The sequence below is a fragment of the Furipterus horrens genome, unplaced genomic scaffold, assembly GCF_987537825.1.
Source record: "Furipterus horrens unplaced genomic scaffold, mFurHor1.1.pri manual_scaffold_4, whole genome shotgun sequence".
NCBI lineage: Eukaryota > Metazoa > Chordata > Mammalia > Chiroptera > Furipteridae > Furipterus > Furipterus horrens.
The window spans coordinates 92,505,175-92,577,263 of record NW_028327174.1 but is presented as its reverse complement, the minus strand read 5'-3'; the positions used below and the strand labels follow the sequence as shown (position 1 = coordinate 92,577,263).

General features: G+C 43.9%; 1 long non-coding RNA gene across 1 annotated transcript; it reads left to right on the top strand.

Moving 5' to 3' along the window:
* The first annotated feature begins 52,548 nt into the window (after positions 1-52,548).
* On the top strand, positions 52,549-61,133 carry LOC150012440 (uncharacterized). Its single transcript, XR_016510741.1, has 3 exons — positions 52,549-52,590; positions 55,231-55,279; positions 61,029-61,133. It is a non-coding gene; the product is annotated as an uncharacterized LOC150012440 (long non-coding RNA).
* The last annotated feature ends 10,956 nt before the right edge of the window (positions 61,134-72,089 follow it).

Sequence of the window (72,089 nt, the reverse complement as noted above, 5' to 3'; positions counted from 1 at the left end):
AATAGTTTTGATTTTCAACATGTCTCAGTGTGGAAATCTCAACTGAGCTGCTTTAGTAATGGTGCGGCTTTGTCAAGGAGCAAGGTCAACTGAGATTAGCTTAATTGTTTCCAAGTTCTAGTCTCTTTTAACCTAACCCACCTGTGAACATCAACAAACATCAACAGGAAGTTGCCCTGTACCCATCAGTTCTGAGGATTTCTCAGAGCTTGGTTCTAGGAAGCTGACATTTCAGTTTTGCTCTTGAAAATGATCTCATCTACTCACCACACGCACCTCCCACGGGGCCAGCCTTCTCCCTGGCTGAGTACACTCCTGATTGCCCATGTCAGCTCTCTGCATCCCGGGAGCCTGGGCCCATTCATGCTGCACAGTAAAGTATTCCAACCGAAACACACTCCTCAGGGCCAAACTTCTGGAGCTCTTTGGTGTTGTGGGAAGGATTATGCTTTCAGCCTGTCCTCAGAAGAAAGCTGAAGCAGGTCAAAACAGGAAGAGAGCAAAGAGCCCAGGGCCTTTTCTGCATCATAGTTCCAGCCCAGGGAATGCAGGATTGGGAATGGGGGATTTGGGGAGCACCAGGTGTCTGAGGAGCTTCGCTGTGGTCAGATATGCTCTTCCTTCTGCCACAAAGCGCTGACCAACTGGACAGTGCTGAGGAAGAGGGTTCATGATCTACCTGCTAGCCAGTCAAGTGAATGTCTGCAGTGTGAGAGTAGTAAACTTTCTGAAGGAAGGACCCCATAGAGCTCCCTGGGGCCAGGACTCTCGAGTCTTATGTCTACTCAGACTTTGGTGGCTGCTATGTGACTTGAGTAATCCTCTTCCCATTACCCAGAAAAGTAGGTATGTAACACAGTATGAGCCTGCCCAAGTGCAGAATCATTGCTGGTCTCTTCTTATACCCTGCATTAGTCAGGATTCTCCAGAGAGCCAGAACAAATACAGTCTTAGAGCAACAGTTGAGCATTGGAGGAATGGTTAGCGTTAGACCAATGGCTAGTGTTGGAGCAATGGCTAGCATTGGAGCAATGGTTTAGCATCGGAGGAATAGTCAGTGTCAGAGGAATGGTTAGCATTGAACAATGCTTATCACTGGAGTCTGGAAGAAGTCAGCTTTGAGTTTATGGCAATAGTTTGACTTTCTGGTAAAAGGATTGAGTTACTTGAGGAGAAGTAATTCACCTATATTTTCTTCACTTAAGACTACATCAATCCTCCAGCCCTGTATCATACTGAAGAGACCTTGGTTGTCTTTCTTCTCATCTTTAAATAATGCTGTGTGAAGGCAGGAACTATGGCAGCCAGTGGCCAAGAAGTGCTGACAGGCTAACCAATGAGACTGTAAGTAGGATAAAATATCAGACCTGCCCAGTTCTTGACAAGAGCTTTGTATTCACTGAGCCACTGTCTCCTTCTGAACTACTTATTATATAAGCATGACATCGAATGTCCTTACTATTTAAGCCTCTTTAATTTCGGTAATCTCTTTCATGTAGCCAAATGCATTGGTGGAAGATAGAGCAGACCGGCTCAGTCACTCTATTTCCTCTCCCCCGCAGTGTGCCTCCTTGCAGCCAAAAGTGAAGACTGCTGAAGATTGCATTCCCCAACCTCGCTCACAGGTCAGGTTTTGCATGAGGATTCAGGTTCTGCTACCCAGAATAGCAAGTTTTTGTAGGAGAAAGTGAACATTTTGAAACAGAGACGACTCTTCTGCTCTCTCTATGTCCCAGGAAGGTTGGGGGCAGGGGCGGGGAGGGAGTGCATTTAGATTGAGTATGCAGATGTGGTAGCAGAGGTCCAGGCCCCTGGCCCCACCCCACGCATTGTGCAGTCATGGGTCGAAGCAGAGGCTGGGTGGAACCAGCAGTTGTGCTGGAGTCTAACCTACCCACCAGCTTCCTGTCAGGAGCAGAGGCAGCAGCTTCTTCAGTGGGCAGCTGAGAATGCTCTTCCTGGAAGCACAGCCTCCAGCCTACTTCTCCAGCCTTTGAGTGATTTTTTTATGACACTTACTAATAACTGTTAATGAAACTAGCCAGACTGAGTTTCTGTTGTTTGCAACTGAACACTGAGCAATACACCATTAGAAGAGATACTGTATTCTGATACAGAACACAGCCTGATCAGGGACGGAGTCAGAGTGAAAGCGGAAGTGACCAAGGTGTCCTGGCTCCTTCCCTCCCCTCCCCACCACTTCACTCTTCCCACTGCCAAGGAAACAAGGATTCTGTCACATCCATTTTTACTCCCTTTGGATAAGAGAGTTAAGTAATACTTTATTCATGGACGTAAAAATAATGTTTACTTATTTTAGGAAACATGTAAAATACAGTAATTCAAAAGTAGAAAAGAAAAACCATCTATATCCCTTAATATTTTAGCATATATCATTCCCATATTTTCTGTGCCTGATTATACATTTTTAAATAATTGAAATTATACATTATATGCTGTTTTATACTTTTCTTTTATCAGCCTAAATATTTTGTATGTTTTTTTTCTCATGATCATATTATTCTAACAATTATTTTAAATTGCTACATAGCATGTGGATATGTAGGACATTTATGTTGTTCCTAATTTTTCATTGCTACAAACCATAGACCTTGACCTATGTCCTTATACATCTACTGTGTTTAGATCACATGCATGTGATTCCCTTAAGGTGATTCTAGGCAGTGCATTCCTGGGTGAAAGACAGCACACACTAAGGATTCTGCTGTATATGCCAAAGTATCATTCATATAAAGCATGTCAACAACCAAACCATCAATGTGAGTGTCGTTCTCAAAACTATTAACAATATTGTGCACTATGCTTCTGCTTAATATATGCCAATATAATAAGTGCAAAATGGTATCAAATACTTTAATTTGCATTCCTTGAGTCCTGGTGCAGTTAACTTTTTTTTCCCAGGAATTAACTATATTCCTCCTTTTTTGAATTGTCTACATCCTTTGCCCATTTTCTATTGGTATTTTTTTTATCTTACTGGTTTGCAGTAACTCTATATAAATTATGGACATTAGCTATTGATGAACTAAAATTTTGTAAATATTTTTCTCCAATGGTAGCTTAGTTTTCCATCTTTTTAAGGAAATTTATCTGAGGTGCAAATATCTTTTTTTTTAGGGCACAGAGAGCAAGTTTATTTGGTGAATGCTGGTGGCAAACATCATCGAAGAGATACAAGCTGGGGAAAGTGTTGTGACAAGAGAACTTAGGAGGCCTTCGGGGCTATGTGCGTGATCTCACACAGGGGAAGGCACGGGGCTCTGGGCACACTGGGAGTGTCTTCAGCCATTCAGCACCCTGTGGACCAGTTCCACCCCGTGGGCCTGTCACACTGACAGGATATGCCTCACAAACACGTCACAGTTGATACAACCATTGCTATCCTCATGCCCTGCCACCAGCATCTCTACTTCTTCCTCTGTCATCTTCTCACCCAATGTGACGAGAACATGCCAATCTCAGCACCCATGACAGTGCCATTTCCTTCCTTGTCAAACACCCTAAGGCCTTCAACATAGTTCTGAGGTTCAAATTTTTTAAATGTAAAATTTACATTTTTGTTTACCTTTGTATACTAATAAAGGCCTCCCCACACCCGAGTGATATAATTTTTTCCTTCACAGAGAAGTTACATGATGAGAAGAACTCTGCATTAAGTATCAGAGAATTCTATTCTAGTCACTAGTGTGTTATGCAGTTATAGATAAAAATGATTATACCAGTTACTTTAAAAGGAGTGTTAAAATTTCAACATTAATTTGGGGTTTACCATCTTAACCATTTTTAAGTGTACAGTTCAGTGGCATTAAGTACATTTATAATGTTGGGATCACCACCATTATCTCCAGAACTTCCCATCTTCCCAACCTGAAACGCTGTCTCCATTAAACAACAACTCCCATCCCCTCCATCGGCCTCTGCAACCATCATTTTGCTACTCCCTGTCTCTATGAATGTGACTCTTCTAGGTACTTCTTGTCAGTGGAATCACACAGTACTTGTCCTTTTGTGTCTGGCTTGTTTCACTTGGCATGATGTCTTCAAGTCTGAATTGGTTTGGATCTCAGTCAGAATTGTTACACCAGAGTTATGTAAACAGGAAGAGGGACCTGGTTTTGAGTCCTTTCTTCGCCTTTCCTGGTTGTATGATTTGGGGACTATTTATTGGTATGACTGGGCCTCAGTTTCCCCAGAAATAAATAAGTCCTGACAATATTTCTCATAGTGTTGCTGGGAGGATTGTGGGGCAGCCAATAGGCACGGGGCCCAGTGCTAGCCAGGCAGTGAGGGTTTGTGCTCCTCTCCTCGCCACAGAGCAACAGGTGGCCTAGGCAGGGTCCCATGGCTACAGGCATGCAGGGCCACATCCTGAGTCATGCTGCTTCCCCAGCATGTGTGTTCTGTTTCCCACAAACAGAACTATAGTTTCTACAAACCGAGCTTGGAATACATCCCTGTCTGTGGTGCTGGCGCATGCTTTTGCCTTTTAGTGTATATTTTAAAATGAGCTGTCTGCTCTGTCCTTTTTTTCCCTTTTCCTGTCTCTCTCATTGAAAATGCAGTGGTAACAAAACATTTTTGGCAGAGTGAGCATAATATACTGAGAGATTTTTATAAAGGACTACTGTAAGTTAGAATCCAATTAAAATTAAGAAAGCAGTCTTCATTAAGATTCCAAATTCTGCTGTGCAGTATAGCTTCATGATGACTAGGACAGGCAAAACAAGCTCGCTGAATCTTCTCAGCATGATGCAAACTGGCTGTTTTAATCATTTAAAGCTGTCTGTGGTTTTTACTCAGTACATGGGGTTGTAGTAGAAAGGAAAGGGGCATCCGAGGTGCCTAAGCTATGGTCACCATTGTAGGCTGCACATGAGAATCACCTGAAGAGATTTTGAGACTCTTTAGATGTTGCTCCTGGCATGCAGCATCAACTGCTGCTTCTCTGGCCCTCTGGGCAGCCAGAAAAAAAAAATTTTTTTTTTAATCTCCTTTCTGCTGAAGTGGGTCGTAATTGGACTGCCGTTTTGTAAATACGATGGACCCTGGCTGAAAGAGGAAGTACTAAGACCATGACTCGGGCTCCAAGCAGTACAGCAGGAGGCCCGTTAGCAGGCCGTGCGTGATGCAGGACGGCAGCTGGGGTGGCCTGGGCTGTGTCTTAAATCACAGTTATGAAGTCTGGGGGTCAGGTAGGGAGGGAGCGGAGGCAGAAAACCAGAAAGAGCCTGGCTTTTCTTTTTGGCTCTGTGTGTTTAGGGCCAATGAAAACCTCTCATCCTGGGAAGTTCGCCCTCAGGCTCTGGGCCAGTGAGATAGACCACTGCTTAGAGAAGATGACACAGTGACACAGAGGAGACAGCCATGTGAAACAGAGGCAAAGATTGGGGTGATGTTGCCACAGCAAGGAAAGGCCAGGAGCCACCAGAAGCTGGAAAAGGCAAAGAAGGATCCTTCCCCAGAGCCTTCAGACAGGGCATGGCCCTGCCGACACCTTGGTTTTGGACTATTAGCTTCCAGCACTGGGAGAATGTGTCTGTCACTTAACCCACCCAGAAAGTGGTACTTTGTACGGCAGCTCTAGCAAACTGATAGATTGCCACCAGGCTCAAGTTCATCTGGGCCGGTATGGACTGCTCTAAAAACCTGGCAGCAGTATTCCTCACACAAGCTGAGTAAACTTATTAACCAGCAAATTTAATTAAAAGGTATTATGCAAATGTCTTCTGAAGCACAATGGGTTCACCTCATCAAGATCCTAGCTGTGTGAGCAGGTGTAGGGGTGAGAAGGGTCCCCACCTGCATTTCTATCTGCATTTGTCTTTTATCTAATTAACAGATTCATAACCCAAGGCCTACCCCATGGGACCCACTCCTAGAAGGCTCATTTTGTCTTGTGAATTGGGTAAATGCAGCATGTGAGGGCAGAGTTTTGTGGGTCTGTACTAGTAAGATTGGTTCAGTTGTGAGTTGGGGAAAACCCAAAATATCAAGTTAGATTTAATTTACTTTCAAGCCAAGGAAGGTAGTCCAGAGCTAGGCTGGCACTTCAAACACAAGAGTTACAGCTTGTATATCAACCCCTTGTCCTAGATGACTTTTTCCAAAGATCTCTTCCCCCTAAAAGATATTTGACTTGTTTTTTCCTTGAAAGCAGTATAGGGAGGCTAGATTGCATTTTTCAGAATTCTTTTTCAATGCTAGTGTTAAATAATTCGCTTGAGTAAATTGAAGATCTAATTGGCTTTATTGAATGATTCATGAATTGGGAGGCATCCCATCTAGCAAATAGAAAGGAGCTCCACAGGTTGTGGAAAAGGAGTAGAAGAGGAGAACTATTTGCAAAGAATGCATTGTTTCAGGCAAGGCCGCCCTTAGAGGAGGGAAGCAGAAGGGCAGATGGGCCGATTCTTTCTCTAGTTGACCAGGTAACTCCACGCTGATGGGTTCAAGGATACATTCCTGGGAAGCTGACGCTGACATGAAGTCAAGTATTAAATCTTGGTTAGCTGATGTGGGGCTTGGTACAAGTGACTCTATTTTGGGCCTGTTGCTTTTTAACACTAGCAAGAACATAGTTCTTAAGGAGACCATTCAAATTTTGAAAGTATTTTGAAAGTCTTACCTGTTTTTCGGTTTTGAAAACTCCACTCTGCCTGAGACAAAGGGGACTTTGAAAGGCCAAGAGCACTTAGAGCTTCCGCAGGTGCCTCCCCACAGCCTCCCAGCCTGCCCTTTCCGGGGAGTCAGGGGAAGGCCCCTTGCCATATGGAGCTGCTGGGGCTGTTAGAGACAATGTCTGCTGTAAGATCAGATCAGCTTAATAATTCTTTTGAAAACAGAGTTTGGAAGAAAAGAACTAAAATTTATGGTGTGTTAAATTTCATGTGCTGTCACATGTTGTCTCCGTGAGTCTCCACCAAGACTCACAGGGACAGGAGTTTGCTGAGTGGCATGTCCAGTGAGTGCGAGGGCCGGGTTCAGCTGCTGGTTTTCCTGAACCCAGCCTCCTGCTGTCCCAGTGCAATGGAGGCCCAGGTGCCTGCACGCTTCCTTCCTCAGTCCTTGGGGCAGCTGGCAGGGCCTGAGGCATCCAGGGGGCCCAGGCTGGAGGTGGCTGTGGTGGGCAGGCATGTGTGTGCACGCGTGCACCCGCCAGAAGTGAAAAACATTAGGAAGGGACTAGAAAACAAGGTCTGGAGCATCAAAGGAGATAGGAAACTCCCTTGTGGAATTTCCAGATGGGAGGGGTCACATGTTTGTTTTTTAATCCTCATAGCATTTAGCAGGTGGTTCTGTAGGCAACACTGGCCTTTGTCCTGCGTCATCTGAGTAACCCTGCAGTGTTTCCATCATCCACTCTCACTAGAAACACGCAGGGGACACTTGCCCTTTGCAGATGACTGGCAAGATGACCAGTGTTTCACATGGTGGGCCAGATCTGCCACTCTCCCCAGCTCAGGTCCTTGCAATTCGTCCCAGTGAGAGACACCCACAGAGAGAAGAGAACCCACCCACCTTCCATGACACCCTCACTCCTCACAGAAGACAGGACTTTTATTCTCTGGTGAAGCTGAGCCTGGAGGGCCCTGGAGACAGCAGGTCAAGTGAAGCATGGGGAAGGGGGCTGGGCTGAGAGCAGAGCACTGAGCGAGAGACTGTGGACCTATAGCCATGTCTCCAGGACACCCTCGAGAATACTGGCTGTCAGGCTCAGACCCGCTGGGCAAGAATTCAGAGGAGACCTTTCTCTGGAAAAACTGCTGGATGGCTCTAGAGAAAATTCTACAAACACGGTACTGACAACTGGAAGCCCCAACAGAGAGACTCAGCCCATGGGTCCACAGCCAGCCTGCACCACAGACCTTTCACTCAGCCTTGTAGTGATGTTTTCTTGAACACCAACAGAAGACAGCCATGGATTGCCAGACATTTGAGGAAAGCTTCAGAACAAAACATAGAACCCAAAACTGTGGTGAGGGTGGGAGTGGGGGATGGGAAAAGACAATGCAATGGAAAAAAACTTCAAAATACCACCATAAATGATACCTTCAGAAGACAGCATTACCATGAAACAAGAACAGGATGCTATTTTTTTACATTATAGAATAAGAACAAATTCTTAGATATATAAGAGATGACAGCCAAAACAAACTGAACAGAAAGACTGGGCAATAAAGTTAAAGAGATATTGATAAAGTAGAACTTAAGGAAAAACAACACAAAACAAAAATAAACCATGGTGCCCAAAGAGATGGGCAATTAGAAGAAAACATAATTATAGGTTAACTAGGAGGTCCAAAACCAATGAATGGGAGTACCAAGAAGATTAATATCAAATATAAGAAAATGTTTCAGAAATGAGAGGTCGAAGTCCCCAGATGGAAAGTGCTCATCAAGTAGCCAGCACAAGGAATTAAACATGAACACAGAAGGCCCATCGACCTGTGATTTCAGAACCCAAAGGATAAAGAGAAGACCCCAAAAACTTTGGAGGGCGAGGTGGGGCCAGGTCACCATGGACTGGGGTTCAGGTTGCCACTGGACTTCTCAGCAGCAACAAAGGAAACTAGCAGAGAGGGAGCAATTGTGAGGGAGAACTATTTTGAACCTAGACTTATATACCCAGCCAAACTATTAATAACAACCAAGTAGAATTAATACATTTTCAGACCAGCAAAGTCTTAAACACTTACCTCCTATACAGCCCTTCTCAGGAAGATTCTCTATCAAAACAAGGAAGAAAATCAGAAGATAAGGAATCCAAGAAACAGAGAATCTGACATAGAAAAGATAAGGAAAAAACACACATAAAAACAAGGATGAATCTTAAAAATATTAGGCTGAGTAAGAGAAACCAGATACAAAAGAGCACATACTATATGACTGCATTTTTATGAAACAGTGGAAGGAGAAAACTAATCTACAGAAACAGAAAGTGAATCAATGACTTCCTGGGGCTGGGGTGAGGTGAGAATGGAAGAGGTACAATGAACATTCTGAGGTGATGAAAAGATTTTGCATCTTATTTGTTGTGGTGGTAGTGATGATATGGGTGTTTACAGCTATCAAAACTCATTGAGGCCCTGGCAGGGTAGCTCAGTAGAGTGTTATGCCATGTATGGGTTCCTTCCCTGGTCAGGGCACATACAAGAAGCAATTAGTGAATGCATAAATAAGTGGAAGAGCAAATCAGTCTCTCTCTTTCACTCTCTCTCTCTCCCCCCTTTAAAATCAATAAAAAATCTCTTTAACTAAAAAAATTTAAAAATAATTGATATTGTAAACTTAAAAGGGTATACATTTTATTATTTGTCAATTAATCTCAATAAAAAATTTTTTTTCAATAAAGCAATAGCTGTGAAGTAGGTCTAAGGAGCAACTAATTCAAATTAGAACAAATGGATGGAGGACTTCAAGGAAGTCTCCAGGGTAAAATGGAATTGATTATTGCTATGGACTGAACCATGCCCAACCCTCCCCACAAATTCGTGTTGGAACCCTAATCCCCTTATGACCATATTGGACACAGCCTTTAAAGAGGTGATTAAGGTTAAATGAGGTGATAAAGGTAGAGTCCTGATCTGAAAGAACCAGTGGTGTTCCTATAAAAAGGAAAGAGACACCGAAGATCAATCTCTCTGCCAAGTGAGGACATAGCTAGAAAACGGCAGTCTGAGAGCCAGGAAGAGAGTCCGCACCAGAAACCAAAGCCCACTGCAACCTTAGTCTTGGATGTTCCAGTCTCCAGAACTGTGAGAAAATAAATTTCTGTCATTTAAGCCACCCCGTCTATGGTATTTGGTTGTGGCAGCTCTAGCAGACTAATTTTATGTACAGAATACAGGTATCCCCTGCTTTCCAAAAGTTTGCATTAGGCAAACTTCGGTCTTTCGTAAAAGCAAAGTGGAATAACACGGACTTGCTTAAAGCAAATTTTTGGAAAGTGGAAGATATTCTTCACTTTGTGCCATTTTGGCTTCCGAATGGTTTCATAGGAATGCTCTACAGTTGTTCCTCTGTATCCACAGGCGATTAGTTCCAAGACTCCCAAGGACACAAAAATCTGTAGATGCTCACGTCCCTTATATAAAACGACTTAGTATTTGTACATAACCTATGCACATCCTCCAGTATACTTTAAAATCATGCCTAGATTATTTATAATACTTAATATAATGTAAATGTTATATAAGTAATTGCAATACTTTATTGCTTAGGGAATAATGACAAGAAAACAAGTCTGTACATGTTCAGCAACCATCGTAGGCCTAATTACATAGAACATGTCAGCAACAAGGTAGCTTTTTTTCCCAAATATTTTTGATCTGAGGTTGGCTGAATCCATGGGTGCAGAACTTTTGGACGGCGTGGAATCCTGGATCATGTTGAGAGACCACTGGATGATGTGCAAGGAACTGGCATAAGTATACTTTTTAAACAAACTTTTAAAAGGTAGTTATTAACTCTAGAAAAGCAAAATTATTCAAGGAAAAAATAATCATAGTATAGTGACTTAGCAGAGACTAAAAAATGATAACTATGTCAAGACAGAGAGGGAAAAGAAATGGTAAGAAAACTACATCTTATTCATCACAAGAAGAAGGTCGTCGGCAGCTGTCCGTCTCGAGAGACGATGGTGTAGCTTCTTAAGAGTCTATCTGCATCGCCGAGAATGGCTGTGCAGTCCGACTCGGGAGTGACACGGCACCTGTCCCCTCCCGTGTTAAATCGACATCTTGCGATGACGCTGGAGTGTCCTCTCCAGTGAAGCTGAAGCCACAGAGCCTGGGCAGGGTGATATGGAGGGTCCGCCGCTGCCCATGCCCGTCCGTCTCGAGAGACGATGGTGTAGCTTCTTAAGAGTCTATCTGCACCGCCGAGAATGGCTGTGCAGTCCGACTCGGGAGTGACACGGTATCTGTCTCCTCCCGTGTTGAATCGACATCTTGCGATGACGCTGGAGTGTCCTCTCCAGTGAAGCTGAAGCTACAGAGCCTGGGCAGGGTGATATGGAGGGTCTGCTGTTGCCCATGCAGCAGACCCCCCCTCTCTTTGCAGCTGAAGGATCCAAGGGAAAGACAGAGTCAATACAGCTTGGCTTCAGGTGCGCCGCAGGAGTTGCCGGTGTTGACTACAACGTCAAACCGCCTTAGGGACTCCGGCTCCGGATTTTCTGTCAGGGTTTACTCCCCTAGCCTTTCCCCTGAAGAGGTATGCCACAAGGCAGCGGAGGTTTTTTGGAGTCAGAGTTTTCCTTCTCTGAGACAAGAAGAAGGTACCAATGACTAAACTCAATAAAACAGAAAATAACAGCACATAGTTTATGATTTCAAAATGTGCTCTGCAAGTATATTTCTTAAGAAACAGACAAAAGAATTAAAAGCACCTGCCCACCAAATTTGATAAATTTGACTTTTTAAATAACATGCACCATTCTTTGATTAAAATTTTCATATTGCTTTAAACAAAGGAGGAGGACATGTTCAACAAAGTCAAACACTGTAGAGTGGTCAAAATAAGGACTTTAGATATCTAGAACGATTACCCAGGAAGTCACTACTGATCTTAAAAAATATTTCAAGCACTGGCTGCTGTGGCTCAGTGGATTGAGTGTTGGCCTGCGAGCCCAGTGTCGCTGGTTCGATTCCCAGTCAGGGCACATAACTAGGTTGCATGTCAGGTCCCCAGTTGGGGGCGTGAGTGAGAGGCAGCCACACAGTGATGTTCCTCTTCCTCTCTTTCTCCTCTCCCCTCTCTCTAAAAATAAATAAATAATTAAACAAACAAACAAATAAATAAATTATTAAAAAATATTTCGGTGGGTTGGTGGGGAAGAAGTCATACTGCACTGGGTTTCAATGGAATGTAAAAATGCTAGTAGAACACTATTAAAAAAAAAGAAAAACCTCTGCACATTAAATTTATTACCCGCATTTTGTCCATTGGCAGGACCTGTTCTCTTCTACTCATTACACATATATGAAAGAACAAAACAGAACAATACAGTACCCAAGTCTGCACTCTTCCTGTCCCAGGAGATCATGTCACCTCAAGAGAGAGTGACATGTTTCCATCAGCAAGTAAGAGAAAAGGAATGGGTCGCTTTCTTTTATTCATTCACTCAACACACTCCTATTAAGAGCCTTTTGTGAACCAAAAAGGCCAAGCTCTTCTAGATGACAGGGAAACAGAAGTGAGGACCACAAGGCCCTTATCCTCCAGAAGGTCACAGGCCAGCTGAGGGACCTTCCCATCAACACATACATTTCACTATCATGTAGTACTTGCTATAAAAGATAATGAATAAAGTACAAGAGAGAAGCAGGTACTGATCACCACAGCTCTAGCAATCCTCAATGGCCAATGTCTAATAAATCCTCATTCCAGGCCAGAAAGAAAAAACTTAAAGGCCCTTGATTGGATCCCTCCAGCACTCAGTAACTTAGTTCCTGGAGAGTAAACCAGTATGCTCAATATGTGAAGAAGCCAAAGTAATTTCTATGTTGCTTAACATCAAAGCAGTTTTGTGCCCAGAGAAATCTGGGAAGTTTCAGTGGCTTCCACAGCCATTCAAATTCTCATTTGCCTTTAGCCTAAATTTCCTTAGACCCTGGGGTGGGTTTTAACAATTTAATAGAAGGAAGTGAGCATTAGTCAGAAAAATAAACTGAGAGAACCACTTTGCCCAACTTCAAACTGTGAAATCTCTGCATGGGTAAATAAGCCTCTGACCAGTAGTAATCCCAGAGCCCTCTTGGGCCTGACTATCCATACTTACAGTGCTTGTTGGACTCTCAAATATCCCAATCTTGCCAGCCTCCAACACCTGGTATAGCTCTGCCATGAAGTCTTTCTGGATAGAATAGGGTGTGAAGGGAAAAGGGAAATGGATGCCACCAATCTACTGGGTTTTATCAGCTATGGTCCTGGGGGGTGGGGGGTGGGGGGAATCTCATAGTTCTCTGATGAGCCAGAGGAACTGGCTTGAAATCTAGAACAATTCTTAAGGACAGTCTCAGTACTAGTTCTGGAATTTCTCCTTAGGCTGTACGTTTTTTTCTGCAGAGACCACATTCTCTCCATCCTGTGCATACCCCTACAAAACTATATGAAATCATGCAATCCATCTGGTGACATTTATCACAAATGGGTCTAGAAGAAGGTAACCTAGGAAAGCCCCTAAACAGAAACTCCCTGCCATTTCACCTGGGATGCTTTTGCTGCTTGAATACCCTTGTAATGCCTCTATGCAAGGCTTGGAGATTTTCTCTAGGATCAAAGATGATGTGTGTAATCACTTCTGCAACATTCTTTTCTCCCTTTTCCTCAGGGCGGCATTTGCATGACAAATTTGCTTCCCTTGATCCTGTTGGGAAGAACTGTAAGTAAAATCATGACACACAGGCAGAGAATTACAAGTACAATTCCAGCTTTTCTTACATGGCACAGATTAACATATATATCCCTGTTTTGCAAATACCTTTAGTTTGCTTGTTAGTTCATCCTACCCTCCATTTCCAGTACAAACCAGAGCTACCTCCACAAAATGTTTTGGCCTGAAGAATCAAGAGCTTTGTCTAGCCCCAGACCAACAGAGCTCTCTTCACAAGGACTAAGTGTGGCTGGAAGAGTTCCAAATACTGAGACCACAGCATTTCTTTCCCTTGCCAGGCCAAGTTCGAAGGAAACCTTTCTGCTCCTTTTTAAGTCATCTTTTTCTCCTCTTTGGAAATTGATTTCTCTGAGATAGCTTTTGCATACTTCCTTCCTTTAATCACCATTTGGAGGACTGACTCTTCCATCCCGGTTCCACACTCTCTCTTTGGAAGTCACTGCTCCAAACTATTTAGCAGACCCATATTATATGAGTACAAATATTAATAAACCTAAGGACTTCCAGCCAAGATGAAAGCATAGACAGACATGCTGCATCTCCCTCCACAACTAAGAAGGAATACAACTACCTCAAAACTAGAAACAACCAGAAGTTCCAGAAAATAAAACTGCAGGGAAGTCCAGCAAACAAAGATATAAAGAAGAAATACTCATCCAGACAGGTAGGAGGAGCGGAGCCAGGGTGGAGGAGAGGCCGCGGTGTGGTGGTGGTGGTGGCGGCGGCAGTGGCAGGCCAGCGGAAAGCACAGTCACACATTTTAAAAAGTCAGGAGGGACACCTGGGGAACGTTTGCAGCTCCTCACCGGACATCACAGCTCACGGTCCCAGCACTGGGGAAAATCAAGCCTCATTGCTTCTGACTGTGCACACCAGTGCTGGTTGGGGTGGAGGCAGAAACTGCCAGTCTTAGCAGAGTCCGCTTTTTTAAAGGGCCTCCATGGTCCTACAGTGTCTGCAGACCCACCCACTCTGGGAACGTTGGCAAGGGCAACAGTCAGAGGGGCACCAGTCCGCTACGGAAGTGAGAGAGGTGCCTGGAAAAGGGGCAAGTGCTGGGTAGGTGGTATTGTTCCCTCTCAAACCCTTCCCCCACACACAGCGCCACAACGTGGTGAAACAGGTCGTCCTGTACTAATGAATCCCTAAGGCTCTGCCCCTTACAACATAACAGGAGGGACAGCTCTACCTGGGACATGGAGGCAAACAAACACAGGAGCCTGTAAGAAAAAGAAGACAGAGAAATATGGCCCAAAAGGGGGAATGGATCAAGGTTCCAGTGGAAGAACTAAGTGACAAGGAGATAGCCAACCTAACAAATGCAGGATTCAAAACACTGGTGATAAAGATGCTCACAGGCTTGACAGATATACTTGAGTACAGCAAATGCATAAGAGAAGAAGTGAAGGCTATGTTAAATGAAACGAAGGAAAATCTACACAAAACCAATGGTGAAGGGAAGGAAACTGGGGTTCAAATCAATGATTTGGAACATAAGAAAGAAGAAAACAGTGAACCAGTGCAGAATGAGAAAGCAAGAATTGAAAAAAAAATGAGGAAAACTTCCCAAATTTTGCGAAGGAGATGGATATACAGGTCCGGGAAGCATGGAGGGTCCCCGGCAAGCTGGACTTAGAGGGGACCACACCAGGATGCATCATGATTGAGATGCCAAATGTGAAAGATAAAGACAGAGTCCTGGGGGCAGCAAGAGAGAGGTGGAGAGTTGCCTACAGGGGGGTGCCTATACGACTATCAGTTGATTTCTCAGAGGACACTTTGTAGGCAGAAAGGGACTGGCAAGCAGTATTCAATGGGATGAAAAGCAACCTACAACCAAGATTACTCTCTCCAGCAAGGCTATCACTTGGAATGGAATGGCAGATGAAGTGCTTCTCAGACAAGGTGAAGCTAAAGGAGTTCATCATCACCAAGCCATTATTATATGAAATGTCAAAGGGAGTTACTTAAGAAAAAGAAGATCAAAACTATGAACGTTAAAATGACAACAAACCCACCAATATCAACAACTGAATCTAAAAAATAAAAAAAATCCAACTAAGCAAACCAGAATAGGAACAGAATCATAGGTAAGGGAATCATTTGCAGGGTTATCAGCTGGGAGGGGGAAGGGGGAGAAATGGGAAAATGGTGCAGGGACTAATAAGCATAATCGGTTAGTACAAAATAGACAGGGGGAAGTTAAGAATAATATAGGAAAGGGTGAAGTCAAAGAACTTATATGCACAACCCATGGACATGAACTAAGGGGTGTGGGATTGCTGGAGGGAAAGGGGGTACTGGGCAGAGGGGAGCAAAGGGGAAAAAATTGAAACTACTGTAACAATATAATCAATAAAATATACAGTAGTCCATCAAAAAAACAAACAACAACAACAACAAAAAAACGTTCACATCCTTGTTACCTAACTAGCCTCAATAAGACCAGCAGCAGTGTCAATTCTTCATGAGGAGAAAGGCAGTTGTCATAATGTTCTTCCAGTTACAGTTTAGGGGCAGTTCAAATACAGAGTTGGAAGGATTAATTATAAGAAACGTGACTTTAAAAAACATGGACAATTCAATATGAGAGGGAGGCATGTAATCAAATAACCATTAAAACCCAAAGGGGGACTTCTGGTCAAGATGGAGGCTTAGACTGGAACGCTCTGTCTCCCTCCACAACTAAGGACTACAACTACCACAAAACCAGAAATTACCAGAAATTCCATAAAATAAAGCTACATGGAAGTCCAATGTATGAAGTTATAAACAAGTGGTGCCTGTCCAGATGTGTAGGAGGGGCAAAGCCAGGGTGGAGAGGTCAAGCTGTTGTCAGAGGCAGCAGCTACAGCAATGTACCGCAGTAAGCACAGACAACCATATTTAAGGGGAGGAGAAAAGTGCCCGGGGATCACCTCTGGCTGCAGACCAAACCCATCAGCTCACAATTCCAACAATGGGGAAGGCAGACTCCCATTGCCTTGGACTGTGAGGCCCAGAGGGCATGGGGATGGAGGAGGAAGCTCCTGGTCTCTCAGTGGAGAGTAATGGCAGGAACCCATCTTGGACCCCCGCCCTGACACAAAGCACCACAGTGTGGTGAGAAGGGTCACCGGTACTGACGAGTGTACGGGGCTCTGCCCCCTATTGCATAGGAGGTGTGACAGCCCTGCCCAAGAAGGAAAGATAAATGAAAACCATCAGGATGGCAGGAATCATGATTGAAATACCAATCACGCAGCTGACCAAAAAGCAAATATGTGAATTAACCGATGAACAAATAGATAATCTTTCTGAGGCTCAGTTCAGAGCTATAGTCATAAATCAGCTTACAGAATTAACAAAAGATATTGAACAAGACGGGGAAGGAATGAAGGCTAGTCCTGCTGAAATGAACGAAAACACATATGAGACAAGTGGTGAGGAAAGGAAAACCAGGGATCCAATCAACAAATCGGAACATAGGGAAGGAAGAAACAGTCAACCAGTGCAGAAAGAGGAAACAAAAAGTGAGGAATATGAGGAGAGGCTCTGAAACCTCTGAGACAGCTATAAGTGAATGAACACTCGAATTGTAGGGTTGCCAGAAGGTGAAGAAGAACTAGAAATTGAAAAATTATGTGAAAAAATCATGAAGCAGAACTTCCCAAACTTGGGGAAGAAAATAGACTTACAGGTCCAGAAAGCACAGGGAGTTTCAGAAAAACTGGACCCAGGGAGAACCATCCCAAGACACATTATAATCAAAATGTCAAAAATTAAAGATAAAGAGAGAATCTTAAAAGCAGCAAGAGAGAAAAAATAATTATGTACAAAGGGGTCCCAATTAGACTGTCAGCTGATCTCTCAAAAGAAACTCTGCAGGCAAGAAGGGACTGGCAAGAAATATTCAAAGTAATGAAAAGCAAAAACCTACAACCACGATTACTCTACCCAACAAAGCTGTCATTCAGAATAGAAGGGCAGAGAAAGTGCTTCCAGGACAAAGTAAAACTGAAGGAGTTCATTAGATCCAAACCAATGTTATATGAGATGTTAAAGTCACTTGTTTAGAAGAAGGAGGATCAAAACTATGAACATTAAAAAGAAAACTGTATCACAACAACCAACAACAGAAGCTATGGAATCGAAACAAAGGCAAACTAAGTAGGCAACAAGAGTGGAAAAAGAATTATAGGTATGGGGAGCATATTGGGGGGAGGTAGCGAAGAGGGGGAAGGGGAAAAAGGGAGGGAGATGATGCAGGAGTTAAGAAGCATAGTAGGAGGGAATGGAGTAGACAGGAAGAGGTTGAGAAGAACTATATGCACAACCAATGGGCATGGACTAAGAGGGGGGAGACAACTGGAAGGAGGGGAGCCAATGGGTGGAGGGGAGCAGAGGGAAAAGAAATTGGGACAACTGTAACAGCATAATCAATAAAACATATTTTTTAAAAAACCCAAAGGGGAAGAAGAAAGACATGTGACAAATTTTGAGCACCTATGTATTAAACACTCTACTGGCCCTTTTACTTTTATTATTTCATTTAATCTGAAAAACACTTAAGGATACAGCTGTTGCATATAAATGCTTACAGAAATGAAATAATTTTTCAAAGTCTCAGCCGCTTAGAGGAAAACCAGGGATCCAAACCCAGGTCCTTATGACTGTTTTAGTCAAATTTAAGTGGCTGCAGGAGATAGCCAACAGACATAAAAGGGAGATTTACTGAAAAGATACCTATTGAAAGATTAAGAATTGACACTATCTGGAGAAACCAAGAACAGAAGCCATGGACAGGGTGGGAGTTACTGCAGGCTAGAACGGCCGACTAGTTCAAATCTCAAGACAGCTCCCAGAACCTCACCAACAAGTAGACAGACATGGATTTTCTCCTGCTCACTCTCATGCCAGATGGAGCCACTGGCTTCCTCTGCTTACTCACAGCTTCTGCTCATTCAAAACTTCAGCCTGCACCTGGTCTCTTCAGCCCTCTGTACCTTTTAGCTTCAGTTCCCACTACCAAGTGAAAATTCTTTTCATGTTTCTTAGTTCTAAATCCCAAGAAAAATATCTGATCAGCACCTCCTGCCCTGTTAGGACAGATCTCACTGGTCAGCCTACAGAAGAGTAAAGCACCCAGCCTGATCTAATCAGCCCGGGCCTTGCACTTGCTGCCCTCCCCACTTCCACCCTGGCCCCCACCTCAGGGAATGATGCATCCTCAGAATTTAGGTCAGCTCAGCTCCTCAGAGAAGCCTCTCCCTCTATTTCGCCATCGCAGAGGTCTAACACCTTCCCTCCAAATACATGCATGTACACACACGCACAGGCCCTACTTTAAGTTACCCTATATTTAATTCCTTCATAGCTCTCAGCACTCTCAACTAACTGGGTTGGCCAAAAAGTCCGTGTAGTTTTTTCCTGTAAAATAAAAAAAAAAACATTGTTCATTTTCACCAATAACTTTATTGATTTGGATATTTTGAGTATGTCAGCTATCTCCTGCATGGCAGAACATCAGTTGTTCTCAGTTAAAGTCTTGATCTGATTGCTATCAACTTCAACTAGTCTACCACCGTGGAGCATTGTCCAGTGAGAAATCTCCAGCATGAAACTTCGCAAACTCAGTCACAGCACCTTTTCCATACACTACATAAATCTTTTTAGGGTGTTCCTGGTGCGTTTTTACCTTTCTTGAAATAATAAAACATTATATGCCAAAAATGTTGCTTATTTTCTTCCACCTTCGGTAGTAAAAATTCACCAATTTTGATTTTTTTTTAATGCACACTGATATGACAGCTGTCACAATACAATCTAACAAAACTGTTAGACTGAAGTTAAAGACAACTAAGTGCTACTAGAGCCATCTTACCAAAAAAAAACAAATAAACTTTTTGGCCAACTCAATATTTTATTTGGCCCTCCCCACTAGAATATACCAGGTCTATCTGGAAGAAATCAAGCCATTGTTAATATAATGAGAACAGTTTGCGTGAAATCAATGTAACCTGGCAGCCAAGGAAAGTGGAGTGGAATGTACCTGTGTGAACAATGACAACTTCACTGTAATAGTCAGTGGGGACGGTAGACACCATTGAGTGAGCATGTGTACTGTGTGGCCTTCGCATACAAAATAACTGAGCAAGTAGAGCAACAGATCTGCATCAAATTTTGCGTTAAGCTTAAATATTCCACCATGGAAACTATTCGGAGAATTCAGAAGGCAGCAGCGATGAGCAACTGGTGATTGGCAGCTTCATCATGACAATGCATCTGCTCATTCATCATGTCTCATGCAGAGTTTTTTTTTTTTTTTTTTTTTTTTTTGGCAAAACATCAAGTCACCAAGGTGACTCAGCCCCGCTATAGCCCAGATTTGGCATCCTGCAACTTCAGGCTTTTCCCAAAACTAAAATTACTTTTGAAAGGGAAGAGATTTCAGGCCATCGAAGAGAGTCAGGAGAATATTATGGGGCAGCTGATGGTGATTAGGAAAACTGTGTGAGGTCCCAAGCTGCCTCCTTTGAAGGGGACTGAAGCATCATTGTCCTATGTACAACGTTTCTTGTATCTTGTATCTTCTTTCATAAATGTCTCTATTTTTCATATTACATGGCTGGATACCTTCTGGACAGACCTTGTAAGCTACATAAAAGAAGGAATCTTGTCTATCTTGTTCTTCCCTGCCCTTAGCACACAGAAAGCCAGGAGCTTTGACAACTAGAAGGCACTCAATAAAAATGTGATGAATAAATAAATAGCTAGCTTGGCATGGGGGCTATAGGTGGAGGTTTCTGTTCTTCAGAGGTGAGTGGGGAGGGTGTCCCATGACTTAAATATGTAGTTTGATAGTTTCAAACTGTTTTAATATAACCTCACAGTAACCCTGTGTGGCCAGTATTTTTATAAGCTCTATTTTATAGATGAAGAAACTGACACTCAGAATTGTTGAGCAATTTGCCCACAGTCAATCAGCAGTTGCCTGAACCCAACCTTTGAATGCACGTCTGCCAGACCTTCGAGCCCCTGCTTTTGTATTTCCTCACTCTTTCCTCTCATCAGAGTAAGTAGAGTGAAAAGACTTGGTTACCAAACTTTAGAATGACAACAGGAAACAATACAGAAAGAGAGTAATTATCATTTCACTCCCCGTGGGTGGTAATTATGGGTCTTATTATTCCAGAAGTGGCACAAGCTAAGTGAGAAGTTAGAGAAGGGCTTAACCCTAGCCAGGTGGTACACTTGGTTGGAGCCTCATGCTGTACACCAAAAGGTTGCAGTTCGATTCCTGGTCAGGGTACACACCTGGGTGGTAGGTTTGAGTCCTGGTTGGTTCACCTATGAGAGGCAACTGATCAATGTTTCTCTCTTACATTGATGTTTCTCTCTCTCTCTTTCTGTCTCTCTCAAATCAATAAACATATCCTCAGCTGAAGATTTTTTTTAAAGAAGAATTTAGATAGCTCCATGAATAGCGGATATGGTAAGTACACCTTTTAAGGATGTTGGTGTTGCTTTTTCTGACCTCTTCAGGTTGGTTGCATGAAGGACAACCATGACCTCCCACACAACTTCCTAGAATTCCCCACCAGTGCTATGGCACATACCAGCACAGAAAACCTTAAGCTCATTAAATGTGAAAGACCCTCAGACACGTACTAGTTCTGAAAGTGTTCATTTTCTTCAGTCTTCAATTATCACTCATGTTTACTTGGGTATAAATTATTGTTACAGCCTGAACTGTGTCCCAACCCTCCCACAAATTCATGTGTTAAAGCCCTAACTCCCAACATGAGACTGTATTTGGATACAGGACTTTTAGAAGGTAAATTAACATTAAATGAAAAAGTTAATTAAGATTAAATTAAATCATAACCATGAGGTCCTAATCCTCATAGGAGGAAGAGAGTTCTCTCTTCACCAGCCATGTGTGGACAAGAAGGGAGCCTTCTTTAAGAGAGGAAGAGGGTACTCACCAGAGACTGAATAGGCTGGGACCTTGATCTTGGACTTCTCAGACTCTAAAACTTTTAAGGAAAAAATTCTGTTGTCTAAGCCAGTGTATGGCATTTTTGTTATGGAAGCCAGAAAAGACAGAAACAACTATGTTCCAGGCACTATCCTGCTTTTAAGCTTCTAAAATGCTTTAACTTCACACACCTGGGAGACATAACAGCCCCAAAAGAAAACTTTTCCTGTTCCGACTGTTAATCCAGAGCGACAGTATGCAGCACAGCTGCAATGCTCCCCCAGGTGGGGACATGGCCTGTCCCACAACCTTGCTCTCACCCTCCGTCTCCCTCCCAGCTCCATCCTCAGAGCTCTCACATTGTGTAGGAAAAACCTGCCGGACCTCCTCTGTCCCCCCTGCCCAGCGCAGGATGTTTGATCCTCTGCCAATTAGGGGTAGGTGTACTGAGCGCTCTAGAGTTGCTTGACTTGATCATACCAAGCACCAGAGGGCCAAAATGCTGTACCGGAGAATTGAGAAACCTGTATACCAGTCTCCGCTATCGTCAGGCCTTAATATGTGTGAACCTGTTCTTTTACCTCTAAATGTAGGGTAAACACCTCTACTGGGTTGTGCATGGGTTCTGCAGTGACTTAGACATCTTTTTTTTTATTACAGTTGACATAAAATATATTAGTTTCAGGAGTACTACATACTGATTAGACATTCATATAACTTATGAAGTGATCACCCTGAAAATCTAGTACCCATTTGACACCATATATGCTCATATCATTGACTTTTTCTGTGTGCTCTACTTTACCCCCTCCCCCCACGACTGTTATAACTGGCAATTTGTACCTCTTAATCCCTTCACCCTTATCACCCATCCTCCAAATCCCCTGCCATTTGGAAAATCTGGCAACCATTAATTGTTCTTTGTATCAATGAGTTTGTTTATGTTTTGTTTGTTTATTTTGTTTTGAAGATTCCACATATGAGTGATATCATGTGGTATTTGTCTTTCTCTGTCTCATTTCATTTAGAATAATACCCTCTATGTCCATCCATGTTGTCACAAATGGCAAGATTTCATTCCTTTTTATGACTGAGTAATATCCCATTATATATGTACCACATCTTTATCCATTCACTTCTAGATGGACACTTATGTTGCTTCCATTTTGTAGCTATTGTAAATAATGATGCAATGAACATAGAGCTGCATATATCTTTTCAAATTAGTGTCTTGGATTCCTTTGGATAAATACTCAGATTTCTGGGTCATAAGATAGTTCTATTTTAAAATTTTTGAGGAACCTCCATACTGTTTTCGACACTGGCTGCAACAATTTACAATCCCACCAACAGTGCACTAGGGTTCCCTTTTCTCCACATTCTCACCAGCACTTGTGTGTGGATTTACTGTTGATAGCCATTCTGACAGGTGTGAAGTGATATCTCATTGTGGTTTTAATTTGCATCTCTCTGATGATTGGTGATGTTGAGCATCTTTTCATGTCTATTGGCCACCTGTATGTCCTCTTTGGAGAAATGTATATTCAGATCTTTTGCCCAATTTTTAATTGGATTTTTTTTTTTTTTTGGTGTTTACTTGTATGAGTTCTTTATAAATTTGGATGTTAACCACTTATCAGATGTATCATTAGTGAATACGTTCCCTCATTCAGTGGGTTTCTTTTCATTTTGTTGATGGTTTCTTTTGCTGAGCAAAAACTTTCTAGTTTGCTGTAGTCTCATTTATATATTATTTCTTTTTTCCCTTTCCCAAGGAGACATATCCCCCCAAAATATTACTAAGAGCAATGTCAAAGAGTTTACTGCCTATGCCTTCTTCTAGGAGATTTATGGTTTCAGGTTTTACATTTAAGTCTTTGACCTATTTTGAGTTTATTCTTCTATGTGGTATACGAAAGCAATTCAGTTTTATTCTTTTGCATATATCTGTCCAGTTTTCCCAACACTATTTATTGAAGAGACTGCCTTCACCCCATTGTATATTTTTGCTCTGTTGTCTTAGATTAATTGAGCATATAAGCATGAGTTTATTTCTGGGCTATTTTGTCGCACGGATCTATGTCTGTTTTTAATGCCATACCATACTCTTTTGATTACTATAGCCTTGTAGTATAATTTGACACCAAGAAGCGTGATACCTCCAACTTTGTTTTTCTTTCAGGATTGCTTTGGCCCTTCAGGGTCTTTAGTGGTTCCATTTAAATTTTAGGAGTATTTGTTCTGAAAAATGTCATTGTTATTTTGATAGGTAGTTCACTGAATTTGTAGATTGCTTTGAGTAATATGGACATTTTAACAATGTTAATTCTTCCTATTCATGATCATGCTACTTCCTTCCATTTATTTGTATCTTCTTCAATGTATTTCTTTAATGTGTTTTATCTCCTTGGTTAAATTTATTCCTTGATATTTTCTTTTATTTCTGAGTTTTTAAAAAGATTTTATTTATTTACTTTTAGAAAGAGAGCAAGGGGGGTGAGGGAGAAAGAGAGGAAGAGAAACATCAATGTGTGAGAGATACATCAATCAGTTGCCTCTTGCACACCCCCAACTGGGGACCTGGCCTGCAACCAGGCATGTGCCCTGACTGGGAATCCAACTGGTGACATTTTGGTTTGCCAGACAGTGCTCAATCCACTAAGCCACACCAGTCAAGTGTCCCTGGTAATTTTTGATGCAATTGTAAATGGGATTCTGTTCAATTTCCATTTCTGGTAGCCTGTTATAGATGTATAAAAATGCAACCAATTTCTGAATATTTATTTTATATCCCACAACTTTATGAAATTTATTTGTTAGTTATAATAGATTGTTTTGGTGGATTCTTTATAGTGTTCCCTCTATAGGGTATTCAGTCATCTGCAAACAATGACAGTTTTACTTCTTCCTTTCCAATTTTGATGCCTTTTATTTCATTTTCTTGTGTGATTGCTCTGTATAGGACTTCCAATACAATGTTAAATAAAGTGGTGAAAATGGACATTCTTGTCTTGTTCCTGATCTTAAAGAAAAAACTTTTAGCTTTTCACCATTAAGCATGATGTTAGCTTTGGGTTTGTCATATATGACCTTTATTATGTTGAGGTATGTTCCCTCTATGCCCACTTTGCTGAGTTTTTATCATGAATGGCTGTCGGATTTTGTCAGATTATTTCTTTGAATGTATTGATATAATCATATGATTTTTTATATTTCATTTTGTTTATGTGGTGAATCAGGTTAATTGATTTGCAGATATTCAATCATCCTAACATCCAGGAATAAATCCCACTTGATCATGTTGTATGATCTTCTTAATGTATTGCTGAATTCATTAGCTAATATTTTGTTGAGAATTTCTGTATCTATGTTCATCAGAGATGTTGGCCTATAATCAATCTTTCTTTCTTTCTTTCTTTCTTTCTTTCTTTCTTTCTTTCTTTCTTTCTTTCTTTCTTTCTTTCTTTTCTTTTCTTTTCTCTCCTTTTTTTTTAGTGACTTTCTCTGGTTTTAGAATCAGGACAATGCTGTAAAATAAGTTTGGGAGTCTTCCCTCCTCTTGAATTTTTTTTTGTACTGGTTTGAGAAGGGTAGGTGTTAGTTCTTTGGATGTTTTGGAAATTTTACCTGTGAAGCCATCTAGTCCAGGGCTTTTGCTTGTAGGGAGGTTTTTTTTTTTTTTTTTAATTACTGATTCAATTTTCTTAGTAGTTATTGGTCTGTTAAGATTTTCTGTTTGTTCCTCATTCAGCCTTGAAAGATTTTAGGTGTCTAGGAATTTACCCATTGCTTCCAGGTTGTCCAATTTGTTGGGATATAATTGGTCATAGTATTTCCTTATAGTCCTTTGTATTTCTGTGGTGTTGGCTGTCACTTCTCTTTTATTTCTCATTTTACTTATTTGGGCCCTCTTTTTTCCTTGGTGAGTCTAGCTAAAGGTTATCAATTTTGTTTATCTTTTCAAAGAACCAGCTCTTGGGTTTATTGATCTTTTCTGTTGTGTATTTAGACTTTATTTTGTTCCCACTTTCATCTTTATTATTTCCTTTCTTCTACTCACTTTGGGCTTTGTTTGTTCTTTTTCTGGTTTCTTTAGGTGTCAAGCTAGATTGCTTATTTGAGATATTTCTTGTTTATTGAGGTAGGCCTGTATTGCTGTAAATTTCCCTGTCAGAACTGCTTTGGTTGTGACCCATAGATTTGGGGTCACTTGTTTTCATATTCATTTTTCTCAAGGTCTCTTTTGAGTTTTTTCTTGACCTCATTGTTAACCCATTCATTATTTAGCATGGTGTTATTTAGCTTCCACGTGTTTGTGTTTAAGTTTTCTTCTTGTAATTAATTATAGTTTTATACCACTGTGATTAGAAAATATGGTTGATATGATTTCAATCTTCTCAAATTTATTGAGACTTGTTTTGTTACCTAACATATGGTCTATTCTGGAAAAATGTTCCATGTGCACTTGGAAAGAATGTATATTCTTCTTTCTGGGGTAAAATGTCCTAAAATATTAATTAAGTCCATCTGGTCTAATGTGTCATTTAAAACCACTGTTTTCTTTTTGGTTTTCTGTTTCAATGATCTACCCATTGATGTCAATGGAGTGTTAAAGACCTCTACTATCCCTGCATTACTGTCAATATCTCCTTTTATGCTTGTCAGTATTTACTTTTATATTCAGGTGCCCCTACATTGGGTGTATAGATATTTGTGAGAGTTATGTCCTCTTGTTGGTTGACCCATTTATCATTATGAAATGCCTCACTTTCTCTCTTGTTACAGCCCTTGTTTTAAAGTCTGTTTCATCTGATATAAGTATTGCTACCCCATCTTTTTTCTTATTTCCATTTTTATGAAATATTTTTTTCTATCCCTTTAACTTCAGTCTGTGTATATCTTTCAATCTGAAGTGTCTCTTGTGGGCAACATATGTATGGGTCATTTTTAAAAATCAGTTCAGCCCCCTATCTCTTTTGATTAGAGCATTTAGTACATTTACATTTAGAGTAATTATTGATAGGTATGTATTGCCATTTTATTAATTGTTTTCTGATTGTTCTTGTTGTTCTCTGTTTCTTTTTTCTCTTGCTCTCTTCTCTTGCATGTTGATAACTTTCTGTATAGTGTTGTACTTAGATTTCTTTCTCCTTATTTCTTGTATATCTCTTATTAATTTTTGGTTTGTGGTTAATAATATGCTATACCAAGCTACATCTATAGAAGTTTATTTTAAGTTGATGATCACTTAAGTTTGAACACATTCTAAAATCACTACAATTTTTACTCACCCCTCTACATTTATGTTTTTGTCATTATTTTTGGTTCTTTTGTGTATGTGTGTTTGTGTGTCCCTTAATTTATTATTGTAATTACACATAATCTTCCTACGTCTGTCTTTTAACCTTCATAGTAGCTTTATAGTTTGTTGATTCACTACTTTTACTGTTTACCTTTGTCAGTGAGAAGTTTTTTCTTTCCTATATTCTCTTATTCATATTTTTTTATTTTTCCTCCTTACATAAGTTCCTTTAATGTTTTTTGTTCATAGCTGATTTATAGCTGGTCTATAGCTGATGAACTCCTTGAGATTTTCTTGTATGGGAAGTTCTTTATCTCTCCTGCAATATCCACCTGGGAGGGAGAAGAGGGAGAAATGGGGAAGTGGTTCAGGGATCAAGAAGTGTAATTGGTGGGAACAAAATGGACAGGAAAATATTAAGGATAGTACAGGAAATGGAGAAGCCAAAGAACTTACACATATGACTCAAGGATGTGAACTAAGGGCGGGGTTGCTGGAGGGAAGGGGGGTACTGGGCAGAAGGAAGCAAAGGGGGAAAATTGGGACAGCCGTAATTGCATAATCAATAAAATATACTTTTAAAAATCTTTAAAAATAAAAGAATTTCTTAACTGCCAAGTGCTGAGTTAAGCACTTTATATGCATTTAAAAGATTTAATTCATATTATCCCCATTTGACAAATGAGGAAAGTGAGGCTAGTTTATTTTTAAAAAATCAAAACACCCTTTCCAGAGAAACATGGATGGACATGATCATTTGAGCTCAGAATACCTTCTATTATTTTGAGTAAAGCCTGGTTGAATACATTCTTTCTTGGAATGTGTCTTCTATAGAAGTAGAACATAAAGGGATGGAGAGGTCAGCTTCTCAGAGCCCCCAAGGGCCTGATTTTGGAGGCAAATGTTATTGCTTCTGTGATGCTCAGACACAAGTCAGCGCTGAAGCAGATTCTGATGGCCGCTCTTCCTGTCCCCCACAGGTATAAGAGTTGGGAAGGGTCTCAGGGGTCTGACTCTTACCCCTTCCAGGGGCTTTCAGCCTCTCTCCTTCCTGTCTGGTTGCTTCTTGGAGAGTGCTGTGGCCTGGGTTGTCTCAGTCTCCATGGGGATGGGTGACTTTTGTCCTTTTATTCAGCAAATAGCTTTGTACAGATGGATGCAACTTGCTGAATGTCACCAGGTGGGGGCAGGAGATCTGCGTAGAATCGCAATGAAGCCTTCCAGACCTGGGCAAAATGGCACCGGGTGACTTTGCTATTGTGTGTTTTCGCTGGCGAGAGTAAGAAAGAGGCAGAGGATCCTGCAAGGTACTGGGACAGTTGGCTTAAGTGGCAGGGAAATGCCAAAACCCCCAGCGTCTGGCTCCCCTGTTAGTGCCTGCTCCCTCTTCTCTCTTCTGGCACTTTGCAGGAGACAAACCAGGCAGTCAGCAAACTGTGGACTTGGGGGAGTAGGACTCCTTTTTGTGTGCAGAGGCCAAACGTTCTGGGACCTCAGAGCCCAGCGCCTGCGTGGCTGCAGAATAAAGCATGAGGGGCCGAGGCAGTCAGTGGGGCAGTACTGGGGCTCCGCTCTGTACTTGGTCTTGCTCAAACCCATAATGCCTGCTGGAACTTGCTTGGCTCCCTGCCTCCCTTTGCAGGCTTCTCCATTCTTCTCTCCAATGGACATATGAATCTGTAAGTTCCCTGAGACCATGAGCTATTGTATTCCTGCCCCCCCCCCCAACACACACACACAGGATAGCCAGCTCAGCCCCATTTCCTACACAGGGTAGGCACAGAGTGTTTACTGAATGAATGATGAATGGTCATCATGTTCTCCCATGAACTCTGGTGCCCCAGCACTACCCTGGGGCCTGAGGGATGCTCTGGCAGGATGACAAAGCATGGCCTCCACATTCAGGGCAAGTGATTCTGCGCAATGCCAGTGTGCTCCAAATGCAATGAGCAATGGGAGAAATGATAGATGCACAGCGGTTGGAGGGACCTCTGGGATCACACAGCCTGACCCTCCTGCTTTCCAGATGAGAAAACTGAGGCCTAGAGGACAAGTGCCTTCCAAACGCTACACAGTGTGTTAGGAGCAAAGCCAGGTGCAGAGGTGGGCCCTTTCTCTCAGGTCCAGCCACCTCTCCTGCCCCACCACACTGCCCCCTCATCCCAGGCCTGAGCCTGCCTCAGCTGCCACCCAGTCCCCAGCCCCGTTCCTACCAGCACAGGCCGCACGGCTGGCCTGAGTCTCCAGCCCACACACTCAGCCTCCCGGGGAGGATGGCAATTAGTTTTCACTGTGCTGCATTACATGACCTGGGCTGGAGAAAACCGTGTGTTCCCAGCGTTCTAGGTCAATGTGAGCCAGGTAGGTTAACATTGCAGGGCCAGGTGACATGGGGACTGGAGAGGCAGAAGATAACAGAGCAGACAGTCAGGGCCTCTGAGCGAAGCCTTTGTGTCCCTTGACCCTTAATATACCAATAGCTCCCTGTACACAATGCGCTAAAAAAAAAAAAAAAAAAAAAAAAAAAAAAAAAAAAAAAAAAAGGAGGACCAGGGGAAAGCGACTGGTCAAAATGCAGTGATTGGCTGAAGGCCATAGGGATTCTGGCTCCTGGGGCCAAGCAAAGAAGCTGCTAAGACTGGAGAGAGGACTTCTGGGAAATGACAAAGACTTCAGAGGCCCCTCTCTTCCCTGAGACCTTCTGCAGTTGAGGTCCCCCAACTCCTCCAGAATTCCTGGGCAGATGAGGCAGAATGGGGGTGGGGGGATGGTGCCAGGAGAGGGCAGGGAGATGGGGGAGAGGAGAGGAACCCAGGGGGCGGGGTACTCACTCCAGCACATCATGGTTGAACTGCTTCTTGCTGTTGCCCAGGAACTCCCCAATCATTTGCCGGCTCAGGCCTTTACGCTGGAGCAGGAAATGGGCCACTCCAATGGGGGTGTCAGGGATGAAGCCACGTGAGATCAGGAACTGGATGTCTTTGTCCAGGTTTCTGGGGGTGCGGATGAGGATAGGGAGAAGGAGTAGAGTGGTCATCCTCTGATCCATGCATAGCACCCACCATAGAGCCTGGCACAAAACAACTGCTCACTGTGGTATTTACTTCACTGTTGGGTCTTCTCCATTTGCTCCAATGCATTCAACGCAACCATCTCCCATTTATCCAGCCTTGTGCCTGCAGTGTACCCCACTGCTTCCTTCCCACCCTCAGTGCTCCCTCTGCGCCCACAGGCTGTACCTACAGGCAGGACCGTATTATCTGTCTCTGCACCCCTGGTGCCCAGCCCCGAGCCAGAGCCATGGTTGGGGCTTAATAAATGTTTACAGACATGAACTAAACTGAATGCTCTCCTATGTCCCAGGGAAAATGAAAGTGCGAGCTCTCTTCTGGATCTGGGCTTGGAGTCAAATGCTGCCCTCCATCCCCATCCCCACCCCACCCCCACCGCGCTTCACACAGGGCCTGGGGACTTGACAGTGCCCAGGGCAGCTCCACGCACCCTAACCCTGTTATTAACCCATGGCCAGGTCAGAGAGTTGAGAGACAGATGCGGGAGGGGAGGACAGCCCCAGGGAGGAAGGGGCCTCTGGGCCCATTGGCCAAGGAGCAGCTCTGCTCACTTCTCTCTAAACACCATGAATTCTGGGTAAGTATGGCCTCCCCCCTCCCAAGAGAGCAATCGCTTAGCTTCTGCCAGAAGAAGCAATGGAGGGGGGCTCAGGGGCTCTGTCTCTCTAATGAGCCTCTAAGTGTTAATTAGAACATGCTCTCTTTTTTCATGTTGCCACTGAGAGATGGCTGCCAAGTCAGGGGAGGGAAGGAAGAGCAGTGAGCTGGGTGGCCACGGTGCTGAGGGACACTGGGAAACCACATAGGGGTGGCTCCCCAGTGTGAACTGCACCAGGACGCCTACTTTGAACCCCAGGTTAGGCCGTTGCCCTCTTTGGTGCTCCCATAGTGCCCCGGGTGCCACTTCCATGGACCTACCCTTCACTGTAACGGAGGAGATAGGGGCAGGTGCTTGGTTAAAATGCTAGACTGTGGAGTCCCAGTCTTGGGTGCAAAAGGGATGCCCCATACCTGGGATGTATCCCCTGGCAAGTTACTTGATATCACTAAGCCTTAGTCTTCTCACTCTTAAATGGGGGGAGGACTAGTACCTAGCTCACTGGGAGAGGGTGCAGATCTGCAGAGATAACACAAGGGAGATGCCCAGTGCTGTGCCCGACACACAGTGCCCTTCATGCCAGCTAGCGCTGGTTACCGGTCAGTGCCCACTGCTGCAATGTGGGCGCCCTGAGCATGGGGACTGGGCCTTTTGCATCATGGTACCCCCAGGTCTCTCCGAGGCCCTGGACAGAGCAGCTGTGCAAAACCGCTCCCTGAACTGAGTGCCGCCGAGGGAGGGAACCGGGTGCACTTTGCCGTCGCTGCTGCCCTGGGCTCCCTGGGCCCATGGTGGCGCGCTCAGCTCCAGAGCGAGAAGGTCCTCAGACACACCTGATACAAGCCCTTGTTTCACAAGTGAGGAAACTGGAAACAAAGCCACCACTTCTCCTCCTGAGAGGCGCCCCACAGTGAGGCTAGGCCCTGCGGTTTGAGTACAGGGGGTCCCCGGGGGAAGGGGCTGCTGTCCAGGGGAGAACATGGCTTCTCCCCAACACCCTCACTTGGGAAGCAGGGCCTGGACACCACTGGCGACAGCTGCATGGCCCCTGGCGGGACAGACAGCGGGCTGTGTGTATAATATGGACATCTGAGGTGCGCGCCAGTGGGCTGCTCCTCCGTGCTGGCAGGGAACAGCACACATCTTTCTATGGAGCCTGAATGCAGTTGGAAATCACTCCTGTGCCCTCTATATCCTTGCCACTGCCACTTGCGTAAAAGGCCCCCCAGGGGGAGCTGCATATCCCCCATGTTGTAGCCCTAAAGATCCCTGTGAGGTGAAGGGAGCAAGTGGGGAGGGAGCAGAGGTGGGGGGGAGACTGAGGGCAGGGAGGCAGGGAAGCCTCCATTCATCCATTTGCTCTTTCATTCACTTATTCCTCAATAGCGGGATTCCTAGGTACCAGGGACTGCGCTGGGTATAGGAAAACAATGGTGGGCAGGGCAGGGCAGCACCTTGTGCCCAGCTCTAGAGAGTGTTTGCTCCTCACAAAGACTGTGAAGCAAATAGCACCCCCAGAGGCATTCAGAGCACAATCTGCTCAACTCTGTGACGGCCCTGAGAAGGACACAGTCCTTGTCCCCAGAGTGGGACAGCTGGACAGCACAGAGCCAGCAGCGGGGCACTCAGTAAGGACACACAGCCAGGCTCAGGGACAGCTGAGCTGAGGCCTGAGGTATGAGGAGAGATCACCCAGGTGAGGGTGGCTGTGGGACAGGTAGAGGAAATAAAATATGCGAAGGCCCCGAGGCAAAGGATGGCACAGAGATTCGGGAAAGGTAAATAGGAATGGCTGGAACCCCAAGTGGGCCAGGACATAGGGCAATCGAAGAGCCCAGAGAAGTGTTTGTCCTTCACAAGTGAGGAGCCATGGGAGATTTTCATGAGAGGCGGGAGGGAGTGCCCTAATCAGATGTGCCCTTTACAAGGAGGACCCAGCTGCCATGTGGAGATTAGATTGGAAGAGGCACAGCTTGAAGCAGGGGGTCGTGGGTGTTTGCCAGGGGTGCAGGCCAGAGGTGATGGTGGCCTAACCTAGAGTGGGGGCAGGAGGCAGGCGAGGGTGGGATTTGGAAAATAGTTAAGAGGTAACATCAGTGGGGTGTGGGGGTGGAGCAGATGTAAGGCAGAGAGAGGAACCACAGAAAATGACTGGCTGACGGAGCAGGACTGGCAGGTTGGTGGACCGGGGAAATGATGATTGCCCAAGATTCCTTCCAGCCCAAGGACTACGGGATTTGTGTGACTGGAAGAGATCACAGGATCAGAATACTAATTCCTAGATCTCAAAGAAAGCTAACATAGTATCAAGTCCTGGCTGAAGACTTCATGTTCATCTCCATCCCCCTTCAGGTCACTGAGTTATTCTTTTCCCTTTTTCCTCTTTCCAGCATCTTCTTCATGCCAGGTACTGTGTCCAGCACTGGGAATATAAGTTAAGAGTCCTGCCTTAAAAAAGAAGTCAAGTTAACAGGAAACAGTGACATGGGGTTGAACAGCTATGACTGGACTATAGGACTGCTGAGAGCAAAGGGAACAACATGTACAAAGCCCCAAAGAAATATGAGGTAATGAGGCCCAGAGAAGTTAGGCAACTTGCCCAAGGTTACACAGTCCATTTGCAGAAGAGAGAGGAGCAGAGCTCAGCCTCCAGTAAATGTGTGCCGTGTTTTTAATCACTTTGCTCTAACCCCTCAATCCCATTTGCTTCTTCCTCCCACCCCCAGTATATGCTTGGCCCAGAGAAATACTTGGTCCAGGGAAGTGAGCTCTTTCCCAGGGCTGGGACCACCTACCCCTAGCATGAGGACCCCATTACCTCTACTAATTCTCCCCTTTCCTGTCCCACTCCTGCTGGCCTGATGTGCAAACCCATCTATTGGAATTATGTCCACTATAAGAAAAGGTCCATGGTACTAATCAGAAGCCTGACAGCTCTCCATTTCTGACCCAGTCATCAGAATTCAAGTTGTTCTCCTGCCCAAGCCAAAGTCCACGCCTTCTTGGCTGGTATTAACCGGATAGCCTTACATTGAACTATAATGTCTTTGAGGGGCAGGTAAGGACCATGCTTCTTCTCTTTTCATACCCGACTCCCTTGTTGCTTTGCACTTTATAGTTATTCAAAAATATTCACTCAATGAGCTCTTACTATGCCCGAAACACTCTGCCAGATGCAGGGGAAGGGCAAAAAGATGAATAAGAGATGGTCTCTGTCCCCAAGGAGCAGAGTCTTGGGGAATTGAGAGGACTCTCTCATTGGGCCAACTGGTCATGCAGGGCACTCCCAGGACAAAGAACTCACTACCTCCCAATTAGACATTCTATATATGTAACAGCTCTAACTGTTATTCAAGCTAAAATCTTCCTCTCCTATATCTTTCATACAGTAGTACCACTATTTTGCCTGGAATGATAGAAAACACATCTAATGCTTTTATCACATGCCAGCACTTCCATATTTAAAGCTTGTTTTCATGTCTATAGTTTCTCCATGTGACTCCAGCAAATCCTATGTTCCTTCTTAGGGGAACTGCAGGATTCTCATTTTCCCCTTTAAGGAAGCCCCCAGAACCAAGCACAGACTCCAGACAGGCCCTGACCAGTAGCCAGTGTGGGCTCTGGCTGGATGCTCCCTTTTTCTGAGGCCTTGCCTACCCTTCTGTGATGGCTGCTGTGCTCACTTCTCTGCTGCTTCCCCAGCTCTTGATTCATCTCAAGCTTACAGTGAACTGAGTCCCTAAGGCCTGTCTCCCAGGACCACGCCTGCCCATCTTATCCTAGTGCTATGGGTTTTCAAAACAAAGAACAGAACTTTAGATTTTTACCCATTCCATTTGATTTATTTCATTTATACCATAGTTCTGTCATGATGAGATATTTTTAAAATCTTGGATTTTATCATCAAAGTGTTAGCTGTGTCATTGGAAAGTAGTGCCTTGTTAAAATGATTGAACTGGACAGAACCAAGGATAGCGCCCCACTCACTCTGGAATTGGCACTGATGGAAAAATAAATGTTTTGAGAACTCTGTTTGAGAACAAGCCACCTGACTGTATTGTGATCTCATCTACTTTCTATCATGTCTACATAGATACCATGAGAGGTTTTGTCAGCTACTCTACGAGAGCTGGCCCCGGACCCAGGATAACAGCCTGGCATGGAAGCCTAAAGAAAGAAGTGAGGGTGCTTTGGCCTGACTCAGCCTTAGTAACCTTCCTACTAGCTTCACTTCCCAAGACTCATTTTGTCCACTGGGTTAAGGATTGGTTCTTCAGAATCTACTTATTTCTGAGTAAAAGGGACCTCAGAGATAATTCAAGGTCTGATTCCCAATTTTGCTGATGAGAAACCAATGTCCCAAGTGCTCAACTGGCATTCCTGAAATCACAGAGTTAACTAGAGCAAGAACAAGAATTGGATGCCCCAGATATGGCTCCAAGTTCAATGCTCTCTCTTAACAACATGCAGTCATACTATCTTTCTCTAAGTGCTCGAGCACATGCGCGCGTGTGCACACACACACACACACACACATGCACACACATTTGTAGATTTTCCTTCAGGTCTCTTAACTGTCCACCAAAAAAAAACTGTGGTATTATTATTTGAGGAGTTGAATGGGGATCCCCGTGACTGATCATTTTCTCCTCCTTCTTTACAGATTAGAAGATAAAGCCTAAAACCCCTAACTGGGACTTGTTCTCCAAAAGGGAAGCTTTGGGTTTTCCCCATTCTGGGCTAATCTTGGAAATCCTCCACCTATCAGGAGACCACTGACTTCGAACCTCATCTGAGCCTTTATGTGCCCAGGCATGGGACTCGCCCCTTGAGTGAGCATGTACACTGGGCTATCTCTTCTAAGTAGTGCATGTAGGTGGGACTTCCCTAGAGAACAATGGGCCACTTGCCTAGTGCTTTGTGGGGCATTTTAGGCTTCCTGCACATGTTGAGCGAAGCACAGTCCTGGACAAAATGCTTAAGGGACTGGCATTGCGAGGGTGTGATCCTTCTGCATGGAGGCTGGTTGCACTGGGGCCTGGGCGGTGGGGAAGGACAGATTACTCAGCTCAGTTTGAGAGAACTGGTGGCAAAAGAGCTGTAGCTGCAGCACAGGTGGGCCAGCTGGGGCGATCCCTGGTACCCTGGGCAGCTCCCAAAGGTAAGGCCCCTTCACCACCCTTCCCACCCCCTTGGAGGCCCTGGGTACCTGTTTATTCTTTAAGACAGGGGAGAGTTCGTAATCAGAGGCAGCAGGGGCATGGGAGCAGAGCGCTGTCGCCAGGGCAGGCTGCTGCTGGCCAGGGGAGGCCGCGTGGTGGGGGCCAGCCCTCGGGGAGGCACCCCCCGCCCCTGGCCGCTCCTCCTCCTCCTGCAGCTCCTGGGCTTGAGCCTTTGGGACATAGGTCCTGGATCTGCCAGCTGCCACCACCACCGCTGCCACCACGGAGTCCTCCATGCCCCCACTGGCCTGGGCGCAGGAGCCATCACTGTGAACAAAAGGCAACGGTGCTCGGTTGGGGGGGAGATGGGGACAGGGTGCATGTGGGTGGGGGACGGGGGAGAAACTGGGCACTCTGGCTGCCATGGGCTTTTCTAGTGGTAGGGGCTGGTGGAGGGTCTCTTGCAGTCCCCTCTAGGGAGAAACTATCTTGGGAGGGAATAGGCCTCGGCAAGGAGGAGGATCTAAACTTGGGGGGGGGGGGCGTTGTATCCCGCACAGAGGGAAGAAGCAGCTACAACCAGAGCTCATGGACCTCTGCTTAGAAGCAGTAGAGCAGATTGGTTAAGAGTAGGTTGCCTTGGTTAAAATATGGGCTCTGCCTCTTTTTAGCTGTGGGACTCTGAGCAGATCACTTAACCTCACTGTACCTGTTTCCCCATCTGTAAAATGGGCATAGTAATAGTATCTACCTCACAGAGATGTTGGAAGACTTCAGTTAGTTAAAGTTCTTAAAACAGTGCCTGGTTCATGGTAATTGCTGCATGTAAGTGTTAACTATCATAATTATCAGTGGGCTAACTCTGTGGCCATTGGCTTAAGTAGCTGGGAAGAAGTAGTCCACACTGAACTGGCTCCATTTTTTGCCCAAAGAGTCTGGAGGATGAAATGATGTTTATAGGCCTGGCTTGGGTATAAAGCTCCCCCGGAGCAGGTGGGCACCAGCTTTTCTGGGCTGGGTCTGTGAAGAAGAGGGTTCTTGCCCTGCTGGGTCTGGGAAGCATCTGATCTTCCCTGACCCCTCCTCTTCTCCCATGAAGTCACCAGCAGGCTGAACTGTAGCTGCTGCTGACCTGCCCACTATAAGAAGATACCTGCTAGCTGGACCACCACACCCCAGCCTTCCCTGGGGCATCAGTGCACTGAGTTTGCCCCCTTCCCCAGTCAACTTCCAAGTTCTGCCCTTCCCTCAAGGCCCATTGCTACCCCACCTCCTCCTGGAAGCCTTCTTAGGTGACTCCAGGTTTCACTGCTCTATCTGCTGGAGTACTAGGGGCTGCACTTAAAGAGTCACTGTCTATTTCACAGAGGAGGAGAAGCATCATTGCTCACGGTATGGGCTCCAGTCCAAGCTCTTCCACTTGTGGCTTTGATCAAGTTGCTTTTTCTCTGAGTCCTGGTTTTCTTATCTTTATAATGGAGGTACTAGTATCTACTTTATTGGGTTATGGTGGAGAGGGTAAAGGAGTCAGTATATGCAAGGGGTTTAGCACAGTGCCTGGCAGAGTAAGTGTTCAATGAACATTAACTCTTTTTCCTCAACATCTGTCCTCTCCTAGAAGCCAGAGCCTATATTCAGTTTGATTTCCTCCCCACACTTAGTGTTGGGCAAAGCATGAGTGCTCCATACACACTTGCTGATGACAGAATTGAAGAGAAGCCAAGGGCCAGAGGACGGCCCCTGCAGTGGACAGTGAGAGCAGGTCAAGACTGAAAGGGGCCCTGAGGTCATCTAGTTTAGACTCCCAATCACCCTTTCCCACAGATGAGCAGCGGCCCAGGGAGGTAGGGTGGCCCTAATCAGAGAGGTAGCACCTCAGGACTTTCTTATTTCTTCCAAGGCTTTGCCTCCAAGTAAGATGCCTCAGATTGTACCAGAGAGGAGACCTCATAACTTTGGAGCCTCCTAGTGCTAGAATAACCAGGGGCAGGGTGAAGAACCCTCTCTTCACTAAACCTCCACCTGTCCTCCCAGTATTCTCCTGCCCCACCCCCCACCCCCAGTAAAGGAGAACTCTTGGCCTGCCCTGGAACCAGGAACCTCAAACTCCCTAAGGCACCCCTCCTTATTACTCTTTCGCTCTGTCACTCTGTCATTTCTCATGTGGCCACCAATGAAGCTACATAGCTGGATGAGATCTAGATATCTGATCTTTTTTTAACTAGTACCAGGAAGTTCTTTTAAAACTCTAACTTCAACTCCTCTTGCTAAAGTATATGCCCATTCTTCTCACAGGGCAAGTGGAAATAGCCCTTTCCACCCATGAGCGCCACTTGAGGGCAACACCCAGTTTCATCCACCTCCTCCCGATCATCCATCTCCTTCCCAACTGTCCTTGGTACTGAGGCCCAAGGCCTCTCCACCCAACAGGTTTCAAGACTTTAGAAAACTGGTGGTGACTCAGGGCTACAGACACCTTTAAAAAGAGCCCTTTGTTTCCTCTGATTGCTGGAGTGTGCTAGGCAGGAGGCCCTGCGGGATCAGCAAGCAACAACAGAGGCTGACGGGTAAATACACCAGCTTCCTCCTCCCTTGGGCCACGCAGCTCGGAGGCACACACGCGCATTTCCCTGCAGTGCCCAGCGCACTGCGGTGACAGATGTTGGCCAAAGCACGGCCTGGCCACTGATGAACCTGTGCCGGCTCCCCCCTTTTTTGTGTCTCATTCCTAACTCCTCTACTGACACTCCGTAGGGTCACCTTATCCCGAATAAACTATTTGCGTTAAAACAAACAAAACTTCAAAATAGCCTTCTTTGTGGGCCCCCCTCTGGATATAGACAAAGGTTCCCTAATCAGAGAGGTGCTCATTCACAGGGCCTTGGAGTGAGGCTGCGCCCACTGCCGTCTCCAGCACATGCACACATGCACACATGCATGTGCATGTGCACGTATGCACAGACACACACTCACACACACTCACACACACACAATGCCTCTAAATAGCTGTGAGGCTTTGAGTAACTCATGTTCTCCTCCTGGCTCAGTTTCCTCACCAGTCACGGAAGGGGAGCTTGCTTGTCTCTCAGGACTCTTCCAGCTCAGACATTCTGCAACGCTGGGTTCCAGTCCAACAAGGCCCACCAACCCCAGGGTTCCAGGTTCTCCAGCTGGTGGAACCAACTCCACTCTTGCCCACCCACGTGCACAGGGACCTGAGGGACTGTGGCCCTCCCTGATATACGATCACAAGTGTAGACACAGGACCCATCCTTAGACCTCTCCACAGACTTGTGTGACAGAAGGTGACTATGGAAACCCAGGACTGCTGTCATCAATATGGCAAAGCTTAACGTGATATATAGTGGGACAAAGAACGTGGGCTTTGGTTTCAGGAAGACCTGGGGTCTGCTACCTACTATGTGACCTTCAGCAAGTTGCCTGACCTCCTCATCTACGAAATGGGCATCCTGATAACTCCTTGGCAAGGTTGCTGTGAGAGATAAATACACAGCAAAGCACCTAGTACAGTGCCCGGCACTTGGTAGCCCTTGGTGAGTGGTGACGGCAGTAGTGGCTGTACTCTGAGCTGGACCCCACAGCACAGAGTCTCAAAGGAATCCCCAGAAAAACAGCATGGAGAATTCCTAAGTGGAAAGGGTCCTCAACATTTAGTCATCCTGTCAACCTTCACAAAACAGAAAAAATAGGGGTTTTCACCACACCTCCTGGCCTTTCCCAGCCCTCCAGACGAACTCCCAGGGTGTTTAGGGAGAAGATTGAAGATAGACTGGCTTCCCTGACGCTTCCTCCCATCCCTGTCCTCCAACCATGGGAGCGACAACACAGTGAAGGGCTTGCTCTGGGATGTCACCAAGTCGTGGGACCCATGGCTTCTGAGGAATCTGTGTGTATTCACCACCACAGGCAGTCCCTTTAGCTGTAGCCACCACAGTGTGGGCATCCCCGGGGTGGGCATTTGTCCACTGCCTGGCGTGTGGATTTGCACTTTGGCTATTTTTTCTGGGAGCTGTGGAGGCCTGAGTGTTCAGCACCCTTGTTTAAAGACTAAGCATCAACAGTTTCCAGCCTCTGTTTCCTTCTGTGCTCCATCTATAAAAATGGTCCAAGCAAGAGGTTTGAATCTACATCCTAGGCTGTCAGAGGTGGAAGGACCATTTCCTTCAATCCACGGTCTCTGACGGAATTGGAAGCCCATAGTTCTAGCTCCTGGTACATCATTCCCCACAAGACAGTCTGTGTGCCCCTTAAGGTTCCAGAGTTGGCTGGGCTGACCTCACATCCTGAAGATGCCACCCCTAGTGGGTCAGATTTCAGTCAGCCTGGCACTTGGACAGGAATCACGTGGAATTCACTCCGTGATCTGCACAGCTTCTTGTCAGCCCTTCCCTTGAGCTCCTGGAGGGGGATCCTGGTGATCTCAGCTGTCTTGGGCTCCATATCCAGTTGCAGAAAGAGAGTCCTTGAATGGCAGTCCACCAGCCTGGAGAAACTCACGGTCACTGCTGACACATGGGAGATGCCAGTCACAAGAGTCTTCTTGTTCATATTTTTTTTCTGTAAGCTTCATGAAGGGATTTGTGGGGTTTGGGTCACTGCTGTACCCAGTGTCTGGTACACAGTAGAAAAGCAACAAATACTTGTTAAGCGAAAGAAAAGATGCAGATGCCGTGAACATGAACTTACATAGAGAAGAAAACAAGCACTTTTAAGTCACAGGAATAAAGAATTAATTTCATTCTTAGAAAGGACTGGAGTATGCTCAGCCTGGGTGGTAAATAGGGAGAGAGGCTATGAGAACCTCAATTTATTTCTCAGATCAGCTCAGGAAGACTCCTTGAAGGAGATAGGGTTTCAGTTCCTTTTGAACCAGATTATAACAATCTGGCAGGTCCCCCAACCCCAGGGAACAAAAGTGAGCCAAGCTAGAAAAGTGTTGAAAAGTTTTCAGGCTGGGAAGAACCCTCCATAAATCTTATTTCTAATGTAATTTACCAATATCTGTAGGGGACTAAAGCAGCAAATCAGCAGCTGCAGGGCCAAGTTCAAGGGGAACCCCTTAATAATGTCTACCCACTCCCATCCCTGGACCTTCAGAAAAGGTCACCCCAAATGATCACCGAGAGGAGGGCTACCTGGAGGTTGCCTTCCAAACTCTCAGCAGGCAAGAAGAAAGAACCTAGATCCACAGCCGTACTATGAACTACTTTGCAGTTATTAAAAATAATGAGGTGGTTCTTCTTATACAGAAGATGGAAGGATCACCAAGACAAATTATTAGGGGGAAAAAGCAAGGTGCAAAACAGCATATAATATACTACCATCTGTGTAAAAAGACACACATGCATGCATGCGCGCACACACACACACACACTTAAATGTACACAGAACTCCCTGAAAGGCAACGTGACAAATTGCTACCAGTGGTTGCTGGTGGGGTGGCAGTAGGAGAGAGTGAGTTGGAAATGGGTGGGAGACACTTTTCGTTGTCAACTTTTGCATCTTTTAAATTTTGTATTACATCAATATATTACCTACTTGAAAAAAATGAATTAAATTTTAAAAAGAACGCAACCAGATTGACAAATTAAAAAACAATAGGCCCCTGTGAACAGTTCAGGATTTGGGGTATTAAAACGTAAGGCACCTGCATAACCGCAGGTGGTCTGAAGTCAGGGGACAGAGTCCTTCAAGTAGAAAGAGCCGGGGGCTTTAGCTGGCCTGTCCCTTCCATGGCCCAGGGCTGAGAAAGCCACTCGGTGCCTAGGTGCCATCCAGAGCCAGGCTGGGTCAGAACTTGCATGGTTGAGGCAGGGGGTTAAGAGGTGATTCGCCATACCCCCCAGACCAAAGGGCTCCCTCCTGGCTCCTGTTCTAGGAGAGCAGTGAGGAGACAGGCACAACAATCCACAAAGCCATGTGCAGCAGGAAGAGGTAGGCTTAGGTGTGTTCCCCTGAAAGGAAAGGAGACTGGGGTGGGGAGACAGTGGACAGGAAGGCCAGGGAAGGAGGTATGACTGTCTTCAAGTGTTCGAGGGGCAGCCGAAGAGGAAACGAGGAGTCCCGTGCTGAGTCCTCTGGAAGACACAGAAAGGTCAGGAAGTGTGCTCTACCTTCAAAAGCACTTTCTGGCCCAGTTCTTGCCAGAAGGGTCCCACAATAACAGCAACAACTCTATTCAGAGTCCTCACTGTGTGCCAGTCACTTGGCTTACTTGGTGATTTATTAGCATTCCCTCTTAATTGTCACTGCAATCCTACTAGGTTTGTGCTAATGGGATCTCCATCTTACAGATAAGAAAACCAAAGCTGTCACTGCTCAAGATCACACAATAAAAATTCAAATCTAGTGCCTGTGTGTGTGTGTGAGTGTGTGTCTGAGCTAAAACACTAAAAGTGCTTTTTCATGCTTACTAATGCAGCTTCGCAGGCTGAGGACTCGGCTGGTCAGAGACAAACACAGAGGAAGAGGAGGGCTCATCATGCTTACGGATGGAATTAGGGTAGAATCTGTTAGCTGGGAGGAGCATCCATGTCCCCTTCACTTCCCAACCAGCTTTAAGAGCTGAGCCTCTGGTCCAGCTTTTCACACATGCTCAGCTGCAGAAACTGCTGTGGGGCCTAAGCACAGCCTACATGCTCAGTGGGGCCTCCCTCCAGCTGAGATCTTCAGTCCTCACCCCATACCCTTCTCTCCCCCCACCCACGCATCTATGAACTTGCCCGGGCCCTACATACTAGCCGTTTATACATTCAAGCAGTGTTTATCAAATGCCTCTTAGATGTTGACTTAGCCTCTCATCCCCCATCCTCTTCAGGCCCATGCAACACCGATCTCTGCTGCCTGCTAGTCCTTCCTGCCCACGTCTTCCTGCCCCATAGCAAACCCCATAGACTTGGGTGAAATTTTGCAATCCAAAGATTTTAAGAGCCTAGAAAGAATCAGGAGAAATTACCAAGCATTAGGATGCTCCTTAAATTCCTGCCTTTTGACTTTTATATATGAAGCTCATTGGGAAAGTATCCCTTCTATGGCCCAGATAATTACTTTTCCAAGAAAAGCCAGTGAGAGAGTACCCCAGGGCCCTCCCCTTTGCTCGCCAGGTCCAGGCAAGGCAGTTCCAACTTCCTGCAAAATATAGCAGAGGTAAAGGTCATTTAGGTTCTGGACAGTCGCCTTTCTGAGCCCTTCGACTCCTTCTGAGCCTCTTGTCTTGGCCCTAAGTCAACCAGTGTCACCATGGCAACCTCCTCTTTTATCAAATCTGCTCTCAGACGTGACTCAAATAAACTCTCTCATGCTGAAGTGTAAAAGGCTAATATAGCTAAATGTGTTGTTCTTCTCCTGTCCTGGGATAATTTTCATTTTAACAAGGGTATAACCTGGGAGTACCCAAAGGAATCCCTCCCTAATTGTGGAATATCTGGCATAAGCGAGATATTCTGGAAGGCAGAGAGATCTCCTTGAGTCCCTCAACCCCTGCAACTAGCTGTGAGTTTGGCTCTGCACACCCATGGAGCAGTCCTGCCAGTCCTTTTGGGACATCACTGTGTATTATCAAGAGCACTGGATGAAGAGTTTTGCCACTAACTAGTTTGGAAGCACCCGTCACTTCTGTCTTGAGCCATAGCTTCCTCTTTCTTTAAATGATAAGTTTGGACAAAATGACCTTTTATAGGATCCTTCCAGCTCAGCTCTGACATTCATCTGACTCCCCAGAGGGGCTGGGGGACACTATTCCATTTCCTAAAGCCCTCCAGCCCCTGCAGCGGTGGCATAGAGGGAATAGCCTGATGCTGGCACAGGGAGTGGGCAGAAACTTGGACAGGCCTGCATGCCCTCTGTCCACAGTAGCCTGCCCACCAGCCAAAGACAAGAGGTGCCACTCAGTGTGTACACTAGTCTTGCAGTGTGACGTAGCTCTCCTAGATGGGATAGTCCAAACAAAGAGCAACAGCAAAACAACCCTACATGCACCCACAGAGGTCTTTGCCTATGATGGCCTCACAGCCACAACCACCCTGAGAGAGAATTTTAGAAGCCCACCACCTTTTTTTTTACCATTTGTTTTTCTTACAAAGTATTTCATCTAAGAAAATCCTTATGAGAAGAAACTTCTTTATGCACTATGCTTGGCCAAATAAAGCAGAGTCCTCCCCTCCCCTCCACTTCCACCAACCACCACCAAAACCCCCACAACACATCAGGCCACTCCTTTTCATGGTTCCTAGCTGTAAGCTTTTTCCAGCTTTCTGACCTCAGAGTCCTACAAAGAGCAGGTCTGCCCTTTCATGTCCAGGATGGAAGAATTTGGAGAGGTGGATTTAGCTTTCATTCCTTCAAGTGGGAGGCATTTTCCTGGTTCAGGCTCCATTCCTCCAACCCTCCCCTTTTGTCCTTGATAAATTCATATACTAGATGAGATTTTGGTTTCCCCATTTAGAGAATGGGGAGATTATTCTCATTACTCTGGGACATTGGGTGATAACTGAGATCCTTTCAATGTCCGTAAGGAAAGTACAAATAATCTCAAAATGCAACAGATGAGATTCAAGTTGGGCTTAAGGAAACATTTCCCAGCTCTCAAGTTGTGAGCCTCTGACACACATCACAAATGGATGGTGGATTTGGCAGCCTGGCTGCATTGCAGTGTAAGCTCCACATTCACGTATTCGGAGTAACTTGTTTGCACATTGTTCAGAGGTGGGCGCATGAGGAAACGGCAGGTGTAGATAGCTGGCCTGGAAGAAGGGAGGGAATCCTGAACCTGGATTCCAGTCTATCACTGTGGTCTGACTGTGGATGAGCCCTGGGCTCTGGCCTCTCTATCTGTAGAAATACTACAATGTATTGAGCACTTACTGCGTGCCCAGAACAGTATAACCATTTAACTTTTAAACTTTACAACAATCCTCTCAAAGTACATATTACTTCTCATTTTATGAATGAAAAAGCAGAGGCTCCAAAGCTTATGTTCTTAACCACCTAGATGTTAAAAATTCTGTGATTCTATGGCTTTCATAAAGTCCTTTCAGCCTGAAAACTCTAATTTCTCCCTCATTCTACTCCTGATCCTTTTCTGTTTGTTAATTCCCTCATTGCTTGAAATAGAGATGATTACCCTCTTCCTCCACTGAAACTAGAAAACTTTTGCAGCCTGTGTGGGAACCTGCAGAGGAAGAAGGAGCTGCAGTGACCCAAACCTCAGAAATCTTGCCTTGTGGCCTAGTATTTGGGGATCTGCCAGGTGCAATGAGAGTCCCAAGATCTTCTTGTTAAGAAACTCCTTACTAAGTTGCTGCTACCCTGAAAGTATGTTTGGGACCCCAGTGAAAAAATATTTAGGTTCCTCAACAAAGCCAGTCTGTCTAAAAATCTTTACATGGGATTTAAATTCAGGATCCGAGTCTCTTTCCAGACCATGGGTGGAGCTATTAGTCTCAGCCCTTTACTTCCTTTTTCACCCTCCCTTTCATTGGCTCTCTACCCAGACCTGACTCCATCTGCCTTTTTTCATGAGTAACCTTTGAAACTCAGGCTGCACAGATATTTGCTGAATCAGCAGGACCGACTGCTGCTCCTTTTGCTTGGTTTTAGGCCAAATGGAAAATGTTCCAGGATGCCTTGTCCAGTAGCTCATTTGATTAGTGTGTCACCCTAATACACCAAGGTTGCTGGTTCGATCCCCAGAGTCAGGACACATACAAGAAGCAACCAATGAATGTATCACTAAGAAGAACAATAAAAATCAGTGTTTCTCTCCTCCTCCTTTTCTCTCTTTCTAAAATCAATAAATAAAATAAATGTAAAAAAAGAAAATGTTCCAGGATGCCTTTGTGAGGCCCTGTGGTGTTGACTGTGTGGGTCTGGGAAGCACTCAGGAGTAAGGTAGGAAAGAACAGGGGTGGAACAAGGCAAAGGGCGCTGGTGAGGAGGAAGAAGACCAGCAGCATTCCCCAGAAGCCAGGAGGGACTTGTTTATCTTAAATTACGTTCTTTTTGGATGAATGGGAGGGAAGAGCAGCAGTCTGGGCCCTTGGAAAGGAGTTGGATGGCAAGTCTTTCCAAGTGCCCACTCCATGTCAGCTTCCAGGTGAGCAAAATGATACACACTCCCTCCATTCAGTGAGCCTTCATTCTGGCCCCATTTTCCAGCTTACTGGTTAAAATTCCTCTCCCTGCTGTGGATAGAGGAAGAGAAGGAAGATAGGCAGGTGGGTGAGCATTGGCCATAATGTTTCCTCAGCAACCAGGCCTTCTAGGCATGAGGTAAACATGGGCCCTGAATACTGGAGCTCTCCTTACCCTGTTGACAGGGTTTTGCCTAGTGGGAGTGGACTAGGGTAGTGGGGGACTGCACCACCAGAGGGTGGGATGATATGCAGATGCAACACAGCTATCTCCTCCGTGCTCTGAATCTTCTGGGCTCTGTTCTCTATCCAGCTATCCTTGACTCTTACTGTTCCTGACATAAACCCTTGACTCCAACAGAGAAAACCTTCCCTGGACTCTGAATGTGATTTGTATGCTCACCCCTTTCCCCATTCTGTGCTGATAGAGGGTAGCTCTAGGCAGCTGCAACCTATTTACACTCACTTAGATGTTTCCAGATATGTCTCCTGTATGTTGAACCAGGACTGTTTGCTTACTTCCTCTTTCCACAGCTCAGAGTGCAGGGTTTTGAATGGACTGGACAGTTGATACAATAGGGTTGACTGACTGACAGACCTTCACACTCTTTTAATAGCTCTCAGAATGGGCCAGTCATGAGCTGCCCCTTCAAGAGGAGACACCCACTCCAACCAGCACCTTAGCTAACAGGGTGAAAAACACATCCAATGATCTTCTAAACATTCTCCAGCCTGCAATCAGTATGAAATCACCGAGCTGAAAAGATGAACCAAGATTTATTTTATGCTAAAGGATGGGAGTAGAGAGGAGGAAATTTACCTGTGTAGCTTAAGTAGAAGCAAAGTATAGAAAGAAAAAATGGGAGAGAGAAAATGTGTGAGGGGAGGGAAGAAAGGGGAAAGAGAGGGAATAAGAGAGAGAAAGTGGGAATAGTGATGAAGAAGTTAAAGAAGGAAGACAAGGGAGGAAGGAAGAAAAAAGAGGACAGGAGCTACTGAACCATTCAGACCTCATGGTTGCTTGGAGGTGGGGAGTTTGAGGTAGGAGGTAAATCTGACTTATAATGCAGGGATCTTACCCAACCTCCAATAATCCTCTGCCCATGGGCTTGGGGACATGGGCAAGCTCTGGGATCCAGAAGCTAAATGCATAGCTACATGGCTGGGCAAACCTGTGCTCAAACAGAAAAGCTGTGGTCACACTGAAGCCACTTGCTTCAGGTAGGGCCATGTGCTTCAGTGGCAAGGAGGAGACTTTGCCAGATCAGGCTGAGGCTCTGGCTCCAGCCAGGAAGAAATAATCAATTCTGTAGATGCGGTGAGCCTTGACTGAAAAAATAAAGAGGAGGAAGCTATGATTGATTGCTGTTTTCATTAAGTGGGAGCTGGAGCTTAGTGAGAGCAGGGAAGTTTGCAGAAAAGAAATTTAACCCCTCCAGCCTTCTTTCCCATGATGTCTCTGCACTCAGCTGTCCCCATGTTGTTTCTTCCTTGGCCTGACCTCCAAGGCCACCACCATTCTACCTCCTTCAGCTGAAAGAGGGAGAGAGGCCAAGCTGCATATTAATGCAGATCTGATGACAATTAAACAATCCATTATTTCCCAGTCTCAGGTTCTCCAGGGCTTCTGCTTCTCCTGGATTTGGGCAGGAAGAGGAATTCTGGAGATAAGAGACAAACTGTGATGAGATAAGGCATCTAACACAGGACCTGGCCCCTGGTAACCCTCACTCAGCCCTCAGCAACCTCACCACGGTCATATTCTCACTATCATGAGGCCAGAGATGGGAAAGTAAGAAATGAGAAAAGATTTCAGCAAAATTATAATCCAAAGACCCCCTCTGGCATCTGTTCCTTCTACGTCAGCACCCCCAGTAGAGAACTTATTCAGCAGCAAGTTCCCCTAGAGACATGCTAGGGAGGAGAAATGCCAGAGAGAGAGCTGCTGGTTCTTTCTGTTCTTCTCCTCACCTCACCCTATCCATGGAGATCTCTCCCTGCCTGCTGGCTGCATCTAGCCCTGCACCATTAAGTGGTATGGGTAGAGGAGTACTGACATACAAAATGGGGAGCATGGGTAGAGAGCAGGTTGGGGCCAAATATGTAGGTGGCTGGGCAAACCTGTGCTCAAACAGAAAAGCTGTGGTCACACTGAAGCCACTTGCTTCAGGTAGGGCCATGTGCTTCTGTGGCAAGGAGGAGACTTTGCCAGGTCAGGCTGAGGATATGGCTCCAGCCTGAGGTTCTGTGGGTAAAACTGGGGTTGAAGTTGGGCAAACCAGTGAGGAGAATTGGGTGCTACAAATGCATTCGGCAAGGTAACATGCTTGTGATTTCACATCTAAAGGGAGAGAAAGCCATAAGGAGGAGGTGAGGAGTGCATGTCCATGCCCAAGCTCTTTAAGTCTCTAGGTGTTCAGACATGGGGAACAGGAGAAAAAGCTGAAGGATCTGGGGAAATGAGGGAACTACCAGTGGTATTAACCTTTTAGTGCCTGATACTACTTCCTAAGTGAAAGATTTCCAACAATTGCCACTCTCCTTCACCTTCTAATTATTTTTTATTTTTGTTCTTCTTTGGAGAAGCAGAAGCAAGTCAAGGGAGAAGAAAAATATGACCTTTCCTCTTTGGTTTTGCCATGTGAGACTGGATGGAATCCATGTGATTCCTAAACCTCTGAATTCCCAGCAAGAGAGTTTGGGCTCTCTAACCCGTTTTGGGGATCAGAGCAAAGTTATTATCCAAGAAAATTATATTTTCTCAAATTTTCTTGCCCACACAGGGAAAGAAAGAAAGAAAGTGGGGTTCAGTGGAAGAGAAGGAGATAACAAAGGTTATGAGGAGAGGAATCAGGTGAAGAACCATCATTATCAGGAAGCTGTGGCTGCCCCAGAGAAAGGGAATGAAATAGTTTTTCCTCCTATTTGGAGAAGAAGTCACACAGTATCTTGGGCCTTTTGATGAACTGTCGGCATGAGAGAAAACTGACTTTCTTCTTTTTATGCTAGATAAGGAAAGAAAATCACAGAACTGAAGGAAGGGCAAATGGACCACGGAGGGAGCTGGGAAAGAAAACTGCATCTTCCTGGGGCTTGAATCAAATGCTTTAGACCTACCAAGTCAGATCATCCTAGATCTGTCCCCATTAGATCTCATGGTTCTGGCCAAATCAATCCTGTGAGCTAACATGTCCTGACCCAACTTGTCTAACTCTACAGTAGGTGTGAGGAGAAAATGAGTTTTTAAGAAATATATCAAACCTTCACAGGTATCCCCAGACCTAAAACACCCCAAGACTAGATGAAGATGAGAGTCATGGCTCTCCACCCTCCCTCCTCCCCACAACCAACTCCTTTAGCATCATCACTGTCAGGGGCAGGTGCTGACCAGGTGCTGATCCACCCCCTCCATGTGTTCTTCCATGCATTTCTCCATCACCTGTCTAATCAGGGAAAGGAAGCTGACATGATCACAGCTTTTCCAATACAGAGGAGAGAATATTACAGTCCCCTTTCATTTATCTTTCCTATATTCTTAGTTCATGGGCATTGGGTATGAAGAAACAGCTCAAAGTCCTGGAGTCTCTCATGGGGGAGTTAATGAGCATATTTCTCTCAACACTCAACATGAGATTTCAGTCATCACCAAAAAACCAAAGGGAAACAAGGTTTGCAGTCACTACCCATAATAGAGATTTAAACAGGACTTATACTCAGATACCAACTCCATTTGCCAACTGTCTCTCTCATCATTGTTCCCTTTCCATGATTGCCAACCATCCCACACAGAAATCCTCCTTGAATCAGAGGGAAAGCTATAACCACATTGGGTCCTCACACTATAGCTCAGTCCTCCATCAGCTTGGTGGGTGGTTACCTTGCACCCCTTTGGTTCTGTGGAGATTCATAAGAAAGGCACCCACTCAGGTCAGGGCAGAGTAACCTTCCCCAAATGAGCCACTCTTAGCTTTGACTTCCACTGCATCAATTAAAAAGCTAGCTCGTTCCTCTGGGAAATGCTTCTCCCACCCTTCACTATCTTTCATCTCCAGCCCCGCTTCCCTGACTTTTCACTTAATTCCTGCTTCTCAGCCTTATCTTCTGCCTCCTTAATCTCCTCAAACCCCAATACTACTCTTCCTGCACCCCAGCCATTTTAAAGCTCTTAACATGCCTGTTTGCCAAGCCTCCGTCTTGTTCATCTCTTACTCTCCACTCAAATAATTTCATTACCCAAACTCTCTTCCAAGACTTTCCTAGCTTAAATACATGATGCAACTGTTCTCTTTTCTTCAGTTTAATCTTCACCCCAACTTCCTCTCAGTCTTGTTCCCATGTAAAAACTGCTAGTTTCCAAAATCCCCAATCACTGAAACCCAGTTTCTGTCCTCCTTTGTCCCCAGTGGTGGTCCCCAGATATTCCCTTTTGCTCCAACAACCCCCAAACCCTCTCAAACACTGATATAATTCCTTACTTTCCCCCAAATCTCCTTGACACACTTCTACCTCCAAACATCTTCTCACCCCTTCACTTCACAATACTCCAGTCCTTCGGACTCTTAGGTGCACCCGACTTCCCCCTTGTATCCTGCTCAGACCCATTTGCTTCCCTTTCTGCCACCACAACATTCTGCATCCCCTCTTCCCCACTTACTCAGTTCTCCTGCTCAGGACGCCCTTGCCGAGGGCAGCGGGGGACTTGTGCTGAAGGAGGGTTCCAGCGGCAGCGCAACAACTCGGGGAACGCTCCTTCTCCTTGTTGGCGACGGCCCCTGGCGCCACCGGGTGCTGGTGGGGCGACTGGGGTGTGTGAGCCCTACTGCTAGGGCCCGGTGGGGGCTGCGCCAGGAACTGTCCGTGGTGCTGAACCGGCGGCTGCTCCGGAGCGGTCTGTGGCGAGGGGGGCGGGAGCTGTCCGTGGTCCCGGAGCGGTTCCTGGGCCACGGGGCCGGCGGGGGCAGCGGTGGACGGAATAGAAGACAGCGGGGCTGGCGACGGGGGAACTAGCCCGGGCGGAGGCTGGGCTTGCAGCAGCTGCTGATGCTCCCACAGGCTGCGGTTTTCGGCGCTTAGCTCGTCCAGCCGCCGCTCCAGCTCGTCGATACGCTGGCGCTGGGTGTGGATGAGGCTCTGCTGGTTATGCACGATGGCCGTGAGCTCCTTGAGGTAGAGCACGGCACGCACCGGATTCTCCAGCAGACTCTCCATGCCGCCCGCCGCTGCCTGCGCCCAGCCTGCGCCTCGGCGGGCGGCAGGGAGCGCGAGGGCGCGCAGGAGCGGAGCAGCCCCAGCGATCCGCCTGCTTCCCTCTCCGGCGGGCCCAGCCTCCCTCCCCGTGGTCGGCGCCGCGTCACCGCCACACATCCACACACGCACCGAGGGGCGGGCCCGCGGCGCCAGGGCTCATCCACCCTCTCGCCTCAGGGCTTCGTGAGGAGTCTCTGCTTCCTGCAGGGCTGACAGGAGAAAAAGGAGAGAGGTGAGTGAGAGAGTGGTTAGGGGAGAGGGTAGACGAAGGAGAACCGAGATGGATAAGATAAATCTGTAGAGAAACGGAAATCAGAAATCGGGAGAGGCAGAAGAAGAGAAAAGTGCAGTGGGACGGGTAGGAAAAGACAAGCTGATAAGAAAATAGGAAGAGGGAGAGGCTGAGAGAATGAAGAAGCAGAAAAAGGGAAAGGGAAGGTGGCAGAGAGAGAAAGAGAGAGAGAGAGAGAGATGTATCTAAAAAGAGGAAGTCATAGGTACTCTGAAAGGATCATAAATTATTTTTCTGTACGTCCAGCCATCCCAGAGGAAGGGGTTCCATCTTAAAGACCTGAGGACAGGCCGCACTTGCCTCTTTCGTACTCAACAACCTATCCTGCTGGGGGATTCCCTGGAAGACAGGATCATAGGACTGACTATAAGGGACCCCGGAGAATACCTAGTCCTACTCCTTCATTCAGCAAACAGGAAACTTAGAATGGAAAAGTTGTTTATGCTGGGTTTTCCCTGGGAATTGGACCTCAAGACAGTTTTGATCACTCTAATAGAAGCACACAGTAAATAAGCCAGGCCCTCTGTGTTGTGAGCTAATTCTTCCAAGAACTTCTGAAGAGATCATATAAAAGTTTGAAAAATATTTATAAAGGGCATACTACTACCCAACACCGGGCTAGGGGGTGGTAAAATAAGGATGACTAGAATGGAATCTTTGGCTTCTTTAAGCTTATGGTTAAGTAGGTGAAACAGGTAATAAATATTTAATTTTAATATATGGTGGTGGTTGTAAGTGATAAGACAGGGATATGCCCAGAGTGCTATAGGAGACCAACAGCTTAGGAATCTGGGGAGGCTCATTGGAGGAAATAGTGCTGGGAAGGATTTTCCAGAAAAGGGGAACAGGATAAGCAAAAGCTCAGAGATATGAATGACAACGGACTGAATTATACATTAATTTCTACAATAAATGTACAGAAAACACACACTAAGTTCCAAGTAATGTACTAGGAAGTATGCAGGCTACACCTAGCATAGACAGTAAGTTATATTTCTGTAATCAGCAAGATTATAGTCTGGTAGAGTAGATAAGATGTGCACATGATGACTAAAATACGAATCAAAATTTCTGTAAGAGCTCTTCAGGCCAACTGCCATAGGAGTTCCATGGAAGAAGAGCTGACTATGGGGACCTGGTAAGGAGGGGGTGTTATTTGAGCTGGGCCATGAAGGATCGGAAGTATTTCAACAGGTAAACTGAACAGGGGGCCACACCATGTGTCAGAAGAGAAGACGAAAGAATGGAAATAGAGCACTGTGGTTTAATTTGTCAGGGAAATGATCCTTTCCTCTGGGCTTAGAGTGCTCTTAGCACATCTACTGCAGTACTGTTCTTTTCTCTACATAGGTGTTCCATCAGGCTCCCTGGCTGCCTGCTGTTCCCCAGGGTAAGCATGCCTATAGATACCATGTGTCCAGTGACCTGGGCCAGCAAATCCCATGTGACACCAGAATTGAATGACCTTATGGGAAGGGATCTGTGCTCTGAAAATATATTGGTATATCTTCACTTGGTATGTGTTTTTATTTTCTCCTGTTTATTTTCCTAGCAAATTTCCTTTTGTAAAAAAATGGGCAAAGAAAGCTTACCCACAGCTGACCCAACAATTGAGAGAACAGAGCACCAAAGAGGATACTTCAGTAGTGATCAGTATTCTATCTAAAGAGTGGAGGTAGGGGGATGAAATGAGGGCACACAAAACTCAAACACTTTTCTACTGAATTTTCTATGCTTGTCTGCTTGATTTGTTGTGCAAGAGTTGGGAACTCATAGAGACCAAAACTATTTCTTTTTCTTTTTAAGTATATTTTATTAATTATGTTGTTACAGTATCCCAATTTTTTTCCCATTTGCTCCTCTCCACCCAGTATCCCCCTTCCCTTCAGCAACTCTACCCACCTTAGTTCATGTCCATGGGTTGTGCATATAAGTTCTTTGGCTTCGCCCTTTCACATATTATTCTTAACTTCTTCCTGTCTATTTTGTACCAACCAATTATGCTTCTTAGTCCCTGCACCATTTCCCCACTTCTCCCCCTTCCCCCTCCCAGCTGATAATCCTCCAAATGATCCCCATACCTATGATTCTGTTCCTATTCTGATTTGCCTAGTTGGATTTTGTTTTTATTTTTTAGATTTAGTTGTTGATAGCTGTGAGTTTGTTGTCATTTTAACGTTGATAGTTTTGATATTCTTTTTCTTAAGTAAGTTCCTTTGACATTTCATATAATAATGGCTTGGTGATGATGAACTCCTTTAGCTTTACCTTGTCTTGGAAGCATTTAATCTGCCCTTCCATTCTAAATGGTAGCTTTGCTGGTTGTGGGTCCTTGCTTTTCATCACATTGAATACTTCTTGCCAGTCCCTCCTTGCTTGCAAAGTTTCTTTTGAGAAATTAGTTGATAGCCTTATAGATACCCCTTTGTAGGTAACTCTGCTTTTCTCTTTTTGCTCTTAAGATTCTCTCTTTATCTTGAACCTTTGGCATTTTAATTATGACATGTCTTGGTGTGGTCCTCCTTGGGTCTAGCTTGTTTGGGACTCTCTGTGCTTCTTAAAGTTGTATGCCTATTTCCTTCACCAAGTTTGGGAAGTTTTTCTTCATTATTTTCTCACATAAGGTTTCCATTTCTTGCTCTTCCTCTTCTCCTTCTGGCACCCTCATGATTCAGATGTTGGCATGTTTAAAGTTGTCCGAGAGGTTCCTATGACTCTCCTCATTTTTTAAAATTCTTGTTTTCTTATTCTGCACTGGTTGGCTGTTCTTTTCTTCCTTAGGTTCCAAATTATTGATTTAAACCCCAGTTTCCTTCTCTTCACCATAGGTTTTGTGTGGATTTTCCTTTGTTTCATTTAGCATAACCTTTACTTCTTCCCTTGTGCGTTTGCATTACTTAAGCATACCTGTCAAGTCCATGAGCATCTGTACCACCAGTGTTTTGAGCTCAATGTCTGTTAGGAATCTTGATGCATTCCCTCTTTTGGGCTATAATTTTCTGTCTCTTCATCTTGACAGGTTCCCATGTTTGTTTGCCTTTGTGTCTTAGGTAGAGCTGTCACACCTGTTACATTGTAAGGGGTGGAGCCTTGAGGTATTAGTCAGTAGAGGGTGACCCACTTCACCATGTTGTGGCACTGTATGTGGGGAAGGGGTCTGAGAGGGAATAATGCCACTTGCTCAGCACTTACCCCTTTTCCAGGCACTTCTCCTACTTCCGTATGGGACTGGTGCTTCTCTAGCTGTTGCCTTGGCCATTGTTCCCAGAGTGGGTGGGTTTGCATACGTTCTAGGATCATGGGTGCCTTTAAGCAAACAGACTCTACTGAGAGACTGGCAGTTTCTTCCTCTGCCCCAACCCCACCCTGGTTTGCTCAGTCATATACAATGAGGCTGTATTTTTCCTGTCACTGGGACTGTGAGCTGCATGGTCTGGTCTGGTGCTGGGAGCGCTCCCTGGGTGTTTCTCCCTAGTTTTTAAAACATGAGACCATGCTTTCCGCTAGCCTGCCACTGCCACTGCTGCTGCTGCCACTACACCGCATCCTTTCCACCCCAGCTCTGCCCCTTTTACATGTCTGGATGAGTATTTCTTTTTTATTTATTTGTTTGTTGGACTTCCATGCAGCTTTATTTTTCTGGAACTTCTGGTTGCCTCTAGTTTTGAGGTAGTTGTACTTATTCATGGAGGGAGATGCAGCGTGTCTGTCTAGGCCTTCATCTTGGCCAGAAGTCTCGAGACCAAAGCTATTTCTATAAGTGAAACAACCTGCAGCATAATTATCCATGGGGCTTGTTCAAAATGCAGATTTGGGGGCTCCATATTAGCCCTGCTTTGATGAGGACCCAAGTGTTTTTATTTGTTAGCTGTTTTTTTTAATCAGAAACAGAAACTTTGTTGAATTACAATTTACATGTAATAATACGTACCCACTTTAAGTGCACAGTTCGATGAATTGTGACAAATATATACAACCCTGTAGTCGAAATTTCTATCACTTCAAAAAATAACCTTATGCTTCTTTGCAGTAGATTGCTCAGCCCCAGTCAACTGCTGATCTTCTTTCTGACAAGATAAGTAAGTTTTGCCTGTTCCAGAAGTGTTATATAAATGGCAATCATAGAAAATATCCTCTTTTGTGTCTTTCTTTTTTTGCTCAACCTAATGGTTTTGAGGTTCATTTATTCTATTATAGGTATCATTAGTTTGTTCCTTGTTATTTCTGAGTAATATTCTATAGTATGGATATGCCATAAGCTATCTATTTACTGGTTGATGGAATTTTGATTGTCCAGGTTTTGGTTATTTGAATAAAACTGCTATGATTATTAATTGACAAGATTTTGTGTGGACACATGGTTTTATATGTTTTGTTTCATATGTTTTTGGGTGGGCATGTGTTTTCATGTTTTATCTGGAGAAAAATTTGGAGTTGGAATCGCTGAGTAATACACAAAATATACATTTAACTTAGTAAGATACTGCCAAATTGTTTTCTAAAGTGGTTATACTATCTTTTATTCTCACTAGCAATGCATGAGAGGTCCAAGTGTTTCATATCTTTGCTAACACTCGGTATTTTAAAAAAAATTTATTTTTACCAACTTGAGTAAGTAGTTGTATATTATATGGCTTTAATAAGTATTTCCCTGATGACTAATGCTGCTGATCATCTTCTCATGTGCTTATTAGCCATTTGTGTATCTTCTTTGCCTACTGTTTCTATTGAATTGTTTTTCTTCTTATTGAGTTGTAAGAGAACTTTATATATTCTGGAAAGGAGTCTTGGCCAGATGTATATATTGCAGTCAGTGGCTTGCCTTTTTATTTTCTTGACATTGTCTTTTTAAAAGAATTTATTTATTTATTTATTTATTTATTTATAGGAAAAGTGAGAGAGAATGAGAAGGAGAGAAACATTGATGTGAGAGAGAAACATCCATCAGCTGCCTCTTGAATGCACCCCAACTGGGGACTGGGCCTGCAACCCAGTCATGTGCCCTGACAGGGAATTGAAGTAGCAACGTTTGCTTTCTGGGACTATACCCAACCAACTGAGCCACATTGGTCAGGCCTTGATATTGTCTTTTGAAGAATAAAGGTTTATATTTTGATGAAGAAAAACTTAACATTTTTCCTTTCATAGTTCATGCTTTTTGTATCATATCTAAAAATTCTTTGCCTATCCCAAAGCCAAAAACATATTCTCCTATATTTATGTCTAGAAGTTGTATCATTTTTGCTTTTATGTTTAGGTCTATGATCCATTTCAGGGTAACTTTTGTGTTTGGTATAAAGAGTCAAAGTTCATTTCTTCCCTATATGAATTAATCATTGAAGCCACATCAACCAGGAGGTTTCTTTAAGGGAATATTTTTAACTACAAATTCAAGTTCTTTGACAGATATGGTATTTTTCTTCTCATTGAGTTGTAAGAGTACCACTAAATATTTGATTTCTTTGTGTATTCATTTTGGTCATTTGTGTCATTGGTAAGCAAAATGATCTCCAAAAATGTATATGTCTTTATCTCCAAAGCCTGTGAATATGTACTTTACAAGACAAAAGTGCCTTTAATGTGTGACTAAATTAAGGATTTTGAAATGGAAGATTATCCTGCATTATCTGCATGGATCTTATGGAATCACAGGAAGAGTGAGGTCAGTGTGTCTGAAAGGAGATTTCATCTGAGTTGTCAAAATTGTTGACATGAAGTTGTTTTCTACTAGTTTTTTAATGTCTGTAGGCTGTGTAGTGATGTCTCCTTTTTCATGCTTGATTTTGGTAATTTGTATATTTTAAAAATCAGTCTAGCTATAGATTTATATATCTTTCTGATAATTTTAAACAGTTTTTGGTGTCATTGATTTTTCTCTGTTGTTTGTTCATTTTCTAGTTCACCAATATCCTCTCTTACCTTTATTTTTTCCTTTTTCTCCATATTTTTGTTTCAATGTTCTCTTCTTTTACTAGCTTCCTAAGATGGAAGTTTACATTATTGACTTATACCTTTCTGCTTTTTAAATATAAGCACTTAAAAGCTCTAAAGTTACCATTAAGCACTGTTTTAGATGCATCCTAGAAATTTTGTTTTCATTTAGTGCAAAATATTTTATAATTTCCCTGTTACTTTAAAATCTTTCTCTTAGTGAGTTCTAATTTCATTCCTTTGTGGTCAGAGGTTGTACTCCATATAAGTTAATCTTTTAAAATTTATTAAAACTTTTAGAACTTTTAAATTCTAAAATTTATGGTCTATTTAGATAAATGCTCCATGTGCAATTGTCTGATAGCTACTTCAGCTTGCTCATTATTAATGTTTGCATGTGTGGTAGGAAGAATAATGCCTCCCAAAAGTATCCATATCCTATCTTGGGAACCTGTAAATATGTTACCTTACTTGGGGAAAGGGACTTTTCAGGTGTCATTAAAATTAAAGACTTTGCGGTGGGGAGATTGTCCTGGATCATCCAGGACCAACTAACTGCATGATTCCTTAATAATGAAGAAACCTTTCCTAGTTGTGGTCACAGGTAGATTTGACTACAAAAGAAAAGCAAGAGTAGTGTGATGTGAAAAAGACTAGACCCTCTTTATTAGTTTTGTAGAGGAAAGGGCCATGAAGAATGTGGGTGTCCACTAGAAGGTGGAAAAGGCAAGGCAACCAATTCTTCCCTAGAGCTTTCAGAAAGGAATGAAGCACAGCTGACACCTTAATTTTAGCTTAGTGAGGCTTGTGTTGGCTTTCTAACTTAGAGAACTGCAAGATGATTCATCTGAATGGCTTGATTCACTACATTTATGATAAATTTGTCATGGCATCCACAGAAAATGAATACAAAACATTGACTTTTTTCCATCCTTTTACTTTTAACGTATGTCTTTAAATTTAAAGTGCTTATTCTTCTTATCATTAACATTTCATGGAATCTGGCTTTTTAAAAATCCATCCTGACAATCTGCCTTTTAATAGGAGTGCTTAGATCATTTACATTTGATTTAATTTATCAATAATAGTTAGATTTAAGTCTACCATTTTGCTCTGTTATTACAGTAGTATTTGTCTAATCTGTTCTTTGTTCTTGTTCACCTTTCCTGCCTTCTTTTAAATTAAGTATTTTCTGGTACTCCGTTTTATCTCCACTCTTGGCTTATTGACACTACCTGTTCACTTATTTTTTAGCAGCTGCTCTAGGGTTTACAATATTTGTTGTTTTCATTTTCTACTTTCAAATATGATAATATTTCACATGTAAAACCATACAACAGTTTATTACCATTCATTCATCCTCTATGCTATAATTATTATAGATTTACATCTATGCCTTGTTATCATTTTTGCCTTAAATAATCGAATTATCTTTTCAAGAAATTGAAAAAATATATATCATATTTACCCACATATATAGACCATTCCTGTCACCTTCATTTCTCTGTAGATTCAAGTTTCCATTCAGTATAATTATCCTTTCACCCGAAGAACTTCCTTTAACATTTCTTATAGTCATGTCTGTTAATAATAAATTCTGTCTTTTTGTATGTTGAAAAAAAGTGTTTTTTCTTAATTGTTAAATTTTTTTTTTTCTGGATGTAGAATTCTAAGTTGACTTTTATTTCCTTTCAGCACTTGAAGATATTGTTCCAATGTCTTTTGGCTTACATTTTCTGACAAGAAGTCTGTAATCATTCTTATCATTGTTGTGACCCAAAATGAGGAGAAAAATATCTGATAGAAATGAAACGTTAAATGATAGAGAGGCGGAAAGACAAAGATTTTAACACATCTCTCATAAATACAGAATAGGGCAAAGTACACTTACATTTGTGAGTATGTGATACACAGTTTATTCTTGTATAATTATTTATTAATTATTGTTATTTTCCATATGAACAACTGTAAACCTACTTTTGCCCCACCCTATATGTTTAAAGATTTAAAGAAATACATGAACATAATGATGAGAGAAATGGATGATATTAAAAAGAACTAAGTGGAACTTCTAGAGGTGAAACTACAACATCTGAAATGAAAATTTTATTAGATGGGATTAAGAGCAGATATATACTGCAGAATTTTAAAATATCAATAACCTTAAAGATACAGCAACAGAAACTACCTAAACTGATTAATAGGTTACTGGATCTCTCTATTAATTTTTTTCTGTCTTTTTTATCTCTGTGCTTTAATTTGGATAGTTAGTTTCACCTCTAAAATTTAATTCTTTTATATATCTTCTATTTCTCACCTCATTATGTTTATGTTTTCTCCCAGTTTGGGGTTTCAGTTTCTTGCTTTCTCACATGTCTGAAAATTTTTTATTCTCTGCTGAACATTTTGAATGTGGCTTTGCTGAATGCTGAAATTTGTTGTTTTCCCTTAAAGAGTGTTGGACTTAGACTTCATTTTTGCAGGTAATAAAGTTAGTTATGGATCTACTTAATCTTTTCCAGACTTATTTTTAAGCTTTTTAAGGGCAAGTCTAAAGTAATCTCTATTCCAGGACTAATTTATTTCTAGTACTATGGTGTGATCATTCTGTCATGTGACAGAATGTCATCAAGGTATTTTCAGACTGGCTGGTCAGAATTCTTATCTCTTCCAGCCTTGCGTGAGCCCTAAGGATTTTTCATCTTGGAACCCCTCAGTCACTAGTTGTTCAGTCTTATAAAGTTTCATGCTATACATTCACAATTAGTGTTCAACAACAGATTCAAGGAGAGCTCTCTGCAGATTCCTGGAACTCTTTCTTTATATACCTCTTCTCTGGTACTCTTCCCTATACATTCCAGCTATGCTAGCCTTCCCAAACTTTGACCTCTGTGTTCTCAACCTGGAGAGCCTATTATGCTCTGCTCTGTCCCCTATCCTGCACTGCAACCTTGGAAATTCCTCAGGTAGTAAGCCAAGGGGATTGTAGGGCTCTCCTAGTTTTCCTTTTTTCAGGAATCATAGTCCTGTGAAGATAGTTCTTCAATGTCAGAAAATTAGTTTTAGAATGTGTGAATATATTTTGATGTAACAATTTCTAGTTGTTGCTGATAATAGGAGGATAAATGCAATCCCAATTTTTGGTTTCTGGCCAATTTTTTATAGACAGAAGTCAACAACTACATTCTTAATGACATGGTAGCCCTGGCCAGGTGGCTGAGTTGGTTGGAGCATCATCCCATACACCAAAATGTTTGCAGGTTTGATTCCCAGTCAAGGCACATACCTAGGTTGTGGGCCCAATCCCTCATGGGAGTGCATATGGGAGGCAATCAATTATCGTTTCTCTCTCACATTGATATTCCCTTTCTTTTTCTCTCTCTCTTTCTTTCTCTCTTTCCCATCCCTTTCCCTTCCCCTCTCTTTAGAACCAATAAATATATCCTCAGGCAAGAATTTAAAAAATCTAATTTGAACCTGATCAACCTTCTAGATTCAACTATTAATTTACAGAATTTTAAAGAACTGAAACATGTCAAAAAACACCTAGGAAATGTAATCAGCAAAATCTAGGCTAAGGGAAGCTGTACAGGAAAACAAATAAAATGACATGGCAGGACATTAGGTGGAACATTTGTGTGTGTGCATACTTTTCCATAAGTATATATGTAATCAACGATAAAATGTTTCAAAATTGAGACTGTAGAACAATGTCATTTCTAGATTTCCTCTTAGCTATGATGTGCACATTTGTAAAATCATAATTCTAGTGTAATTTGATGGAAGCAGAAGGGATACCAATGAGAGCTTTGATGCCCAAAAATCACCTGCAGGAACAACAAGGCATTTGATTTTTCTGGTTCAGGGTATTAATTCAGTGCCTCTTTTCTCCCCCAGCTACCAGTCAAGAACAGAAGGTGCTGCCACCTCTGCCCACAAGATGCATCACCTTGAGGGTTGAAATCCTCTCACTACAGCACAGAGGCTCGCACTTGGCTCTGATTGGACAGTTCTCCAGAATGGCAGGTGGGGCTTGGGAAGCAACAGTGGCTGTTCCTGCTCCTGCCCAGAAGATTCAATGGATGCTAAATTAGAGAGGGCATTCAGGATCATTTCATCCAGCCCTCCGCCTCTCGGCAGAAGAGCAGCAAACACTTACCCACTGCCACAACTTCTCTTGGCTCACATGTTTTTTATGTATTCTGTTGCAAGGACTGGAACTAAACCGGGCTATCAGCCTACGAGGAAGTAAAACAAATATGGCTTCTCCTTGTGACCGTTTGGATCTGTTTTCACAGGTGTTTCCACTCAGACCAAGTTGTTCTAGGTTTTCCAGCCAGGGATCCTCTTAAATGCAGCTCTGTGGTGACTTTTCCACACCTCACATAGCAAAGGTCAATTGAAGAGCTGCAGTTCATAGCATGGGCCTCAGAAGGAGCCCCTGAGCCTATCTGGCCATCGTGTTTTGGACTGGGAAAGCACTACTCATACCCAATTGCCTGCCTGATACATCAAGCCTGTAATGCCAGGTTCTGAGACATTCTGAAGGCACTCCAAGTTTCTGGTTTGTGCAGAGTCCTTCTCCAGAAATACCATTTCCTAAGGGTTTCTCTGGATTTAGGAATGGAATAGAGTCATAAAAAAGAACAGGGACCTGGCTGGTGTGGTTTAGTGGATTGAGCATCAGTCTGAAAACCAAACTACTACTGGTTTGATTCCCAGTCAAGGCACATGCCGGTGTTGCAAGCCAGATGATATTTCTCTCCCTCTCTTTCTTTATTTCTTCCTCCCTTCCCCTCTCTCTAAAAATTAATAAATAAGATCTTTAAAAAGAAAGAAAAAGAACATAGGTTTTGGAAAAGGCAGACATGGGTTTGAACTCTTACTCTGCCCCTCCCTACCTCTGTGACCTTGGGAAGTTATTTAACTTCTGTGAATCTCAGTTTCCTCACCTATGCAATGGGCATCATGGGATTTTGGTAGCATGATATCTGGTGTAGATAAATACTTATTAATTGTTAGCATTTAGTAGGAGCAGTGAGATTTCTCTGGAGTCTGAAGACAGAGTTCACACCCCAGGTCATGGTACCTGGGTGAATCACTTACTCTGAGCCTGTGAAGTGGGTCAGTGTGGGTATCCCCTGAGCTCACACCTGTGAATGTTCTGCATGAAGAGTAAGGTGTTTGAGACATCAGCCCAGATGCAAAGAGAAACTGTGGGCCCAGGTGAAGGTGGGAACACCCTTTCCTCATTGATCCCCCATCTCCAGCCACAATCAATAGCCAGCCTCAGATATGGAAAAGGTTATAGGTCTCCATACAGGCACATTGTGACAATTCAGAACACACTGTAGTGACAAGGGCATGAAGAGAATTGTCCTCCTCTGAGGGGAGTGCTCTAGGGGTGTCATTGAGAATACTTGAGAAAGTTTCAAGCTGGAGCCACTGTTCTGAGAACTCTGGTTACTGGTTCTAATCTACCGTCTTGCCCCTGACAAGCTACATGAGCTGGAGCCAAGGTCTGCCCTTCTCTGGAGTCCCGCAGTGGAGTCAAGGGCTGGGGGTAGAATCACTGGTCTAGGAGAAGGGAAGTCCTGGGAGCTCACCTACTCTAGAACACTCTGCCACCCAAATGCAAACATCCCCACCACTTTATTCCTGATCACCAGACTCTGCCCCAAATTTCCCAGGACAAACAGGCCCCCATATCACAAAATGGCTACCTAGTTTTAGGATGACAAAAGGGCTAGGAAGATTTTTCTTATATTGAGCTGTGATCTGCCTTTATTTCTCCCATTGGCCCGAGGTCAGCATTCTGAACTCTCATTTTATTAGGCAGTTCCTAGACTCCCTCCAGCTCTGCCTTCCAGGAAGAAATGGGGAGATTAAAAGATGGAAGGAGAGAGGAAACCAGATCCAAATCACTTGAGCTTTCTTACGTAGCCTGTCTACACGTAAGCTGCTGGTATGATGTTTACAAATTATTTTCAAATATCCTCTTTTTATGATTGCTGTCAATACTCCCTCACCCCTGCCCATAGGAACCACTCTAAGAATGACCCAGGAAGTGGGAAGAAGTTATGGCACCCCACCTCCTGGGGCTTCTCCCATTGGAATGGCAATATTCAGTAGTTTTTTAAATATTATTTTTATAACTTTTTTAGAAGGATACTTTTATTAAATAAACTCTTTTTTAATTTTATTTTTTTAACATTTTTTTATTATCAATTATGCTGTTACAATTGTCCCAATTTCCTTCCCCCCTGCTCCCCACTCCCTACAGTTGTCTCCCCCCTTAGTCCATGCCCATTGGTCCTGCATATAGTTCTTTTCAACATCTTCCTGTCCACTCCACTCCCTCCCACTATGCTTCCCAATTACTGCACCATCTCCCTCCCTCTCCCTTCTCCCCCTCCCCGCTGACCTCCCCACAATATGCTCCCCTTGCCTATAATTCTTTTTTCCTTCTCATTGCCTACTTAGTTTGCCCTTGCCTCAGTTCCCTAGCTTCCGCTGTTGGTTGTTGTAATACAGTTTTCATTTTAATGTTCATTGTCCTGATCCTCCTTCTTCTAAACAAGTCCCTTTAACATCTCATATAACAGTGGTTTGGACCTAACAAACTCCTTCAGTCTTACTTTATCCTGGAAACACTTTCTCTGCCCTTCTATCCCGAATGGGAGCTTCGCTGGATAGAGTAATCGTGATTGTAGGTTTTTGCTTTTCATTACTTTGAATATTTCTTGCCAGTCCCTTCTTATCTGTAAAGTCTCCTTTGAGAAATCAGCTGATAGTCTAATTGGGACCCCTTTGTACATGATTCTTCTCTTCTCTCTTGCTACTTTTAAGATTCTCTCTTTATCTTTAATTTTTGACATTTTGATGATAATGTGTCTTGGTGTGGTCCTCCCTGGGTCCAGCCTATCTGGAACTCTCTGTGCTTCTTCTTGGACCTGTAAGTTCACCTCCTTCCCCAAGTTAGGGAAGTTCTGCTTCATTATTTTTTCACATAATTTTTTAATTTCTAATTCTTCTTCTTCACCCTCTGGCAATCCAATTACCTGAATGTTCGTTCTCTTATAGCTGTCCCAGAGGTTACTGAGCCTCTCGTCATATTCCTCACTCTTCGTTTCCTCTTTCTGCACTGGTTTATTGTTTGTTCCTTCCCTACGTTTTGATTTGTTGGTTTGATCCATGGCTTTCCCTTCCTCACCACTTGTCTTGTATGTATTTTTGTTCATTTCAGCAGGGCTAGCCTTCATGCCTTCCCTGTCTTGATTCAGCCCCACTGTTAGGTCTGTAAGCTGTCTTATGACTATGGCTCTAAACTGAGCTTCCGAAAGATTTGCTATTTGTTCCTTGCTCAAGGCTTTTATTTGTTTTTTCATTAGCTGTGTGATTGGTATTTCAATCATTAATTCTGCCATTCTGACCATTTTGTTTATTTTTCCTTCTTGGGTGGGGCGCTGTCACACCTTCTACGCTGTATTTGGCGGAGCCCCGTGAGCTTGTCACAACCTGGCGACCCTTCTCACCAGCCTGTGGCGCTTTGCGTGGGGGCGGGGGCCCAAGGTGGATTCCTGCTGTTACTCTCCCCTGAGGAACAGGGCCGCCTCCCAATGGGGTCTGCCTTCCGGGGCATTGGAATCCCGAGCCGAAGGATTTGGTCTACAGCCGGGGCGGCTCCCAGGCGCCTCTCTCCTCCCCTCAAACACGGGCATCTGCTCACCAGGTCCTGCTGTTCGCTGCTGCGGCTTCCGCCTCCAGCACAGTTCCATCTCTCTCAGCTGCGGGCTCGCACTTCCTACCCATCCAGATGAGCACCACTTGCTTATGACTTCATACGTTGGACTTCCATGTAGCTTTGTTTTCAGGAACTTCTTATTTTTAATTTTGCGTTAGCTGTAATCCTTCTTAGTTGTAGAGGGAGACAAAGCGTGTCAGTCTATGCCTCCATCTTGGCTGGAAGTCAAATAAACTCTTACATGGAACTCAGATGGAAGGATGTTTGGGTGGAGGGATGGATAAGTAGGCACATAAAATGGGAATGACGCAGTTAAGAAGATATACTCTAGAGCCAGACTACAAGGTTCAAATTCCTGGTGTCATTTACTAGCTGTATGACCATGAGCAAGTCACTTAACCATTTAACTCCTCAGTTTCCTCATCTGAAAATGAACAAAATAAGTAAAACCCATCTTATAGAAATGTTGTGACTACTGAGTGAGTTGGTGCATATAAAACACATATGATAACACCTGGAGCAGTGAGTGTTTTGTACGCGCCTGCTGCTGCTGCTGCTGTTGTTACCTCTGACTAATGTCATGCGACTCCCCCTTCCTCCAACCACTGTGATTCCTGAAACATTGGAACTTCTGGGGACACTACTTATGATCCACTTGTGTAGTTCATTTTCTCATTCGAGCAGAGGAGAAAATGAGGCCCAGAGAGGGAACATCATTTGCCTAAGGTCAAACAATAGAGTGTGTATAGTAAAGCCGGATCTTGAGCTGAAGTCTTGTAACTCTTGGCCTTCGCAGGTCTCAGAAACTTTTCTGCACGTGCTAAACTGTGGACTGGGAGTCAAGGCCAGAAGCAAAGCAAGGAATTTGAGCATCCCGCAGCAGCCTGTGGGTCTAACCTTGACTTGCTGCCCTGCTTGCCATCCTCTCCAGGATGGGTCCCAGAGGTCCTCTGCTAATGAAGTAGCAACTTCCACTCTCTCACAGCCAGGGTGGAGGCTGAAAGGGGTGCAAGGGAGTGGTTGAAGGCAGTGAGCTATGAAGCTTAATTCACTTCACACTTAGGCCATGTCTTAAGAGCTCAGGCTACAAGGTGTCACATGCAATATGTCCAAAATGCATTGATTAATTGAGAGGCAAGAGTTGTCAGGATTCCTTCATCTCCTCACTTCCTTCTTTCACTCTTGCTCTGAAATACTGGAGGAAGTGTCTCTCCCCAAGACAGGCACTTATAATCAGTGGTGCCCCTCTGACGTTTGTGTTGGATCTTCAGTGTGTAGAGGAGGGAGGTCTTTAGTTTTTATCAAAACTAATGAACTATTTATCTTCTACCAGATAACAAGTTTTCATTTATTATTTTAACACATTTATTGAGTGTCTACCATATGTATCAGGAAGGGCCCCGCACGCCTCTGTGTGTGTGACATGTGCTGTCACACAGAGTTCTCTGCTCAGAAGGGCCCCACACTTGGTTTCAGTGCTCTGCTGTCACCATCTTGAGATTAATAACAAACATCTTTACATCTGAGTTTTGTAAGTGAAGTCCAGTGGGACAGTGGAGAATGTATACAGACAGAGGAGAGTCAGGCTATGTGAGGGTCCGCCATTCCTGGCCGCCCCATCCACATACAGCCTTCCCCCTATTCCATGAGTGCAGCATTCTGGTGGACCCACACCCCAGGATTAGTGCAGGGACACTCAAATGGAGACAAAGGGAAGGGGTTGGGCCTATGACTGAGAAGCCATGCTTCCCATTCAAACCAGAACTTATTCTGCACATGGAAAGAAGGCAATGGCACTTGAAGAACCAGAAATGACCAAGGAACCCTATCATCTCCTTTCCTACTGTTATTAATCCCTCTATTAATAACACATATGCTGAAATGATGACGTAGATGGAAAGGGAGGGCTGGAGTAATGTATAGCTCCTCTCCCTTCAGTCCTGCCTCATTCCTCAGTGCCCCAAAGGAAGAGCGCGTGGGTGTGTCAGAAGTGAAATAGAAACATCTGAGTCATTTTGTGCACATTTCCACTGTTCTGGTAGGAACAAAATATATACACATGAATGAGCTATAAAATGTGAATTGTGTCATTTTGATGATTCCACATATGAGTTAAATGTTCATATTTCAATTTAAAATTTGTACCATACAACGGAAAGATGGATGGTAAAATTCATGATAATACACTTACTTTTTTACTTAGAATTACATTAGCAAATAAAAATACCATGAGTAGTTGAGAGTCCGAACATGACAGAAAAGGCAAAGCTGTATATTTTAATATCTTCAACAGCACTTTTCACTGCCTTTTGATTTTGCGTTTTTATTTTGCACTGGGTACCACACATTATGTTCTTGGGGTGAGGTACCAGGGACATGTGATAAACAAAATACAACCCCTGTCCTCATAGAGCCTACTACTTTAGTGAGAGAAACATGGTAATTGAATAATCCCTAAAATGTATAATTATATGATGATAGCGCCAAGTAAGAAAATTATAGGGTTCTCTGAGGGTATATAGCAGTATAGTAGTAGGACCCACCCTAGCCTTGGGATCTGGGGCGACTTCTCTGAGAAAGCGATGTTTGAATTGAGATGTAAGGAATAAGCAGATGTTAGTGAGGTAAAGAAAATGGAGTGGCTGTTCTAGACAGAGGGGACAGTATGTGCAAAGGCCCTGAGACAGGAGGAAGCCTGGCATTACAGCTAAAAGATAACCATCTGGTTGAGGGACACATAGCCCAGTCTTATAAATCACATAAAGGAATTGATCTTTATCTTAAAAGTTATGGGAAGCCGTTAAGAATTTAAATAGGAGAATAATGTGTCCAAATCTGTGTTTTAAAAGAGACTGACTGTTACATGTTAGAACAGCCTGAAGAGAGCAAGACTAGTTAGAAAGGAAGCTGTTGCAGTAATCAAGGAGAGAGGCGACAGTGGCATAGACTACAGTCGGAATGGAGAGAATTGAATGGGTTCAAGAGATAGGAAGGAAGAATAGTGATGGAGTGGGTGTGGGTGAGGAGACTTAGAGAAGAAGAGGTATTGGGAATGACTTCTGTTCTGTGCCATTTGTAGGTAGTGAGGTCATTTACTAAAATACATATCAGTAAGGGAGGCCAATCTGAGAGGAGGAAGAGGGAGGGAGAAGGTTATGAGTTTATATTTATATTCAGTTGAGGTCCCTTTGAGGCATCTAAGTAGGGGTTTTAAGAATGTCATTGGCAGCCATCATCAATAAATCAACAAACAACAAGTATTTCTGAGGATGTGAAGAAAAGGGAACCCTCATGCACTGTTGGTGGGGGTGCAGACTGGTGCAGTCACTATAGAAAATAGTATGGAGGATCCTCAAAAATAAAAAATAGTACTGACTTATGACCTAGAGATTCTACTTCTGGTATATATCCAAAGAAACCCCAGACACTAATTTGAATGAATATATACATCCTTATGCTCATTGCAACATTATTTACAATAGCCAAGATATGGAAGCAATCTAGGTGTCTACCAATAGATGAGTGGATAAAAGAACTGTGAGATTTTATATATATTTATACACACACACACACACACACAATGTGTATATTAGTTGATCATTAAAAAAAGAATGAAATCTTACCATTTGCAACAGCATGGATGGACCTAGAGGGTATTATGTTAAGTGAAATAAGTCAGTCAGAGAAAGACAAATATGATATGATTTCACTTGTATGTGGAATCTAAAGAACAGTATAAGTGAACGTGCAAAACGGAAACAGACTCATAGATACAGAGAACAGACTGATGGTTGCCAGAGAGGTGGGAATTGGGCAACTGTGTGAAAAAAAGTGACGGGATTAAGAAGTACATATTGGTAGATACAAAATAGTCATGAGGATGTAAAGTAAAGCATAGAGAATATAGTCAGTAATACCATCATAACTATGTAAGCTGCCAGCTGGGTACTTGGAATATTGGGGGACCACTTTGTAAGTTATATAATTGTCTAACAACTATGCTGCACACCTGAAAATAATACAAAATAATATTGAATGTAAATGTAATTTAAAAAAATTAAAATAAATTTTTAAATACCTTTGACATATTCACCCAGAGCCCAGAAAATGTGTAAGATTTGGTCAGAAGAAGTAAATTAGCTAATAAAAATTACTACTGTGGAAAAGGCTTAAATAGGCACTTCACAAAATAGATTATCCAAATCACCAATAAGTACATAAAAAGTGCTCAACACCGGTAGTCATTAAAGAAATGCAAAATTAAACCCATAATGAGATATTATCTCACTAAAAAGTTTAAATTTTTAAGAGTGAAAAAACGAGGGTGAGGAACAACCAGAACTTTCATACATTAATGGTGGCCATGAAAGATTACACAACCACTGGAAAAGTTAGGCAGTTTCTTCAAAAGTTACACATATACTTACCATACAATCCAGCAACTGTACTTCTTGATATTTACCCACGAGAAAGAAAACATTTGTTCACACACACTTGCAAAATAATGTTTATTGCAGTTTCATTCATTATAACCCCCAAATGGATACAATCCAAGTGTGCATCAATTGTGAATGAATGAATAAATTCTGGAATATCCATACAATGAAAAACTGCTTGTTCACACACACAAAAAAGACTACAGTACATGTAACAACATGAATGAATCTCAGAAATATTAAGCTGAGTGAAAGAAGTCTGATAAAAGAGAGTACATATATATAATTCAACTTATATGATATTCTAGAAGAGGCAAAACTAATCTTTTGTAATAGAAATTAGACCAATGGTTGTGGGAATAATTCAGATCAGTGGTTATTGGGGTGGGATGACTGCAAAGGGGTGGAGGGCACAGATTTTTGCAAGGTGATGGAACTTTTCTATATATTGATAGCGATAGTGGTTACATGACTACATATGTGTCAAAATTTACAGAACTGTACACTAACATGTATGACCTTTGCTATATGTGAGTTATACCTTAATAAAAAATATTTTTAAATTGAAGCCATGAGTACAGATACCATTCACTAAGTAAAGAGGGTAGAGTGGGAGGAGAAGAGAGCCAGGAGCTGTAATCTCACTAACTGTTATCCCCGTCTTACACATCAGAAAAACAAGGCTCAGCCCTGCTTGGGGTGCTCAGTTGGCTGGAGCGTCATCCTGTGCACCAAAAGGTAGTGGGTTCAATTCCCAATTGGGGAGCGTACGGGAGGCAACCGATCGATGTTTCTCTCTCACAGCAATGTCTCTTTCTCTCTCGTCCTCTCTCTCTAAAATCATAAATGTTCTTGGGTGAAGATATAAAAAAAAAAAAAAAGAAGAAAGAAAAATGAAGCTCAGAGAAGTGCTGTGACTTCCCCAAGAACAGAGGTGCTAAGTAGTAAAGCTGGCGCTCAAAGCCAGGGCCACCTGATGTTAAGGTACATGCTCTTTCCAGCCCCTCTCATCAACAAGGCAGGGCCCATGGCTGAGCATAATGGCCAAACACAGAGTAGGACCCCAACTTAGGAGAGAGAAAGGGCTTGAGGGTTGGGTCTGGATCTGGAAAACCATGTGCTGTCCTTTGTATATGAAGATGATGCCCCTCACCCATTCCTAATTAGCTGCATAGGAGCTTGGAATGGTGGGTATGGGAATTATGCGATGACCATCCAGGTTCTCTGCGCCATCCTCACTGTACCCAGTGGGAGCCTCAGCAAGATGACAGGCCAGGGTCGGGGTTCTGCCTGGCTCTGCCAGACACCTGGAAAGCCATGGTGAGATCTGCTCCAAGGGAAAAAGTCATGCCCTGCCCTACTCTGCCAGGAATGTCAGCATTGCCACAGCTCTTTATATGTCTCATCTCTAGGAATATTTACTGAAGACAACTGCATGAGCCCTCTCCTGGCCCTGGGCTTATTTGATCAGTCCCAGCTGCCGTGGTCTGATCTCTCCCTGGGACTAACCAGAGCCTCACAGTGGCTCACTCTGCCTTCTGTCCCACCCTCTTCTCATTTCGTGTCCCTACCTTCCTCAGAGAATCCTCACTGTTTCCGCATTGCCTAAGCAGTGCTTTGCAAAAACACAGGCAGCAGTAGATCATCAAATCAATGTAATGGGTCACTTAAAAATATGAAATAAAATAGAACAGAGAAGAAAGTAGAATACATCACATGTCAGAAGGCTAAATATTATTTCTTGAAACTATTCATTCAGTTAGATCTATCTATTCATACATCTATATGTTTATGTACTGACAGAGGTGCAACTAACACAGTGCCTGGCACAATGAAATCACTAGGGAAATGCTTATTCAGTTGAACTGAATCCTCAAACAATCCTATGAGGTGGGTATGACTATTTTTCATGTAAGAAAAGTGGAGCTCAGAGAAGTTAGGTGGCTTTCCCAAAGTCACACACACAGCTTGTTTGGGAGTGGAACTGTGAAATAGGACAGGTCAGTTTTCCCACAATGCAGTCCTGACCACTGACTGTGCCTTGTCTCTGGAGTGTGGACCCCAATGCAGACTCCCCAGGCACAGGCCGGCTAGAGAGAGGCCTGAGCCAAGTGCTCCCCAAGCACAGGAATGACTCCAGTCCATGCACACATTCTTCACAGTCAGTCAAAGCTCCCCACAGACCCATCCAAGCTCTGTGGTGTGGGGTGGGTGAAAGTGTGCTGCCCCGGCAGAACCTGGGCTTGGAGGAGAGGCTGAGAAAGGCAGGAAGAAGGGAGCAGCAGAGGGAGTAAGCAAGCGGGAGGTGGGGAATACAGAAACTGAGGCAGAGATGAACACCAAAAGGGACTGAGAAACCCAGAGATACGAAGGCAAGAGATATAAGAGAGAGAGAGAAGACAGAGAACAGAGGAGGAAGTGAGGCCAAAGAGGGAAAGGAGGGGAGACAAGGAAGTGTACAGGAAGACCAAACAGAGAAAGGACTGCTGAGGCTTCTGGGGTTCCCAGTCGCCCCTCTGCCCTGCTCCTCTGTGGTTCAGGACCTCTTGCCCTTCCTTCTGTGTGTCCACCATGGGCCTCAAGCATCTGGCAAATGGCAGCTCCCTCACCTTTTACCTGGTCAGAAAGTGACTGGCATTCAGCTTAGTGGGCAATATCAGCTCCTGTCCCGGGAGAAGAAAGCTTGCCCAGGATATGTGGCATTTGGATGGCAGAGCTGGATTTGAATCCACAGCTCCTGGGGGGGCCCAACTGCTCCTAGGAAAGATTTCCCAGTGA